The following is a 70,974-nucleotide window of genomic DNA, read 5'->3' as shown; positions in this document are numbered from 1 at the left end:
GACATGTCGTGAAATTTTTATTTCATTCAAAGCCTGTAAGCTTTCTCGGAATGCAATCCATTGCTTCTGTAGATGTTCCGGTAATTCTTCGTTGTAGTCAAATTTCTCTTTGGTCAGACCTTGCATAAATATTTTGGCCTTTATGACAACTGGAGAGAATAGTCCAAGAGGATCAAATATTTTAAATATTTCTGAGACTACATCGCGTCTCGTTATTTTGGAGTTTGTGGCAACTTGTGTTTTGCCGCAAAGTTTGTCGATCTTGGGATTCCAAATGATTCCAAGAGTTTTGACACTGCAATCTTCATACGCAGTATCTTCCAACTGAACTTCAGGGATTATGTCATCTTTGTTTAATCCCTGTAGTAGTTGATTACTGTTTGCGCACCATTTCCGTAATTTAAACCCAGAACTTAGCAAAATTTTGTTTAGCTCAGTTCTTATCTGCAGGGCTTCGGGCATTGTGTCTGCTCCAGTGATGCAATCATCCACGTAGAAATCATTTTTAAGTGCATGAGATCCAACCGGATAATGCTGCATTTGTTTAGTTGCCAAATGTTCTAAGCACTTCGTTGCTAAATATGGTGCTGATTTTGTGCCATATGTCACCGTTTTCCGACGGTAATATTTTAGCGTTTCCGATGGACTATTTCTCCATACTATCATTTGATAGTGTTGATCTTTTGGATTAATCCAAATTTGCCTGTACATTTTCTCAATGTCGGCAGTGAATACATATTTGTGTATTCTAAAGCGTAGCAATATCGACATTAATGAATTTTGCACTGTTGGGCCTTTGTGCAACAAATCATTTAACGACTTTCCAGAGGATGTCACTGCTGATGCGTCGAAAACCACACGTAATTTTGTTGTGTGACTATCTGGTTTCAACACACAATGATGTGGGATGAAATAGTGTGCCCTTGGTAAATTTACCAAAGGAACTTCTTTCATGTGTCCAAGCTCTTCATATTCCTTCATGAAGTTTATATAGCCTTCTTTGATCACATGATCTCTCTGCAGCCTTTTTTCTATGGATAGAAATCGTCGCGTGGCAATGTCACGACTCTCCCCCAGGGCTGATGTATGCTCCAGAAATGGTAACTGGACGATGAATCTTGAGTCTTGTGCTCGCTGAATATTTTCTAGGAAGTGGGCTTCACATTGCCTTTCAACTGGTGAATAACACTTCTTTTCGGGTTGAAAGTTGTCAAGCTCCCAGAACTTCTCTAGTTGCTCATCTACTTTCTCTGCCTCCGTGAGAACTGCACACACGGACGATGTTCTTTTTTCATTTAATATTTTTCCAGCTACAATCCAGCCAAGCTTGGTATTTTGCAGTCGCGGTAGTCCCTTGTGAAGGTGGAGGTTTTCTGATAGCATTATTTCAAAATAATGCTCTGCTCCAATCAGCAAGTCTATTTTTCCTGGACTTCCGAAATTAGGGTCAGCCAATGTGATGTTCGGAATTTTCCAATTTTCCGTCGAGATTGGATATGTCGGCTGATCAGCAACAATGTGAGGCATTACCATCGCTTCCAGTCTTGAGACAAAGTTTCCATATTTTGACTTTATCTCTACATTGACTCTGGAGCTTGACGTGTGTGCCTTTCCACCTATGCCGTTTATTTTAAGCATAGAGTTCGTGGTTTTCAATGACAATTTCTGAATTGCTCTCTCAGAAATTGCATTTATCTGGGATCCAGAGTCTAATAGTGCTCTGAATTCAGCCATTTGTCCATTGTTGCCTACGACGATGACTCTTGCCGTGGCTAGGAGGACGTAGCTTTCTTGTCTGCCATTTACTGATGCTGCAGTAATGGTCTCTTGGTTGTCAGCAACCTTTTTTAGGTGCAGTAGTGTATTATGTCCTTTGTTGCATGTAAAGCAATTCCTCCTTGTGCATGTTTTGGAGGTATGATTTGCACTCAGACATTTAACACATAATTTGTTCTTTTGCGTCCAGCTAAGTCGCTCTGCTGGAGTCTTTTTTAAAAAATCATTACATTTAAAAATGCTATGATTTGGCTTTTTGCAAAAAAAGCAATTAAATTGTGCTTCTGCTCCTGCAGCACACGTGCTCGGCTTTTTGATTTTCTCACCGGATATTGCCTCCAGCGTGAGAAATCTTTGCTCCAAGAATTCCAAAAATTCCTGTATTGATTGTAAATTCCATGTATCTGGAATTGACTGCTCATACAGCAAGTGTGTTTGGCGATCCAATTTCTTTGTTAATAAGTGTAAAAGGATTGGATCCCAATTATCCGTTTTAATTGCAATATTATTTAATGCAGATAATGTTTCTTTTATATTATCATGCAGTGCCTTTATTCCTTTTGCATCATTATGCATCATAACATTTTTTGGATAAGAGTGTTGCATAGCACTCTTTTGTTGCTATATCGTTCTTGCAACATTTTCCAGGCTGTCGCATAATTGCTTTCTGTAAGCGACAAGTGACGAATTAAACGTTCCGCCTCTCCAATTAAATTAGTTTTTAAATACCACATTTTTTGAATTGTGGGTATTGTTGATTCATGAATCATTTTCTTGAATAAGTCATGAAATTGTTGCCATTGTAGGTAATTTCCATCAAATTTGGGAATTGTTACCTTTGGCAACGGTAATGCAGCCGCCGTAGGGGAACTGGCTACCGTAGCAGCTTTCCTTGCTCCTCCAAATGTCACTTGGAAGGACACAATGGCATCTTCGGCCATTAAATATCGGGAATCGTCATATCCCAATTCCTTAGGATTTTGACATTTTTTGTGTATTTGGACATGAATGTTTTTAATTTCATTCCAATACTCCAAAATAATTGCCTCAAAATGTTGGCATGTGTCGAGCGTTACTTTGCTCATGATGCGCTCCAAGCTGTCGATCAGCGCCCTTTGCTCGCGAAACATGGACTCAATTTCTAGATCCTCTTCCGTAGATGCAATTGACTCTGTCTCAGTTTTTATTGCTGCGAGCTTAGTGTTGAATATATTTTGGTATTCAACTACTAAATTTTTTATTTCGATAAAATAATTATTTATAAAATAATGATGGCTGCTTGATTCTCCTTTTAAAATGGCTCGTATTTTGGCATCTCTGCTGGCAAAATTTGTCCAGAGTCCCTCCAGATTTGCCAACCGCTCCGTATAATATGCAGGTTTGGTTTTCCAACTGTCGGAATCCTTCTTGAAGTTCCTTATCAGAGATTGAATGCGCTCGCCCAGCGCCTGCTGTTCATCCAATAAAGTGGTGATATTTGACGATGCCATTTTACTTTATTAAATAAACCTTAAGAGGTATTTTGTTATTGATGTGCCTCGACTCACACCGTGGTTTTTTAATATCAGTAAAAGTATCGTAATCACGTAGAAATTGCAGATTGGTTCGCCGAGTTGACCAAATCTGTGCTTTGAGTTCTCAGGTCGCCTTGTTGACCTTTATTGCCCTTTTTTTTTTTTTTTGACTGTCTATCGCCAAGTTGATAGCAGTTAGCACCAGAGTTCGCCAAATGAACTTCTGTTTAAATGCTGATTGGTCGCCTTGTTGACCAATTAATCACTAACGTGATTGCTTCAGTTGACTTGAAAAAAATTTTTTTTTTTTTTTTTGAATCAACTGTCGAACAAAATGCGGTTCGAAGTCGGGGGTCACCAAATGTGCGGATTCAGAATAAATCCTAATGCTGAAATGGTTTTAGTTGCGTGCCTCAGGTTCAGTACCAGTGGCAATGGTCGCCGCAATAAGTACAATACAAATTGGGCTGCGGAGAAGTGAATACGCAAAGAGTTCTTTTCGTACTGATTTTATTGGATACTGCATGGGGTTTATATACATGTTTTCGGGTCAAAGGGTATTTACTTAGGTCTACTTTTGGGTTACATGGGTTTATCCTATAAAAACATAAACAGCTGGATACAGCCATGGGAGCTACTTAGATAACTAATTCCTGTGACGTCTGCATGCAAATGGTGTGAAGAACGTGACCGATCGCGGGATTCTTGTTTATGACCCGTAATCACACATGTGTGCGCGGACCTGCGTGACCCGGGTATCGCGAGTTTCCCGAGTTTGTTTAGGTAGATGGGCAGCGTCCAGATGCAATCTTATCAATAGATGGCTGGTGGCAGCTGCGAGCAATTATCTTCTTGACGAAATTGTACAGCTTGCATAGAGGCTGTTTGTATGTGTTGAAATATTGGGTGTACAAGTGCCACCTTCACAAAACGGTGAGAAATTTTGATCGGGAACGCCAAATGGCGAGCTAAAATATCGGTCAACAACTCTACATTGTCTCGTTCGTGTATTCTTATTGTCTATCATTTTGTTGGTGCACGAAAATGTCGAAATTCGAACCGAATAAGCGTCATTTGCGGGAGATTTTGCTTTTCGCGTTCAATTCGAAAAAATCGGCAGCTGAAGCGCGTCGAATGCTCGTAGAGAAGTTTAAAAATGACGAGTATGACGTGGAAGACAAGGATCGACCGGGTCCTGTGGAAAAGTTTGAAGGCGCGGATTTGGAGCCTCTGCTGGGTGAAGATTCTTGTCAGATACAACAAGAACTCGCGGTTTCCTTGGGTGTGACTCTGCAATCAATTTCCCTTCGCCTAAAAAGCTTGGGAATAAAATTATGAAAAAAATAACGGCGGTTTTCTACTTGTACACCTAATATGTTAGAAGATCCTTAATATCGATATATTATTTAAAGAACACCCTTGATATCGATATTAGTGTGTCGTGTTCCGTTTTTAATCTTCTGAGAGAGAAGACGTGTTATCTGATTTTCATTAAATAAAATCAAGTGCAGTGCGACGAAAAGATTTGAAATAAAAAGAAATAATATTAAACTTGATTTAAACAAGATTAAACCTTTGTACTGGATGGGATTGAGGAGAGATTGCTGGATTCATCGCGCAACCTTGTTTTCTGAAAGAGAAGCTTCTGATCCTTTTTAATAGGTTATGGGCCCAGTCCCGCCAAGGAAACTAAAGCTTAGTATCAAATCATATTAATAAACTTAAAAGAAAAAATGGAAAAGAACAAAAGAAATATTAAACCTTTCGATGGAGAGAAATATTCTATTTAGAAATTCCGAGTAAGATCACTTCTCAGTGAAACCGACGCCATTAAGGTTATAGATGGAACATGTGGTGAAAATATTGAGGAGTGGAATAAACTAGAAAAAACTGCGAAAAGTATAATAATAGAATATTTATCCGATTCGTTCCTCAGTTTTGCAACAACAGAGTGTAGTGCAAAAGAAATTCTGCAGAATTTGGATGCAATATATGAAAGAAAAAGCTTAGCGTCGCAGTTGTCTGTCCGTAAACAGTTATTATCATTAAAGCTAAAAGCCGATATGCCATTACTAAATTACTTTACAGTTTTTGACGATTTAGTAACTGAGTTGCTTGCTGCTGGAGCAAAATTGGAAGAATTAGATAAGGTTTGTCACTTACTCTTAACACTTCCTTCGTCATACGACGGTGTAACTACTGCGATTAAAACTTTATCTGAAAATACTCTTACATTAGCGTTTGTAAAAAATAGACTTTTGGACCATGAAATAAAATTAAAAAATGCAAGTTTTACAAGCAGTCAAAAGAAACATAAGACCCAATAATTTTCAAAACAAGAACATAAATTTTAAGCAGAAATCAAAACTACAATTAAAAAATAAATTGAATATCAAAAAATGCTACCATTGTGGCAAAAGTGGGCACTTTAAGAAGGATTGCTACATATATTTGAGGGAGAAAGAGAAAGAAAATAATAACGACAATAACAAACATGCACAAATGGCAGAAGCTTCAACTGATTCGAATCGTTCTGGATTTGCGTTCATGTTTAAACGTGAAGTAGAACAAGAAAAACTAATTTCATTCCTTTTAGACTCAGGAGCATCTGACCACTTAATTAATGACGAGGGTTTATATAAAAGTTATACGATTTTGGAAACACCTATAAAAATTGCAGTGGCGAAGTGTGGCCAATTTATAAATGCAACAAAAATTGGCACAGTGGAATTGTTCACTAATTCTGAAGCGAGAGTTATTTTGAAAAATGTTCTGTTTTGTTCAGATGTTCCACACAATCTCTTGTCAGTAAAGAAAATGCAGGATGCTGGATTAACAATCTTGTTTCATCCAGGAGGTGTCTCTATTAGTAAAGCTGATGAAATTTTAATAAATGGTAAATATTTAGATAATGTTCCGATAATTAACCTCTCAAGTCCAAAAAGGGCATGTCTTTCAAATTCTGTTAAAACTAACAATTATATTTAAGTCGTTACTGTGAAAATAATAGTATAGAGTTGTGGCAATGCTTTAAGAGAATTTTATGATATCTAAAGGGTACAATAGATTTGAAATTAATTTTTCAAAGAAATAAACATTTTAATAACATTTTGGTAGGGTACGTAGATTCAGATTGGGGAGGCAGTGAGTTAGAAAGAAAAAGCACAACTGGGTATATCTTTAAAATGTTTGATTCGAATATGATTTGTTGGAATACGAGAAAACAGAGTTCAGTAGCTGCTTCTTCAACAGAAGCCGAGTATATGGCATTGTTTGAAGCAGTAAGGGAGGCAATTTGCCTAAATTCTTTATTGACTAGCTTAAAACTTAAAATAGAAAATCCAATTAAAATATATGAGGACAATCAAGGTTGCATATGTATTGCCAAAAACCCTTCATGCCATAAACGAACAATACATATAGATATAAAATATTATTTTACAAGGGAACAAATAGAAAAGGTTTTGAGAATTGCGAAATCAAATGAATTTGATGAATTAATCAAAAGAAGGAGAAAAGGATCTCATGGACAATATTTTTGTAGGGATAATACAAATTAAGTTTATTTTATTTTAGGGTAAAGTTCACAAGATTATAAATGTTTAAATTATTTACGGAAAATTCTTCTTTCGCACTATGGACGCACTCGACTTGCCTCGTTCAGTTTTCTACAGCGACTGACTCCGACTGTACGAATTTAGGGTTATGGACACTATGAAAGAAAGAGTGATGGCAGATCAGAGTTTGGAGTGGGACAACAATACTGTACTCCTTTGCTGATGAAATAGTGGCGGTTATGGTGAAATAGGAATTAGTGTGTACACTCCATGTTTATTAAGGCTGTCCCTAATACTCCTACTTACTCCAATCCCACAATCGGCCATCCTGAAAATTCATTCGCCCCTGAATGAACTCCATTTTTTAACATATTCTGCTGCAGTTGTGGTAACTTTAGGTCCTTCCTGGTTCCCTTCTTTCTCAACTTCATAACGACCGTGGTTTAGTTTTTTTGTTATTTTATACGGGCCGAAAAATTTTGGTCGAAGTTTCATACCTGTTCCATACTGAGTTCTCTTTATAGCAACCAAGTCTCCTACTTCATACTCAGTTTCGACCTTTCTTTTCTCATTAAAGTTTCTCCTGTTCTCCTGTTGCACCTTTTCTATGTTTTCCTGTGCTTTCTTTCGAATTTCATCCCTCTCATCTTTTTGTTCTTCTATTTCTAATTCTTCTAGCAGCTCCTTTATATCATCTATTTTAATTCTCATCTTCAATCCTGTCAAAATTGTAAACGGACTATACTTAGTTGTTCGAGAAGGAGTACTGTTTATTATCTGTTGGACTCTTTCTACGTGGCGATACCAATTTACAGGGTTTTCCTGACACATTTTCCCTAACATCGGAATTACGATCTTATGAATTCGTTCGACTTGTCCATTGCCTCTGGGTAAACCTGTTGTGATGTGAAGTAGCTGAATGCCTTCGCGATTGCAGTACTCTGTGAAAGATCCTGAAGTGAATGCTGTTCCCCTGTCTGTGACTATCCTGCGAGGATTCCCAAAAACTGCTGCTTGCTTTTGAAGTTTTTCTATAACCTCTTCTGTTCCTGTTGATTTTGTCGGATAAAGCCAGACAAATTTTGAAAATCCATCCACAACCGCCAGTATGTGGTTAAACTTCTTCTTCGTGTCGGTAAGTGGACCGACGTGGTCGATGTGGTAGGTTCCGAGTGGTTCCTGAGCTTTGTCGATCGGCGATAGTAATCCCTCCTTTTTTCCGCGTTTAGAGTCTATAATCAAGCACTCTACACATCCTCTAACAACTCTTTCTACTTTATTTTGAATTCCTGGAATGTAGTAGGACTTCTCTAGTACGTCTCTGGTTTTTTTAACTCCGAAGTGACCATCCTTGTGTGCTATGGAAATAATTTCATCTTCCACCGATTCGGGAACGACAAGCAGTTCATTTACAGGGTCCTTATAAAGGATATCATTTTGTAAATAGAAATCTTCGTGCTCCTTGTTGCTGACCAATATTACTTTAACAGCTTTTATCCAATTGTCCCTGTTCTGTGCTTCAATTAAACGTGATTTTGTGGAATCCGTAATAAGAAAGCAAGACAAACGGCTGAGCGCATCAACATGCCTCATCTTCGTTCCGGCTCGGTGTTCTACTTTGAACTCAAATTCCTGCAAAGACATGGCCCACCTTGCAACTCTAGGGGGCAGATCGTCTTTTTTGATGGTCATTGCAAAAGCGTTGCAATCTGTTACTACTGTAAAGGGTTTCCCTAACAACAAAAATGAAAAAGTGGAGACTTTTTCATTGCGTTCACAATGGCTAAAACCTCAAGCTCATAAGAACTGTACTTCTCTTCACAAGCATTTGTTTTGCGGCTCATAAATTCGATCGGGTGAAATTGCTGATCATCTGGGTCCTTTTGCATCAAAACGCCGCCAAAGCCGTATTTACTTGCATCTGTATGTACTTCCGTTACAGCCAAAGGATCGAACAGTTTGAGTACTGGTGCTGATACCAATAGTTGTTTTAAGTGGTTGAAGGAAACGACACCCTGCTCAGTCATCACGATGGTCCTATCGTTTTTCTGATTTGATTCCTTCCGAAGCATGTCGCTCAAAGGCTTTGCTACCAAGGCATAGTCTTTGATAAAGCACCGCATATATGACGTTAAGCCCAAGTATCTCTGCAGAGCTTGCCTACTTTGAGGAACTGGAAAGTTAACCCTAGACGGTCATGCTTATTTTTCCTACGTTAAGGTTATGCTTCGTCAAATCGACGACGCCAATTTTAAAATAAGTATAAATGATAAAAAACAAACAAATATTGTAACAAAAATTTTTACAGCGTTTAATTCATCATTTTAACTGTTCAAAATAAGAAATAATAATTCATTCTCATATTAAGAATATACTTAAAAACTAAAAATAAAAAACAGCCTTTTTTTCATTTTTCGATCTTTTGTGATTTTGCGTCGTCGAATCGACGAAGCATGACCGTCTAGGGTTAACGACCGCTTTGATTTTCTCGTCCGTTGGGGATATGGTTCCATTTTCAATCGTATAACCTAAAAAGTTTATCCTGCCTTTCAAAATCTGTGCTTTTTCCCACTTAATTCGTAAACCTGCCTTCGATGCTGCGTTTAATACGATCTCCAAAGCCTTTATTCCATCTGTTTCGTCCTTGATGGGCACGATTATATCGTCCATATATACTACGATTGTCTGATTTTGAATAAGTTCTCTCAAGACTGCTGAAACATAACGACAAAACACAGCCGGAGAGTTTGAGATACCAAATGGAACATGCGTAAATTCATACTGTCCGTTATGAGTCACGAAAGCTGTATATTTTCTCGAATCTTTGTCAATTGGGACATGGAAAAAACCGTTCATCATGTCGAGGGTGGTAAAGATTTTCGACCCTTGCAGTCTATCCAGGACATCGTCAATCAGGCTCATTGGAAAGTTGTCTTTCTTGATTTTTTGGTTGAGTTTTCGATAGTCGCAACAAAATCTCTTCGATCCATCCTTTTTTGAGACCAATGCTACAGGTGATGCGTACTCTGAGCAACTTGGTAAAATTATTCCCTCCGAAAGCCATTCCTGCACCTGCTTTTCTATGAAACATTTGTTCTCATACGAAGTGCGTCGCGGGCGTTGATAAACCGGAACATCATCTTCCAATATGATCTTCATATTAACGGGAGACACTAAAGACTTTGCTGGCTTGTAATTTTTAACGAGACTTTCTACTTTTAGCTTCTGACTGTTTCCCAGGTGAGATAAATCAATTTTATCGAGGACTGAGGTTTCATCGATTATCTCTGTGACACGCATTCCTTTGAATGCCGAAGCGAACTCTTTTTCTTTTGCCTTAAATACAACTCCTTTCGAGCTAAACATTACATCAATAGATTGTAGCACGTCATTTCCTACAATGGCTGCGTACTCCAACTCATTCTGTTTGACTACATGAAAAGTTGTCGTGAAGCATACGCCATCCGCCTGAAGGTTAAGGTCGAAGCATCCAATTGTTTTAAGCTCGCCTTTTCCGATACCTCTAAGATGTTTAACTACAGGCTTGAGTTTCAAATCTTCAAAACTTCTGAAAATATCCTCCCTCATCAAGCATAAGTCGCACCCCGAATCTATCATAGCTACAAATGTCAAACCTTCCGCTACTACTGTTTTATAAATTGACCCTTTTTCGGTATTAACTCCAACAATATTCGCCTGTTCTCTCTTTACGACAACATCGTTTTTCTCCTGCGTGCAGTTCTTTGAGATGTGCCCTTTCTGGTTGCAATAATAACAAACTATCTCTCCTTTACACTCTCTGGCAATGTGACCTTCATTGTTGCACTTGAAACATTTTCTCTGAGTGTTACCATGTGCTTTGTTAACTGTTACCTCTTTCTTAAAAATTTCCTTACTATTTCCTTTTCCTTTAATCTTTTCGTAAAATGAAATTTCGTCCTTCAGCTCTCTGACAGTTTTAGCGCGATATAATCCAGCTTTATTTATCTTGCCATCTGGTATGCCCTCAACAACATACGAAACCAAACTTTCCTCATCAAGATTAATCGATTTGCTGATCTCCATCATGCTGTACAAATATTTAATACATGTCTCTTTTGGTTGTTTTTGCTTCTGCCGAAGAATCTTACGAATCTCAGCTGAGCATAGTTTTTTACCGAACTCTTCCTTCAAAGCTTTCTTCAACTCTTCCCAACCCCTAATTCCGTTTGTACTTTTGATATAAAGCTTGGCGGCTCCAATCAAAAGTTGTTTGGCGTAAATGAATCTTTGCAAATGGTCCCACCCTACAGTTACTGCAACATCTTCGAACTCGGACAACCAATGATTGACATCTTCCTGCTCGGAGCCAGAGAAAGATGAAATGCTGTCTTGAACATCGCGTAGAGTAAATCTCGAGCTTACGTTCAAACTAGCCTCCTGATAATTTGATGAACCTGAAACACTCACTGCATCCTCATCCGCCTCTCCGCCCACATCTAAGCCAAAGTGATCAAACAATCTATCCTGCAAAGCACTCTTTCTTCCACTTGTATCCAAACCCAATTCCGATAATTTTGCTCTTAATAGAGGCACTGTCAAATCGAGGATTGTTCTAGCATCCATGTTAGTACGTAAGCCGATTACAAATACTTTTAAATGTTAAATTATAGAATTCAATAATTGTAAACAAGCAATGCAATTACGTTAAACAATTTCAAGAAAACAAATTTGTTGAACACTCCGTTTCCAGCTCACCCAGAGCCAGTGCTTACGACTCTCTTCTGCCGCTCTTCTCGTCTCTTCAATGTTGTCGTAGTAAAGCTCTCTTTCGTTGCGAAATTCGTCTTTTCCGCAACCTCAATTAGCTTTACGTTATGGATCACGTCTCTCTCTCTCGCCTTTACGTTGTCTGCTTTCTGTAGTTGTCGCTACTGCTTTACGTCGTCTGCTCCTTGTAGTTGTCGCTACTGCTTTACGTCGCCTGCTTCCTGTAGTTGTCGCTACTGCTTGTCTAACGTCGTCGATCTGCTGCTCACGTAGCCGTTGTCTCTTCTGCTTTTATATAGTATACTTTTCTGCTTTTATATAGTATACTTTTCTGCACCTCGTCGCTGCTTCTCTCTAGCTCGTACTCGTCGCTGCTCTCTAGCTCGTACTCGTCGCTGCTCTTCTTTATTCGTCGTTGTTCTCCTCGATTTGTTGTTGCTGTAAAATTCGTCGTCTATTTCACCAGCTCTTCATCTGCTCATCCATTCGTTTTCCAACACGGAAAATTCCTGTTCAGACACGTCTTCAAAGTGTCCAAAAATTTTCACAAGTACGCCGTCGTTGCAATAGGTTTCTATTCACAGGGTCTATTTGTCATCTGCCATCACTTCGTCCAAAAATATTTGCAGCAGTACTCCAGTTCTTCTGTTTCGTCGCTCTCGAGAATTCACACACACACTACAATGAGGTGCAGCATTTCGTCCAGTTTTGTTTCGTCGAATTTGGTTTCTGCTGTACTCCAGTTCTTCTGTTTCGTCGCTCTCGAGAATTCACACGCACACTACAATGAGGTTTTCGTCTGTGTTGTGAGCGTTTGTGCGTACGTGACTTCGCTGTCTACCAATACATGCAGGAATACACCTTTTTAGTTAAAAAAAATGCTTCTTCGAGTACACTTTTTAATGGTTTTGTTTCTTCAACGTTTCTTCAATGCTTCGAAATTTTGGTGACTCCGTCTTGATCAATTTTCCGTCGTTTTAGCTAGTTTTTATTTGCTGTTTGTGTTAACGCACTTTTCTTTAATTATTCTTGGACTTATCCCGGACGAGCCCCCAATAATTTGTACTCCAATCCCACATTTTTTTTTTTTAATTTTGATTTGCTAAGAAATATTGTATAACTTAATTTCTAATTTCAAACTGGTTTGATTGAGGTTTTTCTGGGTGTTCCCTCAATCCAAGCAACGAATGTTGAACCATATTGTAATTTCCCAGAGCCTGCCTTATTGCTCAAGTTTGATTTAATCTTAATGTATAAATAACAAACTATTAATTATGTTTTTGAGGAGGTGTGTTAGAAGACCCTTAATATCGATATATCATTTGAAGAACACCCTTGATATCGATATTAGTATGTCGTGGCAAAAACACAACTAATGGAAGACGTCCACAATATATTCTGCGTGGTCACTTCCTCTTCCGTTTTTAATCTTCTGAAAGAGAAGACGTGTTATCTGATTTTCATTAAATAAAATAAAGTGCAGTGTGACGAAAAGAACTAAATAAAAAGGAAATATTAAACTTGATTTAAACAAGAAGAAACCTTAATACTGGATGGGTGTTGACTGGATGCGATTGAGGAGATATTGCTGGATTTATCGCGCAGCCTTTTTTTCTAAAAGAGAAGCTTCTGAACCTTTTAATAAAATATAAGACGAAAATTGTCGAAAGTGAGGCGTCGCTGGAATTCGTGGAAAACGGAACTTACCGAGAATTGGTGAAAAGACCGCGTCTTGCTGGCGTCACACAAACAATCCGAACGACTTGAAAAGGGGCAACCGCGCATTACATACAGATAACGATCGGCAAATCGGTGTGCGTGTGTGTGTGGAGCACCAAGCAGGAGTGTGCAAGCAAAACAAAAGAGGAACGTCGTCGAGGGAGTTGCAGTTGAAGAGCGCCAATTCTGTGCGACACAGAGGTCGTAGATTGGCAGGGTGCAACAAAAACAACAACTGTCGCAAAGCAGTCGACTGCAACAGAAACTACCAAGCAGTGCATCGACAAGGGATCGGTAAAGTAGACTGAGGTGAGATCATAAGTCTTAAGTACGAATTTTCTAATTGTATAAGGCCAAATCAATACAATTATGTGAGTATACGATGTATATTTTGTCGCAATGATAGACTCTGGATGTGATCTGAGCTTGATGAGGGAAGATCTAATGAAGAAGTTAAAAGGAGTATGTCTGAGGAAGGAGACAAAGAGTTTGTGAGGCATAGGGAATGGAGAGATTAAAACGATTGGACAATTTGAGACACAGGTGACAGCAGGAGGCGTGAGCTTCAATGTAACTTTTAATGTAATCAAACAAAAAGACATTGAGTATGCAACTATCATTGGAAACGACGTTTTGAAGGAAGTAGATAATATCTTTAGTTCAGGTGGTGTACAGTTTAAGAAAAAAGAAGTATCGGAGATATTTAAGGGATTGTGCGTAAGTGAGGTAATTTCTGAACCTAAAACATCCGATGGAGTGCAATTAATCATCTTAGTAAGAGTTTGAGAGGTGAGGTTGAAGAGCTGATAAACAACTATGAAGCAAAGAAGGAAATTGAGTCGCCAGTAAAAATGAAACTTGTGCTTGAAGACACTTTTCCTATTTATCAGTCCCCACGTAGAATTTCATATGAAAATAAGATGATCATTGAACAACAGGTCCAAGATTGGTTAGAGGAAGGAATCATATCACCCAGTTGTTCTCCATACGCAGCACCAGTAGTTCTGGTTGGTAAGAAAGATGGCTCAAAAAGACTTTGTTGCGATTTCAGGAAAATTAATTTAAAAATTAGAAGAGACAATTTTCCAATGGTGTTAATAGATGACGTACTTGACCGATTGAAGAGGGCAAAGGTTTTTTCAACGTTGCATCTCAGTAATGGTTACTTTTATGTCCCTCTAGAGCTAGATTCTAAGAAGTACACTGCGTTCGTAACTTATAATGGGCAGTATGAGTTTAATTTTGTACGATTTAATATATCAAACTCGCCAGCAGTATTCTGCAGATATATAAATGCTGTTTTGAGAGATTTAGTGCAACAAAAGAAGGTAATAGTCTACATGGACGATATAGTTATCCCGACAGTTGACGAAAAGGAAGGACTATCAGTTTTGAAGCAGTTTTTAACAGTCGCGAGTAAAGCAGGGTTGCGTATCAAGTGGGAAAAATCACAGCTTTTGCAAAAAAGAATTCCGTTTTTGGGGTTTGTTATCGAAAACGAGTCTATTTCTCCCTCAAAGGACAAAATTGAGGCTGTATTACACTTTCCATGTCCTAAAACAAAGAATGCGTTACAAAGATTCTTGCGTTTAACTTCGTACTTGCGCAGATTCATCAAAAACTACGCAACAGAGGCAAAACCGTTAACTGACATGCTAAGAAAAGAATGCGAAAGAACAGATAAGAAGTATATCGAGTAAAAGGATACGTAGTCAGTAGCGTTCGATCATCTGAAATGTTTAATAGTTGAAGCTCCTGTTCTTAAGCTGTATGATCCAAAAGCTGTCACGGAGGTACACACAGATGCCAGTAAGCACGGATTTGGTGCCATGCTAATGCAGATGGATTCAGAAGATAGGCAGTTCCATCCAGTAGAGTTCATGAGCCGTAAAACTAGTCCAACGGAAGAGAAATACAGCGCGTATGAGTTGGAGGTACTAGCTATAATAAATGCCATCAAAAAGTGGAGAGTATACTTACTTGGAATCGAGTTCAAGATAATAACGGACTGTGACGCTTTTGCAATGACAGTAGGGAAAAAGGATGTGCCTGTAAGAGTAGCAAAATGGACAATGTTTCTGGACGAATATAGGTACAAAGTCGAACACCGATCGGGTAGTCTAATGAAGCATGTAGATGCTTTAAGTCGAGTGTCATGCTGTCTGTTAGTCAAAGCATTAGGGTATCGTTTAAGGGAAGCGCAGGACAAGGATGACAGAATCAAAGCCTTGAAGATGCTGTTGGAGTCTGAGAAAACCTATGATGACTATTTTGTGCGAAATAATATTTTTCACAAAGACCCAAATAAAGAACTATTAGTAGTACCAGAATCAATGCAGGATGAAATAATCACTAAGGCTCATCAAGAAGGACATATTGGAAGCAAGAAAACGAGAGAGTTGGTAGAAAGAAATTATACTATAAACAGTATACAATCGAAGGTAAAGAAAATAATTCGAAATTGTGTAGAATGTCTGATTGCTGAAGCTAAGCGAGGAAAGAAAGAGGGATTTTTATGTCCGATTGATAAAGCACAAGAACCGTAAGGAACATATCAAGTGGATCACGTAGGACCTCTAACAGAAATCAAAAAGATGTACAACCACATATTTGTCGTAGTTGATGGGTTTTCGAAGTTTGTATGGTTATACCCCACTAAATCTACAGGGACAGAAGAAGTTTTAGACAAACTCAAAAAGCAGGCGGCAATATTTGGTAACCCGCGAAGAATTGTAACAGATAGATGAACAGCGTTTACTTCGAGTTTATTTCGAGACTACTGTGAGGAAGAAGGAATACAGTTGTTGCACTTTACCACAGGTATGCCAAGAGGTAACGGACAGGTGGAGAGAGTCCACAAACTTGTTTTTCCAATGCTGAACAAACTCTGCCAGGGCAATTCGACCAAGTGGTATGCACATGTAGATCGGATACAGCAGATTATATACAACACACCCCCTCGAAGTACGAAGTTCACACCATTCTCAGTGCTAACAGGCTTACAAATGAAAACAAAAACTGACGAAATTAGAGAACTTTTACAAGAAATAGCTTTAAAGGCATTAACAGAAGAACGCGAAGAGATCAGGCGAAAGGCACAAGAAAACAGAAAATACAGCAAGAAAATAGAAAGAGCTTCAATGAAAAGAGGAAAATAGAAATAGAATATGAAGTAGGGTATTTTGTAGCAATTAAAATAACTCAGTATGGAGCAAAAATGAAATTACGACCAAAATTTTTTGGACCTTATAAGGTAGTTGCAAAGAAAAGTCATGGACGCTACGAGGTAGAAAAAGTTGGTTGCCAAGAAGGTCCCAATCGCACGTTTACAGCAGCAGAGTTTATGAAAAAATGGGTTTAGTTCGGGACGAACTAAGATTCAGGATGGCCGAATGTAGGATTGGTATATTTGTAGAAGAGTATCCCTAATGTATTTAAGTATATCCTTAAAGTATGTTAGTATTTAAGTATATCCATTGATGAAAGACTAGAACTAAGATTCGGGATGGCATGCTTTATGAGATGCGGGCACACTACACTTAAGAGAAGAGCTGAGCAGTTGTGAAGTTAAGAAGTTTTAAGAAAAACCGCGACATATATGTAAATTGTTTTTCATTTCATCACTTCTATAAGTACAATGTTTATTATACATTTTTATAAACTTGCTTGGAGATGTTTCCGACCCTATAAAGTATATATATTCTTGATCAGCATCAACAGCCGAGTCGATCTAGCTATGTCCGGCTGTCCGTCTGTCCATCTGTCTATCTGTCCATCTGTCCGTCTGTCCATCTATCCGTCTGTCTGGTTTTTTCAACGCAAACTAGAAGAAGATTTTTGTATGAATAAAGAGAAAGACGTGAAATTTCGACCTCCGCACAAAACTTTAAATATCACTACAAAGACACCAATTCTATTGCTGAGTTCCAGCACATAGCTCCATAAAGTCGTGAAATATAATCCGAAACACTATAAAATCACTCAATTCAACAAAAGCACTCAATCTACAAAACAACAACAACATGTCTTCTGCTAAGAGACTGCGAGAGCGTTCCAACACGGAGTTTAAAGCGCTCGATGCCACATCGACTCAAATGCTCCAACTCATCAATGCGAGGTTTGATGAGCAGAAGGATATCCTTTCCAAGGAGCTGCGGGAAAGTGAGGCACGCGTTCTCTGCAACCTTCAGGAGAAGTTCCAGGCGATGGCAGCAGAGATATCCAACCTCACTCAAAGAGTCACTCAACTTGAGAATGAGGTAAAGAAGGTAGACGAGCTGCAGCAAAGGGTCCAGGAATTGGGGAGCCAATTGTCAGCAAAGGACTCTGCCAGTGGCCTAGTAGGATAGTTGAAGCAGCAAGTCGTAGACTTGGACGCAAGGCTGGCAGCCAAAAGCATCGCAGAAGAGGAAGCTGCGGTCGCAACCAATTTGCGTTGGCATGCTATACCACAAGCTGTGCTTCTCGCTGAACTTAACTCCGCCTCCTCCTGTAAGGTCCGTTTTCCGCACACGGCCACGTTGATCGGGTCAAACATTTGTAGACCCGGTCATAATTATAAAATTCGAGCACGTGCTCGGCAAGGCGGAGCTACTGCGAGCAATAGGGGCATACCGGCGAAACAATAAAAAACAACTAAGCCTGCAGCTGATCGGGTTTGAGTCGCCAGCTCTAATATATGTAAATGAGCAGCTGACAAAACACAACTAAGATATATTTAAAAAGGCCATGCGATGCAAAAGGCACAACCAGCTCACAGGTGTTTTTACACGACGTGGTGTGGTGTACGTGAAGCTGAGCGACGGAGGGGAACCTCGATATGTGCAAAGCTCACACCAGCTTTCTGATCTAATCAACGATGCTGGCGGCGCCGATTAGAGCACATTTCGAGATTAAGACGCTTCACTCAATTTTGTATCTCCTATGTTTACACATAACTATATTTATTAGATTTAAAATTAATGTAGGTCGCTATGTTTTCTTTGTGTCCTTTTCAGTATGTTTCCAATGCCTTAATTTATGTATAATATCTGTGCAACAGGTAATTTTTCTTATATATTTGAAATGGAAGGCAGTGTAGTTGTATCCCATAGCCATACCTTGCTGCGCATACTGGGAAAGCAGAGATCTGGCCTTAAAATTTGCCACATAAACGCTCAAAGTCTGCCGAAAAAAATTGAGGAGTTCAGATATATGTACATATGTTTGTCAATTCTGGGTTAGATGTCATATGCGTATCTGAAACGTGGTTTGTACAAGACTTCCGTGACTCGTTAATTTCATGTGATGGTTAAATGTTTACCGTGGGTATCGTGCCAGTCATGGGGGGGGTTTAGCAATTTTTGTGTCTAAAAAATTAAAGACAATGTTCGTATGCAAGCATCCGGATAATAGTCAGATAGAATATATTTTCCTAGAGATTAGAAATAAATTTGCATCAAGTAAAATTATTATTGGATGCATTTACCGCCCACGATGTGATATTACTTATAATGAAATAATTAGTTTGCTAGGAGATATATCGCTAAATTATGCAGACATTATAATAGCTGGAGATCTGAATAGCAACATGCTGAGGGAACACATCTTAAAAACAAGAAAGGAAGCTAACTTCGGCACGCCGAAGTTTGTATACCCTTGCAGATTGGTTTTTATGTTTATATTATAGATACAAATGCTGAAAGCACTCACAAAACAGAGTTTCATTACATTTTACCTATACTTATTATGTTTACAGTTTGACAGTTACAGTTTTACATTCCCAGCTTTACATATTTTATACATTTACCGATCGCTTCTATGGCAGCTATGTATAAGATATAGTTGTCCGATTTTTATGAAATTTATACCAAAATTCTAGAATAATAAAAAAAGCTTATATCTCAGAGTAGATAAACATACGTTGAAAAACAACGAAGCTATAATTTTTTTCCTATTTATTTCTCGATCGTTCCTATGGCAGCTATATCATATAGTCGTCCGATTTTCATAAAATTTTTACAAAAATTCTGAAATAATATAAAATGGCCATATCTAAAAAATGTTGAAAAACAGCAAAGTTATAATTTTTTTTCTAAAAATATATCGAACATTTGTATGGCAGCTATATGATATAGTCGTCCGATCTGGCCCGTTCCGACATATATAGCAGTGAGAGCATATAGAAGACTATATGCAAAGTTTCAATTAGATAGCTTTAAAACTGAGGGACTAGTTTGCGTAGAAACAGACAGACGGACAGACGGACAGATGGACAGACGGACATGGCTAGATCGACTTGGCTGTTGATGCTGATCAAGAATATATATACTTTATAGGGTCGGAAACGTCTCCTTCACTGCGTTGCAAACTTCTGACTGAAATTATAATACCCTGCAAGGGTATAATGAATTTGAATCCATAGGCATGCACTTGGTAAACTCTGTGTTTCCAACACATTTCAGCAGAACTTGCAGCTCTTTGTAGATGTCTTCTTTGTCTCTGACGTTAAAAAAGTATATTTGTTTGACCAACTCATCGTGCCTTCGTTCTCAAAACATGACCATAATTTGATAAGTGCAACTGGAATAATATTTTTGTATCTCGTATAGACCAGCAGCAACTTGCACAGTTTCAAAACAACATCAGCTATTTATACGAAAACTTTGTTCCGGTTAAAACCAAAGTGATTAAACATTCCGTCAAATGTTGGTTAAATAATGACATTAAGCTAGCAATAAAATCCCGAAATGACGCTTACCAAAAGTGGAAAAGGTATAGGACGCCAGAACATTATGGACGATTTAAGTTACTGAGAAACACGGTGACCAAACTAATTGACTCTGCAAAGACAAACTTGTATAGAAGTAGATTACAAACATCAGCATCCACCTCACAAACTTGGAAAGAAGTAAAGTCATTAGGAATAGGTAGGAAACCAGCAGCGCCGAAACAGGATGTTGACATAGAGGAATTAAACACAAGTCTGTCGAAATGCAATGTACCTGAAATCTGCGAAAACAATATGTACCTGAGATCAGTACCTCGAAACCTCTATGATAGTAGATTTAGATTTGTTTGTGTCAATCAGTGTGAAGTGCTCGTCAATATTCTTAAAATGAAATCAGACGCAGTTGGACTTGACGACATTAATCCTAAATTTATAAAAGTATTGTTACCAAAAATCCTGAAATACATAACATATATATTCAACACGGCCTTTACAACTTTCACGTTTCCAGACCGTTGGAAAATCGCAAAAATTATCCCTGTTCCGAAGGCAAACAGATAATATAGTCCCATTTCTATTCTTCCGTATCTATCAAAGGCCTTTGAGAATATAATAGCATTTCAAATTAACTCGTTCATCCATGATAACGCTTTACTGAATAATAACCAATCAGGAGTTAGGAAACACACCAGCTGCACTTCGGCAATTTTAAAAATATCAAATGATATACGAGAATATGCTGACAACTCCAATGTGACGCTTCTTGTACTACTTGACTATAGTAAAGCCTTTGACACCGTTAATCATAATGTCCTATGTGCAAAATTAGTAACTCAGTTCAAATTCTCAAAAACTGCTGTCAAACTAATGACATCATATTTACAAAACCGTCGTCAATCTGTCGTAGTGTCAAATGTGTCGCCTTCTTTTGCGTTTACAAAACGCGGTGTGCCGCAAGGTTCTATACTTGGTCCGCTTTTGTTTACCCTTTATGTAAATGATCTTCCCTCCATGTTGTCAAGTTGTAATGTCCATATGTACGCAGATGACGTCGAAATGTATATGAGCCGTCCCCTAAATAGAATAATTGAGTGTGTAGACATATGTAATAATGAACTGGTCAAAATAAGCAACTGGGCAAAAGAAAACGGACTAGGACTGAATCCGTCAAAATCCAAGTGCATAATTATTTTTAAAAAGAAAATCAGTCTTAACATTGGTCCCTTAATTTTAAATGACATTCCTATTGAATGCGTAAAAAGAGCGACCAATTTGGGTTTTATTTTTAATACTACGCTGAACTGGAGTGATCACATTAACACCGCGGTTGGGAAAACGTGTGGATTGTTAAGGTCGCTTTATTTGGTTAGAAACTTTCAACCCCTAAATGTAAGAATGTTGCTTGCGAAATCTTGCCTGATCCCAACTTTATTCTATGGGATCGAATTATTTGCTAATTGTGACTCAATCAGCCAGCACAAACTTAAAATGGCCTTCAACAGCATTACAAGATTCGTATTTAATTTGCGACGATTTGATCACGTAACTAGACTATCAACAAAATATTTGAACTTCACTTGGCAGATTGGATAAAAATGAGAGTGTTAGTTTACTTACAAAAAATAATTTTTTCCAAATTACCAATTTATTTGTATTAAACACTTAGATTCTCCACTACGCGAAGGTCAAATATTATTATACAAGGAATGTACCGAAAAGAAACTGCACACTTTTTCTACTATAACTTTCATGTTTTTGATTCGATTTCAATTTTTCTTTTTGTTCTTTTTATAGCAAAACTTAAACTTTCAATTTTTATAAACAGAATTAAAAAAAAATTAACTTCTTATTTTTAAGCGAATTTTTCGCTTAACTCCTCTCATCAGGTTCTGCACACCCTCCTTGGTGACCTTGCCGGCTGCACGCATCCAGTTTTTTTTTCATTTCTTTGTTATTTTGGGAGAGACTACCATTTTTTATTAAATTTCGCTTAACGATGGCCCAATATCTCTCAATGGGACGCAGCTCTGGGCAATTTGGTGGGTTCTCCTCTTTTGAAATAAACTTGATGTTCTCCGCCTCAAGGAGCGCCAATGTTGACCGGGCATAGTGCGCTGACGCTAAGTCTGGCCAAAATATTGTCGACACGTTGCTTTCTATAAAACGGTATTAAACGTTTTTTAATGCACTCTTTTTGGTAAACCTCTGCGTTTATTGTGCCATTTGTGAAAAATGGGCTGGTTTTTAGGCCACATGTGCAAATTGCCTGCCATATCAGGACTTTCTCCCCAAATTTGTCCACTTCTATTTTGGTGACCGAGTCGCTAATTGTTTCACCTTTGGCTTTTGTGTAAAATTGGAGGCCTGGTAATGTTTTTGAGTCCAATTTTACATTTGTTTCGTCGTCCATTACGACGCATTCCACTGCATCAGTGAGCAAGCGATCATAAAGCTTGCGTACTCTCGTTTTGCCGACTTTTTGTTGGCGCAAACTTTTTTTTGGCACTTTTTGTTTTTTTATAAGTCTTTAGGCCATGCCGTTGTTTTATGCGCTGCACCATACTTACACTCGTTCGCGCTTTTTTGGCCAAATCTCGAACTGACGTCGTGGGATTTTTCTCAATTAAGGGGGTCTTCTCATTGGGCAACTTTTTTTTCGATTTTTTTTTTTGCATTTATTCATAGCTTGGGATGGTCTGTATATGTCCCCAAAAGGATTCTTAGAAATTTGAAATACTTTAGAAGATACAGCCTCATTTGTGAAGCAAAGTCTTCGCAAAATGAGCTTTTTTCAAACTTCAAACGCGTTTATCTCGAACCATGTTTTTCGAACTGGCGGCCATGATATCTCCAGTTCAACTCAACCGATTTTCATGAAACAAAGTGAAATCGACGCAGAATTGTCACCATTCTCGGGTGACGGAACAGATTTTTTTTTAATTTTTTTTTTCTATTTTTTTTGTACACTAAACTACAAAAAAAAAGCCCGAAATCGAAATTTTTTTTTGAATGGCCGCCATTTTGTTTAAAAAAATTTTTTTAAAAATCTGTTCCGTCACCCGAAAATGACATCTATTCTGATTATAACCCCGTTTTCTTTTTTAATTTCGGACGCTCTGGAGACCCTGAATCGTGGCCGCCAGGACGACACCTTTTTTTCGACCACCAAGTTTGAAGTCTCATTACTCTTTGAACAACCCTCGCATCGAGGCAAGAACAACTTTTTTAGTTACTTTGAACATTTTTGAATACAATAAATAAAAAAAGTTTTCAATTATTCTTTGCGTTTTCAAATAAGAATTTTTTTAAAAAGGGTCCAAAAAACGGGTTTTGAATAAGAAGACCCCCTTAAAGCTAGCACCTTCTTATCGACGCTGGCATCCCTTGGACCTTTTTTTCTGACAGTTTTTGGCAAATCTTTTAGAGAACATGTCTTCCCAAATTTGATAATAATATTCTTAACACTATTAACGCTTACTTTATAGCGCTTGGCTAAGTTTCGGTACGAAACACCGTTTTCTGTGCAGTAATTGTGCACAATTTTTTGACGGACGTGTTCTTCAATACGAGGCATTGCGAAATGTGCAAAACAAATAGTAAAAAGAGAACATGCAAACAACGCAGAATTAATAGAGCTTTCTAACGGTGCACCGCATGGCATGATCGAATGCTCCCACTGAGAGCTTTTCACAATTGAAAGTGTGCAGTTTCTTTTCGGTACATTCCTTACCAAGCTATCTAAGAAATATTAGCAGTGCCGCGCAGTTTAAGGTAAAACTTATTGCACACTTTCAAGAATAAAATCTGACATAAAATAAAACAAAGCGACCGTAGTTTTTAATTTTAGTATAAGAATAATTAAAAATTGTATATCATATAGATGTGAACTGATAAGGAACTTGTCCTGTGTGAATAGCGCATTAACTTATAAGTATTTTGTACTCGAAGCGTTAGGAAGAATATCTTCAAATAAATAATAAATAATAGTCCCTCAGTTTTAAAGCTATCTGAATGAAACTTGGCATATAGTCTTCTATATATTCTCACAGCTATATATGTCGGAACGGGCCGGATCAGACGACTATAACATATAGCTGCCATACAAATGTTTGATAAATTTTTAGAAAAAAATTATAACTTGGCTGTTTTTCAACATTTTTGCACCGTTTTTGAGATGTGGCCATGGTATATTATTTCAGATTTCCGGTGTGAATTTTATGAAAATATCTTATAGCTGCCATAGGAACGATCGGGAAATTAATACGAAAAAAAATATAACTTCGTTGTTTTTCAACGTATTTTTATCTACTCTAAGATATAGGCTTATTTTATTATTTCAGAATTTTGGTATAAGTTTTATGAAAATCAGACAACTATATAATATAGCTGCCATATAAACGATCGGTAGATGTTGAGAAAATGTAAAGCTGGGAATGCAAAACTGTAACTGTCAAACTGTAAACATAGTAAGTATAGGTAAAATGTAATGAAATAATATCTGCAAGGGTATACAAACTTCGGCGTGCCGAAGTAAGCTTCCTTTCTTGTTTGTATTCATACCCTTGCAGGGTACTATAATTGTAATCAGAAGTTTGCGACGGAGTGGGGAATTCCGATCCTATAAAGTATCAAGAATAACCGGCCAATCTAGAATATTTGCTAGAAAAGCAAACAAATTTAATAATTTTGTTTTGTTTAATTTTTGAGCTGTTTCATAAATGCATATTTAAATTCAATTGGTCGACATTCGTTTCGTCCACCACTGGAAAATATCTGCAGTGGGAACAGTCTTTCATTGTGTAGCAGGAGCAGTCTGGGAATTCCATTGGCACCGTGCAACAGGTGTAATCTGTAGGAGCCGCACAGGTGGAAACGCAAGGGTTCACACAACGACCCGCGCAGGGTGGCGTGCAGGGGGCTGCACAGAGGGCCGCACAGGTGGCAGTGCAAGGGGCCTTGCAAGGGGCCGTGCAAGGGGCCGTGCAAGGGGCCGTGCAAGGGGCCGTTCAGGGGGCCGTGCAAGGGGCCGTGCAGGGGGCCGTGCAGGGGGCCGTGCAGGAGGCCGTGCAGGGGGCCGTGCAGGAGGTCGTGCAGGGGGCCGTGCAGTGGGCCGTACAGGGGGCCGCGCAGGGTTCCGAGCACGGGGCCGCGCAGGGGTCCTCACAAACATTCCTACAACATCGGCAGTAACATCTCAGATAATGACTGCAGCAGATGGCGGGCAGAAGCATCAGGGTGAAGGGTAGAAGCCAGAACCAGATGGCGTTCTGGAGAATAAGGGAAATGTTATATATTTTATAATTAAAGATACATATACTTATCGCAATTCCCACTCACCATTGGATTGGCAATACTCCCACAAAGATCTTTGTAAATCAAATAGCGATTCAGAGCTAAACTATTATAGAAATAGGGATCAAAGCTCCCATAGGGATACGAAGCATGATAATCGTGGTGATGATGATTGTGGTGATGATCATTGATGTGATGATCATCGGTGTAATTATCACCATGGTGATGATGATGATGAAAGTGGTGATGATGATGGTGGTGATTATAGTTGTGGTGATGATCCTCGGTGTGATTATCATCGTGGTGATGATGGTTTGTGTGATTATGGTGGTGGTGGCCGTGATGGTGGTGCCCGTGATGGTGGTGTCCGTGATGGTGGTGGCCGTGATGGTGGTGGCCGTGATGGCCATGGTAATGGCGAGCCTGAGCTAAGCTCTTCATCGATTCCTTGGTTTCATTTTGCAGACCAAATCCAACGAAATCGCGGCGTTGAAACTGTTTAATCTTTTCCAGAAGTCGGCTCATGTACGTGTCAAAGCTTTTATTTCCGCCGGACAGTAGGTGATCCAGCTGCTTCAGTTTACCCAGCAGTCGCTGAATGATCGCGGCTAGCGGTTGCCCCAGTTTCTTGTGAGCGACTTGCAGCCTGATGGTTTGGTTTAACAGAAAAGGAGGCGATCCCACACTTCTGGTCAGGTTGGCCAGTCTACTGATCAGCTCCGGCAGAGGTCCTGGTTTGGGCTCCGGCACGAGCTCTCGGCACATATATTGGGTGAATTCTGAGCTGTTGTAGCTGAAGAGCTTACTCCGCAAGAGCTCCTGGTCCTCGGCCGCCTCCCGGATATCCCTTTTCGTATTGACATAGAACTCTTTGCGACCCAAGTCACCGCACAAGGCCTCATTACCGGCGCACCTCTGCAACGTATCTCCAGATCTTAGAACAGGTGGCTTATTATCCGGTAGATACAACGTATCTGCAGACTTTAGCACAGGAAAATTATCATCCGGTGGATTGTCATCCGGTAGATACAACCTATCTCTAGATCTTAGCTCAGGTTGATTATCATCGGGTAGATTATCATCCAGTGGATTGTCAACCGGTGGATTGTCATCCGGTGGATTATCATCCAGTGGATTGTCATCCAGTAGATACAACGTATCTCTAGATCTTAGCACAAGTTGATTATCATCCGGTGGATTGTCATCTGATGGATTGTTATCTGATGGATTGTCATCCAGTGGATTGTCATCCAGTGGATTGTCAGCCGGTGGTAGATACAACGTATCTCTAGATCTTAGCACAGGTTGATTATCATCCGGAGGATTGTTATCTAGTGGATGGTCATGCAGTTGACTGTGATCCGGTGGATCTACCGTATCTCTAGATCTTAACATAGGTTGATTATCATTCGCTGAATTAGCATTCGGTGTATTAGCATTCATTGTATTATGATTCGGTAGTTTATCATTCGCTGGATTATTATTCGGTCGATACAAAATCGGTCGATTATACATCGGAATCCTCCTTTCGGGCACCTGATGTCTACAAGAGTACATGAGGGATTATTTAAGCTTGGAGCTCCTCATAAAACTTACCCAGCACAGAAAATGTCATACGTCAAGAATCCGTGGACCAGAAAGAAGAGCACCAGGACAAGGGGTATCGAGAAAAGCATGAAGGCGGCAGTGAGGAATGCACAGAGTAGCCCATTCGACACATTTGGACTAAACAGTTTTACCACAAGAGCAATTAGCAGGAGGATGGGCAAAATCATAAGCACCAAGAGCATTCCTAACATGCTTCCATACCACGAAGGTCCCAGCTTTCGGCGCAGAGCAGCTACGGGAATACGACGAATCGCTATTGCAGGCCCTATCTTATTTACCCGGAGTTCTACTAACGATGCTTTGTACTTATCCTGCAGATATTTGTCTGAGGGTGGGCTTTTTGAGGCTAGAGGTAAATATGTCTATAGTTTTTTTTTGGCTAACCGTCTTTATGGGGATCCTTTTTAATTGTGTCCAGCAGGTTATTAGTGTGATTCCTGTACGCCGTTGCGATCTGTTGAGCAGCCATTAGGGGATAGATGACAAAGTTACCGGCCAGAATTTCGTTAATGGACTTGATCAAGTCTTCCGTTGAGGGAATCTTTAACAGTTGTTTGGTGTTAATCCTGTTACGTTCCTTTTACTTAGCCTTTAATGTACTTACTCTATCAAAGTGCAGACATCCCTCGTCTAGCATCCTGACCTCATTGTCTCTGTAGAAATCTCTGCACTCCTCTTGGTTGCAGTGCGAGATGAGGAATTCCTTAAGATTTTGTTTGACGGCACGCAACGCTGTTGAGGATCATTGTCATTGTTAATCCTTTAAAAAACCAAAGGATTCTCACCATCCCGAAACCTAATAGCCAACCCCTGAGCTACGGGCAGCTCATCCTGGAACTCCTCTAAAATTAACTTAGCTGTGTGCATATTTTTAAGAACCTCGCTTAGATCCTTAATGGCTTCAGCATGGTCCCCCGCTTGTGTGGCATCAGACTGAGCTTCGATCCGCTCCAAAAAATGCTTATAATTAGGGTCATGCAGAAGTCGCATGCGCCTGTAGGGGTGATGGTAGAGGGATCGCTGCGAACAAGGCCCATATTTCTCCAGGCCCTTCGTTAACTGCCTGGCTGACATTATGGCCAAAAAGAGAAATAAACTAAACCTCGTTTAGCCAGATCAGCGGTAGTTACGAATCCCTAACAGACTTACAACATAAGGAGTGCCGCAACGGCCAGGAGGATGCCACAGCTATAGCACGTTCTCTTGCTGCCTGTCCTGCAATTTCTGCATCGCCCCCAAAACCAGCCATAAAGGGACCTATGAGGTAAAGCTGCTCGTTGAAATCCTTAACACGAATAAGAATTAAAAGCAAAACTCACCCCACGATTGGCATTGCTAAAATAAGAAACAACAGCAGGAAGATCAGTACCTTCAGTCCATCCTGCATAGCGAGGAAGTCCCTCCAGTCATCAATCTCCGCATTGACTCCGATATCCAGGCCATTGTAGGAAATGTAGCTCTGGGGCAGTCGGCCATGTTTGCAAACCAAAAAGCTCGTTGCAGATTGCGGCACATAGAAAACTGGACTTCGACCGAGAATAGGGTCGAACAGATTGATTGGATAATGGTAGTCGTCATAATAGTGATGGTCATTATGATGGTGGCCGTGATGGTGGTGACCGACATGATAGTGATGATGGTGGTAGTCGTCATGATGGTGATAGCCGTGATGGTGAAGGTCGTCACGATAGTAGTGGCCGCGATGGTGATGGTCGTCATGATGGTAGTGGCCATGATGGTGGTGGTAATCGCCGTCGTGCCCATGGTGGTCGTCATGATAGTCATGATCGTGGCCATGATAGTGGCCATGATAGTGGTCGTGATCGTGGCCATGATCGTGGTCATGATAGTGGTCATGATAGTGGTCATGATAGTGGTTATGATTCTGGTCGTCATGATGTTGGTTGTGCACTTCCTTATGCTCGGTCTTAATAGGATCGACATAATGGATAGGCATCATTTTTATTAATACTTATTTTCAATTTAAAATTTTATATTATCGAATTTGACTTAAAAGCCAGTGATTATTTTGTTGTGAATTAAAAAAGAAACTAAGATTATAAAGTCTAGAGATTTTTGAAAGATCTTACATAAATTAATTTATTATACCCTTGCAGGGTATTATAATTTTAGTCAGAAGTTTGCAACGCAGTGAAGTAGACGTTTCCGATATATAAATAAAGTATATATATTCTTGATCAGCATCAACAGCCGAGTCGATCTAGCCATGTCCGTCTGTCCGTCCGTCGGTCCGTTTCTACGCAAACTAGTCCCTCAGTTTTAAAGCTATCTGAATAAAACTTTGCATATATTCTTCTATATACTCTTACTGCTATATATGTCGGAACGGGCAGGATCGGACTATATCATATAGCTGCCATACAAATGTTCGATAAATTTTAAGAAAAAAAATTATAACTTGGCTGTTTTTTAACATTTTTGCACCATTTTTTAGATATGGCCATTTTTTATTATTTCAGAATTTCAATGAAAATTTCCTGAAAATCGGACGACTATATCTTATAGCTGCCATAGAAACGATCGGGAAATTAATAGAAAAAATTATAACTTCGTTGTTTTTTAACGTATTTTCATCTACTTTGAGAGCTTTTTGTATTATTTCAAAATTTTGGTATAAATTTTATGCAAATCGGACAACTATATCATATAGCTGCCATAGAAGCGATCGGTAAATATAGAGAAAATATAAAGCTAGGAATGTGAAACTGTAATTGTCAAACTGTAAACATAATAAGTATAGGTAAAATGTTATGAAACTTTTTTTTGTGTGTGTTTTCAGCATTTTATTTATGCTATGTATAAATATACAACTTTTATATATTTTCGTTTATTTTTTTTTTTTTAATTTTTAACCAGAATGGCTCGATTCTTAATGATCCAATTGCAATCTGCAAGGGTATACAAACATCGGCATGCCGAAGTTAGCTTCCTTTCTTGTTATTTTTTTTGTTTTTTGTCAACTTGTATCAACGATTATTACGAAATTACATTTTTTTAATAATATTAAAAACAAGAAAGGAAGCTAACTTCGGCACGCCGAAGTTTGTGTACCCTTGCAGATATTATTTCATAACATTTTACCTATACTTATTATGTTTAGAGTTTGACAGTTACAGTTTTACATTCCCAGTTTTACATTTTCTCTACATCTACCGATCGGTTTATATGGCAGCTATATGATATAGTTGTCCGATTTTCATAAAATTTATACCAAAATTCGAAACTAATAAAATAAGCTTATATCTCAGAGTAGATAAAAATCGGTTGAAACAAGAAAGGAAGCTAAATTCGGCACGCCGAAGTTTGTATACCCTTGCAGATATTATTTCATTAAATTTTACCTATACTTATTATGTTGAGAGTTTGACAGTTACAGCTTTACATTCCCAGTTTTACATTTTCTCTACTTCTGCCGATCGGTTTATATGGCAGCTATATGATATAGTTGTCCGATTTTCATGAAATTTATACCAAAATTTTGAACTAATAAAATTAGCTTACATCTCATAGAAGATAAAAATAGGTTGAAAAACAACGAAGTTATAATTATTTTCTATTAATTTCTCGACTGTTCCTATGGCAGCTATATCATATATTCGTCCGATTTTCATAAAATTTTTACCAAAATTCTGGAATAATATAGAATGGCAATATCTAAAAAATGGTGCAAAAATGTTGAAAAACAGCAAAGTTATAATTTTTTTTCTAAAAATTTATCGAACATTTGTATGGCAGCTATATGATATAGTCGTCCGATCCGGCCCGTTCCGACATATATAGCAGTGAGAGTATATAGTAGACTATATGCAAAGTTTCATTCAGATAGCTTTAAAACTGAGGGACTAGTTTGCGTAGAAACGGACAGACGGACGGACGGACAGACGGACGGACAGACGGACAGACGGACAGACGGACATGGTTAGATCGACTCGGCTGTTGATGCTGATCAATAATATATATACTTTATAGGGTCGGAAAGGTCTCCTTCACTGCGTTGCAAACTTCTGACTGAAATTATAATACCCTGCAAGGGTATAAAAAAACGAAGTTATAATTTTTTTTTCTATTAATTTCCCTATCGTTCCTATGGCAGCTATAAGATATAGTCGTCCGATTTTCATGAACTTTTTACCGAAATTCTGAAATAATATAAAATGGCCATATCTGAAAAATAGTGCCAAAATGTTGATAAACAGCAAAGTTAAAATTTTTTTTCTAAAAATTTATCGATCATTTGTATGGGAGCTATATGATATAGTCGTCCTATCCGGCCCGTTCAGACATATATAGCAGTGAGAGTATATAGAAGACTATATGCTAAGTTTCATTCAGATAGCTTTAAAACTGAGGGACTAGTTTGCGTAGAAACGGACAGACGGACGGACAGACGGACAGACGGACAGACGGACGGACAGACGGACGGACAGACGGACAGACGGACATGGCTAGATCGACTCGGCTGTTGATGCTGATCAAGAATATATATACTTTATAGGGTCGGAAACGTCTCCTTCACTGCGTTGCAAACTTCTGACTGAAATTATAATACCCTGCAAGGGTATAAATATTTAAATAAAGCAATAAGAATAGCCAGCAAGTGAAACAAAGCGTGTCGCCTCTCGAATAAGAGATTTTGAAAATTTCTTTTGTAAACATAGGCAAAATTCCTCCTTAATAATTTCTGTAAATGAGAAAATTCGAAGACTTATGTAAAACCACTTAAAGTTTATTGACATAAATGTTTGCAAACGAAAGAGACAACGATCAACGGATCTCACTGATTTACTGGCAACTGGTATGGGTGTTCGGTTTATGGTTTTCTTGAGGATCTTAGGCGATACATTGCAAGGGGCAATGTATTGACTTTTTTACTTTTCTTTTCATACCCTTGCAGAGTACAATAATTGTAATCAGAAATTTGCGACGGAGTGGGGACTTCCGATCTTATAAAGTATCAACAACAAGCGGTCAATCTAGAAGATTTGCTAGAAAAACAAATAAATTTAACAATATTGTTTTGTTTAATTTTTCAACTGTTTCATAAATGCATATTGAAATTCAATTGATCGACATTCGTGGGAGCAGTCCATCGTGCGGCAGGAGCAGTCTGGAAATTCCATTGGCAGCGTGCAGCTGATGTAGTCGGTAGGGGCCAAACAGGAGGTCATGCAGGGGGCTGCATAGGAGGTCATGCAATGGCCGTAAGGCCGCACAATGGCGGGGGGCCGCACAGGGGAAAACACAAGGGTTCACATCGGAGGCCGCTCAGAAAGCCGCGCAGGGGGCCGGGCATAATGCAGATTAAAATTCAAGTGATCGACATTCGTTTCGTCCACCACTGGCAAATATCTGCAATGGGTGCAGTCTGACATTGTGCAGCAGGAGCAGTCTGGGAACTCCATTGGCAACGTGTAGCAGGTGTAGTCTGTAGCGGCCGCACTGGAGGTCATACATGGGTTCGCACGGGGGGAAACACAAGGGTTCACACAACGGACCGCGCAGGGGGCCGCGAAGGGAGCTGCGCAGAACGCCCCGCATGGAGCAGCACAAGGGGAAACACAAGGGTTCACACAACGGACTGCGCAGGGGGTCGCGCAGGGAGCCGCGCAAGGGATCGCGCAGGAATCTACACAAGGGGTCGGGCAGGGATCCGCGCACGGGGCCGCGCAGGGATCCGCGCACTGGGCCGCGCACGGGGCCGCGCACGGGGCCGCGCAGGGATCCGCGCAAACATTCATACAACACCGGCAGTAACATCTCAGATAATGACTGCAGCAGAGGGCGGGCAGAAGCATCAGGGTGAAGGGTAGAAGCCAGAACCACAAGGCGTTCTGGAGATTAAAGGAAATGCAATTTATAATTAAAGCTACATATATCGCAATCCCCACTCACCATTGGATTGGCAATACTCCCACAAAGATCTTTGTATCTCAAATAGCGATTCGGAGCTAAATTGTTATAGAAATAGGGATCAAAGCTGCCATTGGGATTCGGATCAAAGCTTACATAGGGATACGAATGTAAGGGGAACGGAGCTAACTTCTCACTTTGATCGGTGCGATTATCATCATGATGATGATGGTGGTAATGTTGATGGTGGTGCTCATAATCGTGGTGAAGTTCTTCGGTTTGATTATCGCCGTGGTTATAATGGTAGTAGTGGTGATCATCATGGTGCCCGTGATGGTGGTGCCCGTGATGGTGGTCCCCGTGATGGTGGTGCCCGTGATGGTGGTGCCCGTGATGGCCATGGAAATGGCGAGCCTGTGCTAAGCTCTTCATCGACTTCTTGGTTCTATTATCCAGAACAAAATCAACAAAATCCCGGCGTTGGAACTGGTTAATCTTTTCCAGAAGTCGGCTCATGTACGTGTCAAAGCTTTCATTTCCGCCGGACAGTAGGTGATCCAGCTGCTTCAGTTTACCCAGCAGTCGGTGAATGATCGCCGCTAGCGGTTGCCCCAGTTTCTTGTGAGTGACTTGCAGCCTGATGGTCTGGTTTAACAGAAAAGGAGGCGATCCCACACTTCTGGTCAGGTTGGCCAGTCTACTGATCAGCTCCGGCAGAGGACCTGGTTTGGGCTCCGGCACGAGCTCTCGGCACATATATTGGGTGAATTCTGAACTGTTGTAGCTGAAGAGCTTACTCCGCAAGAGCTCCTGGTCCTCGGCCGCCGCCCGGATATCCCTTTTCGTATTGACATAGAACTCTTTGAGACCCAAGTCACCGCACAAGGCCTCATTACCGGCACACCTCTGCAACGTATCTCCAGATCTCAGAACAGTTGGATTATCATCCGGTGGATTATTATCTAGTGGATTGTTATACGGTGGACTATTATTCAGTGAATTGTCATCCAGTGGATTACCATCCGGTTGATTAAACGTATCTCCAGATTTTAACACAAGTGGATTATGATACGGTAGATACAACGTATCTCCAAATCTTAGCACAGGTTGATTATCATCCGGTGGAATATCATCCAGTGGATTGTCATCTAGTGGATTATCATCTGGTGGATTGTCATCCAGTGGATTGTTATCCGGTGGACTATCATTCAGTGAATTGTCATCCAGTGGATTGTCATCCGGTGGACTATCATCGAGTGGATTGCCATCCGGTGGATTATTATCCGGTGTATTGTTATACGGTGGACTATCATCCAGTTGATTGTCATTTGATGGACTATCATCCAGTGGATTGTCAATTGGTGGACTATCATTCAGTGAATTGTCATCCAGTGGATTATCATCCAGTGGACTTAACGTAGCTCCAGATCTTAAGACAGGTGGATTATCATCCGATGGATTCTCGCCCGGGGGATACAAAGAATCTTCAGATCTTAATACAGGTAACCCACCATCCAGTGGATTGTCATCTGGTGGACTATCATTCGGTGGTTCATAATTCCGTGGATTATCATCCGTTCGATTATCATCCGGTCGATCATCAAATTGAATCCTTTTTTCGGGCACCTGGTGATATCTACAAAAGTACACGAGGGTATATTTTAGCTTGGAGCTGGTACATAAACTTACTCAGAACAGAAAATGTTATACGTCAAGAATCCGTGGACCAAATAAAAGAGCACCAGGACAAGGGGTATCGAGAAAAGCATGAAGGCGGCAGTGAGGAATGCACAGAGTAACCCACTGCCCACATTCGGACTAAACAGTTTCACCACAAGAGCAATTAGCAGGAGGATGGGCAAAATCATAAGCACCAAGAGCATTCCCAACGTGCTTCCATACCACGAAAGTCCCAGCTTCCGGCGCAGAGCAGCTGCGGGAATACGACTAATCGCCTTTGCCGGCCTTGTCTTTTTTACTCTGTGTTCGACCAACGATGCTTTGTAGGCTTTGTAATGTTAAAGGGGGATATATTTATAGTTTTTTTTCTGCTAACCGTCTTTATGGAGGTTCTTAAAAACTGCGACTAGCTGGTTTTCAGTGCGATTCCTGTATGCCGTTGCGATCTGTTGAGCAGCCATTAGGGGATAGTTGACGAAGTTACTGGCCTGAATTTCGTTAATGGACTTGATCAAGTCTTCTGTTGAGGGAATCTTTAACAGTTGTTTCGTGTTAATCCTTTTACTTTTCTTTAAAGTAGCCTTTAATGTACTTACTCTATCAAAGTGCAGACATCCCTCGTCTAGCATCCTGATCTCATTGTCTCTGTAGAAATCTCCGCACTGCTGTTGGTTGCAGTGCGAGATGAGGAATTCCTTAAGATTTTGTTTGACGACACGCAACGCTTTGAGGAACATAGTCATAATTAATCCTTTAAAAAACAAAAAGCTCCTCACCATCCCGAAACCTAATAGCCAACCCCTTAGCTATGGGCAGCTCATCCCGGAACTCCTCTAAAATCAACCTTCCTGCGTGCAAATTCTTAAGCACCTCGATTAGATCCTTGATGGCCTCAGCATGGTCCCCCGCATCGGACGGAACTTCGATCCGCTCCAAAAAAGGTTTATAGTTGGGGTCATACAGATGTCGGGGGGAACGGTGAAGGGATCGCTGTGTACAGCGCCCATTTTTCTCCAGGCCCTTGGTTAATTGACTGGCTGCCACCATGGCCAAAAAGAGAAATAAACTAAACCTCGTTTAGCCAGATTTGAGGTAGTTACGATCCGTCACAGACTTACAACATAAGGAGTGCCGCAACGGCCAGTAGGATGCCACAGCAGTAACATTTTCTCTTGCTGCCTGTCCTGCAATTTCTGCATCGCCCACAAAACCAGCAATAAAGGGATCTAAAAAAAGAAGCTGCTTCTCAAAATCCTTAACACGAAAGAAAACTCAAAGCAAAACTCACCCCATGATTGGCATTGCTAAAAAAAGAAACAGCAGCAGGGGGATCAGTAGCTTTAACCCATCCTGCATGGCCAGATAGTCCCTCCAGTCATCAATCTCCGCATTGATTCCAATGTCCTGGCCATTGTAGGAAATATAGCTCTGGGGCAGTCGGTAATATTTGGAAACCAAGAAATTCGTTGCAGATTGCGGCATATAGAATACTGGACTATAGCCGAGGATAGGGCCGACAGGACGGGCAGGGTGGACAGGACGGATGGGGTCAACAGGAGGGATAGGTTCGACAGGAGGGATTGGGTCGACAGTACGGTTAGTGTCGACAGGACGGATAGGGTCGAAATAAAGTATAGGGTCGAAAGGATAGATAGGATCAAAAGGAAAGATAGGGTCGAAAGGATTGATAGGATAATGGTGGTGATAATAGGGGTTGCGATGAAAGTGGTGGTCGTAATGACGGTAGGGGTTGTAATGATGATGGTGGTGATCGACATGATGGTGGTGGCCGTGATGGTGATGGTTGTCATGATGGTAGTGGCCGTGATGGTGATGGTCGTAATGATGGTAGGGGCCATGATTGTAATGGGCGTCATGATGGTGGTAGCGGTGATGCTGGTGGCCGTGATAGTCATCATGATGGTAGTGGCCGTGATGGTGGTGGTCATCATGGTGATGGTGATGGTCGTCATGATGATGGTCATGATCGTGGTCATGATAGTGCTCATGATCGTGCTCATGATCGTGGTCATGATCGTGGTCATGATAGTGGTCATGATGAAGATCGTCATGATGGTGGTTGTGCTCATGCTTATGCTCGGTCTTGATAGTGTCGACATGATGGTAATGATGGAGGGGCCCCTGGCCCATGCCTGGTATCATGCCAGCCACCGTGTCGAGAACGCCCATGCCTGGTATCTATAAATGCTTTTATTTAATTGAAAATTTTATATTATTGAATTTGATTTAAAAGCCAGGGACTATTTTGGTGTAAAAAAAGAAACCAAGATTTTATCTCTAGAGATTTTGAAAGAAAGATCTTAAAGTTTTATTCCACTGCTACATATTTCAACAACGTAATTCTACTGCTACATTTAAATTCGGCTACATTCCTTTTTTATTTGACGTCTGACGTTTTAAATATATAATATAAATTATAAATTAAATTATAATCGGGTTTCCTGTCGATCTACTTAAATGGATTTTGAGCTATTTGAGTGACAGAACTCTAAAGGTTCTGTTTAAAAATGCTCTATCCAAATTCCTCAGAGTCACTTCTGGCGTCCCACAGGGTAGCCACCTCGGCCCGCTGCTATTTACATTGTTTATCAATGACCTCCCGCTGGTTCTAACGAATTCTAGAGTACTTATGTACGCTGATGACGTTAAGCTATGCTTGCAGTATAAGGACAGCTCTTGCCAGTCAGACCTGCAATCGGATCTTAATAACTTTCAAGCATGGTGTCGTGCTAATTTATTACATCTCAACAGCTCTAAATGCAAGCTGATGACATTTTCATGTGTCACTCCCCAGTTTGCCACTTATATGCTAAATGATTGTGCTCTTGAAAGAATATCTCTTGTTGATGATTTAGGCGTTCGCTTAGACCCTAAACTTTCGTTCTCTGAACATATTTCGTGCACAGTTAATAAGGCCAGAGGCATGCTAGGTTTTATTAAGAGGTGGTCGAAGGAATTCGATTCCCCTTATATAACGAAGACCCTTTTTACTTCATTAGTTCGCCCTATATTGGAGTATGGTTCATGCGTCTGGAGTCCTCAATTCGGAATCCATATTAACCGTATTGAATCTGTACAAAAGAACTTTTTACTTTTCGCCCTCCGTGGCCTACCTTGGGATGCTGATGAGAGGCTACCGTCCTATACAAGTAGACTCCTATTAATTAACTTACCCTCCCTAGCTAACCGTAGAACAATGCTTGGTGTCGTACTCCTTCATAACCTTATAAATGGTGTGGTTGAGAGCCCCTTTCTTTTAGGGCAGCTTAACTTCCACGTTCCCCGACTAACATCTAGAACCCTTATCCCTTTAGTAGTAAATCACTGTAGGCGGGAGTTTGAAGTACATGAACCCTTTAGGGTTTTATGTACGGATTACAACCGCCTCTCTGATATTATAATTCGTAGCGATAACCCTTCTATATTAAAAACCTTAATACTTGTAGAGTTAGCTCGTAGTGTAGCACCGTAGTCTAATTTTGCATGCGTTTCTTTTTATTTTACCTATTTATTTATTCTTGCATGACTTGTAGTAGTTATCTCGTAGAGTAGCACTAATTTTTTTTAATTTTTTTTTTTTTATTTTTTATATTTTGTTTATTTATTAAATTATGGTTATGGTTATATATTTTTATTATTAGATCATTATTTTGCATGCGTATTTATTTATTTATATATTTATAGTTTATTATATTATCTCCTAATGTTTCCTCGTACATTTCGTCTGTCCTTCTAACGCGTCTATCTAGTTCGCGATTCGTGCCGTACGTCACACGGCTGCGCCCCTCGGTCGGTTGGGCGGGAGGTGGAAGCGGGACCCCGCGCGAAAAAAAAAAAAAAAAAAAAAAAGAAATCAAAGCCGACTAAGACCTCAAGTCTGCAATTGCCCCTCGAGGGGCCACACATAGGCCAATATGGCCCATAGCTATCCGGGGAAACTCATGGATGGACCTAGAGACTATTTGTGCGGGTTTCGAGATCCTTGAATAGCAAGGTGTTTTTCGCAAAGGCAAGGAGTTCGTCTGGCCTCCTCCTGGAGGCATCTTCTAGCGATGCCAGAACTGGAGAGCCTAGGTATCTCATTCTTGCCCTCGTTAGGGCCGGACATTTGCAAATGAGATGCTCCAAGGTTTCGATTGCCTCGGATTCATCACATTTCCGGCATTTGGCGTTGTCGGTATTACCCAGCTTGACTGCATTTGCAGCAGACAGGCAGTAACCTGTAAGAATACACACTAATAATGCAGCACGAAGTGAGTGAGTTTCTCGTTGTGCTCTTTGCACATGATTTTTGATATTCTGCAGGTTGCGGAATTACTCCTCCACCTGCTTTTTGCGCTTGCGTCAGCTCGTCTCTCTAGCTCGCTTTGGAGCGTTCTTAGGGAGATAGGGACGTTTTCTGTTCTTTCACTCGCCAGTCCAAAGCCTTCCTTTGCATGTTCGTCCGCGGTTTCGTTGCCGTCTATGCCTTGGTGGCTGGGAACCCAGTAGATCCTCACTGACTTAGTCGTGCTCAGGCTATCTAATGACTCCCTGCTTGCCAGTACAGCCTCATGTGGACGGTTTATGCTCTGCGCAAGCTCTGTTGCTTTCCTGATGGCGAATACTTCCGCCTGGAATATACTGCAGTAGCTTGGTAGCTTATACGACAGCCTCAGTATATGCCCGCTCCAACTCCTCCTTCCATCTTGGAGCCATCGGTGTATATATTGAGGTATTGACCATGGTCCTGGCCTGACTTCCAGCCATTTGGTACCATGAATACTGTTGTGTTTACATCCGGGCACGTTCTGGGTATCATGTAGTCAGATGTACTGCTCATGTCATGTAGCGACCAGTTTCCTGATGCAACCAGACGTTGTGCCGCCTTTCCTGCTGTCAGTTGCGCTTGGATATCTAGGGGATATATACCGATTATGGTTTCGAGTGCTTTGGTGGGGGTTGACCTCAGCGCCCCTGATATGCAGAGCAGTGCCGCTGGGTTTTCTCCATAAGCTTATTATACGTTTTCTTCTTAATGGCTTGCCACCACACTAAGACTCCATACAGCAGAGTCGGACGCACCACCGATATGTAGACCCAATGCATTAGAGCGGGTGAGATGCCCCATGTGCTGCTAAGCATCTTCTTGGATGCATATTGTGCTATGGTGGCCTTTTTTATACTCTCTAATACATTTGCTCTCCACGTCAGCTTGCTGTCAAGTACAATGCCGAGGTATTTGACTTGTGTTTTCGGGGTCAGCCTGGTATTGTTAATTTTTGGGGGGATCCATTGCGGCACCTTGTATCTCTTGGTGAAGAGAATAATGTCCGTGTTATCCGCATTGATATTGAGTCCTACCTTCTCCGCCCACTCACATATCTCCCTGAGCGTTGTTTCGATGATCGAGCTGAGGGTCGATGGACAGACTCCCGCTATAATTATGCTTATGGCATCCGCATAAGCTTTTATCTTTGGTGCTTTTTAGGTCATCTACCACCAGATTCCATAGGAGGGGCGACAGAACCCCACCTTGCGGCGTGCCTCTGTGCGCTCCTCTCACCATGGAAGCGGTGCCCCAATCTGATTGTACCGGCCGGCAACTTAAAAGATTTTTTATCCACAAGTTGATAGCGGGGGACGAGTTGGTCGTTTCTAGGCGATCCATTATTGCGTCCGTGTTAACGTTGTTGAATGCCCCGGATATGTCCACGAACACTCCAAGTGCATATTCCTTATTGTTTAGGGCTCTCTCAATGGTGGCTACCAACGAATGTAGTGCCGTCTCCACTGATTTCCCCTTCGTGTAGGCGTGCTGGTTGGTCGACCGTTGTCTCCCTACATCGTTCCTGATGTATAGGTCCAGCAGCTTTTCCAGCGTTTTAAGAAGGAATGAGGTGAGGCTTATCGGTCTGTAATCCTTGGGGCTCATGTGGCTGCACTTTTCTGCTTTGGGTAGGAAGACAATCCGAGAGGTCCTCCATTGGATAGAGATATAGCCCGTGCTTAAACAAGCTGTATATATTGCGTAGAGCCATGGGGTGACCACTTCCTTGGTCGCCTGCAGCATGGCTGGGAATATTCCATCTAGTCCTGGTGCCTTTATCCTCGCAAAAGAGTCTATAGCCCAGTGGATTCTACTAGAGGGTATTAGATCTTTTGGGAGACGCTCTACTCCAGTTGCTAGGTCCAGGTGCTTATTTGCTTCGGGTACCTCAGTGTATCCTGGGAAATGCGCGTGCATTAGTGCTGTTAGGGCCTCTTCGCTGCCCTCAGTCCTCTGTCCGTCGTCGCGTTTGAGCTGACTCTGTATGGTTGGCTGCTTCGATAGCAGCTTCCGGAGTCTAGCCGTTTCCGGGGCAGTCTCTATATTGGAGCAGAAGTTTCTCTATGAGTTTCTCTGCGCCTTGCGTATTTCCTTCTTGTAGTCCCTAAGTAGAACTTTGTATTCCTCATTGATGATGTCATCTTTCGCCTGCTTGGCGATTTTGTAAAATTCTTTGAGTTTGTTGCGTCGGAGTGAAAGGCCCTTATTCCACCAGGGTGGCCTGGTCCTCTTTCTCGTGTCCGATATAGGGCATGATACGTGGTACGAATCCAGCAGTTCTTTGGAGAGGGTCTCTAGAGAATTTTCTATGCCTTCTGCGGATTCTACTATGCCCGGAGAGATCGCGAGCCGTGTCGCGATAGTCTCCTTGAACTTTCCCCAGTTAGTATTCCGGGGGTTGCTAAAGACTGATTGTTTTGGAGAGTGTTCGAATGCGTATTGGAACCGTATGTACTTATGATCTGAGAAGGATTGTCTCTTAAGGACTCTCCATTCTGATACCAAAGTACCTTGTCCCCTTACAAGAGTAAGATCTAGCACGTTTGAGGATGTGGGACCTACATAGGTGTGTTCCTCCCCCACGTTTGCTATACTCAGGTTGGTTGAGAGTATAAAGTCTAAGAGGGACTCACCTCAGTCGTTTATGTCGGGGCTCCCCCATACGCAGTGGTGCGCGTTGGCGTCAGCACCCACAAGCAGTTGGCTGGCTTCTACCAAGCTCATGAGTTCTTCAGGTGGGGCTGTCCTGTCGTGTGCCATGTAGCAGGAAGCTACCAAAAGGCGCTTTTTCCCGCTCTCTAGCATCACCACGGTCAGGTCATCAAAGCTATAGTGAGACATAAGGTTAGCGTGTAGACCCTTCCGTACAAGTACGGCGGTTCTATTCCTGTTTACCGTTGGTGGATGGAGCAAATTGTAATTTGCGGACTTCAGTCCGGCGATGGCATTGCCTGAGGCGACCCATGGCTCCTGGACCAAAGCTATGTCGGCGGATCCTTGCTCCATGGCTATGAGAAGTTCCGCCGACGCGACCTTGCTGTTATGGAGGTTGAGCTGCAGCACCCTGAGTGTCATGGATACTGGCCTCACCTCCATACGACGGTTTGACTACTACGGTCAGGTCACCGTCCTCTCCTTCGTCGGACTCATCCAGCCTCATTTCCCGGTCGGCATCCACGATGGTTTCCAGACCTAGGTCCTTCTCCACCACATCTGCCTTCAGGGTGTGAGCAACCTTATCCCCAGGGTGGCGCTTTTTGAGGCGCAGGTATACGCTACCCATGCCCCACGCCATCTTCCCGTATCTGGGATAAAGGATGTCCTCTGCCTCCTTGTTTATCTGGAGGACTGCACTTTGACCCTCCCCCCCCCCCCTTGGGTGATGGGGCCGCAACGTGCAGAACCTTCCAGTCCGCGGTTGGGATATCCGGGTTCTGACGCTGCAGCAGTTTCAGCGCCCGGTCCGCTTGGATTGCGATGGGGAAGAGTACCTTCGCTTTTGGAGTGGATGGGATTAGCTCCCGGTCCACCACCTCTAGCTTGCTCCCTCCCACAGCGCCTCCAACTGGCAGACCGCTTGCGTCAGCCACTTTCTCGTCGGGTCATCCATGCACTTTAGGATTTTGACTCCATTTAGCCACCCAGCGCCATCGAAGGTGGTTATGGGAGCTTCGGGATCATCCTCCATCCGTGCGTACAATGACTCCACTGCGCCTCGGTCATTTTGCCGGCTTCATCGCTTCTGTCAATGAGGGCCACGATCAAAAGTCGTTTAGGTGACCAAACGACTGACTTTTGCGGTTTTTTTGGGCTTTTTCGTTATTTGAGGAGGGCCTGCCTCCTTAGGCCCGCGTTGCCGCTTGCTCCCCGGTGCGTCCATAGAAGCGCTTTCGGTTGAGCGTTGCCTTTTGTTGGCAAGCGTCTCCTCCAACTTGTTGGCGAATCCGCGAGTCGAACTCATATGGAGAGTTTGGCGAAGTGAAGCCTTCCCTCAGCGATTTTCTCCTCAGCCCAGGTAAGCTTTGCCTTCTCCTCTGGGGATAGGGCGGCTTTTTCCTGGAGCCGATCCTGGATGCGGAGGGCAGCCTTGTACAGCGCCTTGGCCTTCATTCCCTCGCTTGACCGCTTTGGCCCGTCCCTGCGCTGGTGCCTGGTGAGTGGAGAAGCTGCACGCTCTCAAGGTACGAGTCTGTATCGACTATGGCACGTGAGCGGCTCAACTTCCCCTGCGTAGTTTTTTCGGCAGTAGCGTTGCAACAGACATGACCTGCTCCCGTCACATCAGAGGTGTAACCGCTGTCGACACGCAGAGAGGATTGCTCCCCCCCGTGCCCGCCGGTGGTAGCGGTCACGCCTTCCACCGACGTTTGGGCTGACATCCCAGCCCTGGTTTCATCATTTAAATCCTCCAGAATGGTTTCTTTTTCAGGGGTACCACCCACTTGCGTTTAATGCCTTCCGCCAGGCACCTCCACCCATGGCTAACGGCTCACTTCCTTAAGCTTTTTATGGCAGAAGGAGTTGAACCGTGGCCTTTGCTAGACACTGTATTATCGCGGACGGAGCAAGCAGCAATGCATTACCCCTGTCCAGGCTAATACAGTGCCCATTGCCCAGCCGGCACCCTCGGGGAGGGTTCAGATGGAGGATTTTTGCCAGGCCTGCCGAGGATTAAAAGACCTCATAATAGTTAATCCTTAAAAAAAAACCAAAAGCTTCTCACCATCCCGAAACCTAATAGCCAACCCCTTAGCTATGGGCAACTCATTCTGGAACTCCTCTAAAATCAACTTTGTTAAGTTTATATTCTTAAGCACTTCGCTCAGATGCTTGATGGCCTCGGCGTGGACCATTGCTAGTGTGGCATTAGACTGAGCTGCGATCCGCACCAACAAATACTTGTAGTCGGTCTCAAACAGACGGCGCATGTGCTCGAAGTTTGAATGGAAAATGCCATTCTCCTTCGTCCGACTAAAGTTGTTCGAAAACTGACAGTGTCTAGATTTATCCAGGCTCTTGTACAACTGAGTGGCTGCCAATATGGTAAAAATGAGAAATATGTATACAAATGCTCAATCAGGCAGATTAGCTACAGTTACGATGTTTTATAGACTAACAGCATAAGAAATGCCGAAATGGCCAGAAGAATGCCACAGCAGTAACGCTTTTCCTTGCTGGCTCTTCCGTAATTCTTGCATTGCCCAGAGCAAAGCTCACCCCACGATTGGCACAGCTAGAAAGAGCAGCAATAGCAGTGTTATCAATACCTTCAACACGTCCTGATTGACCAGGTAATCTTTCCAATCATCATTCTCCGCCTTGACCCCAATATCGTTACCATCTTGGGAAATGTAGCTCTTGGGCACTTGCTTAGAATCGGAAACCAAGGAGCCAGTGACAACATGCGGCAGAGATAAGATCAAATCATAGCTGGAATCTTCTTCCTTGGCCTTGATTTGTATTCTGGAGAGATTCGAAACTCGTTCGACTGGCCCCTAATCATGGTTAACTCCAAGCCAAGTAGCGGGGATTCCATAAACTCTAATTCCAGTTACTGATTTCATTTAATTGAATATTTTTTTATAAACAAATCTGATTCAGAAATCAGGGAGTATTTTGGTGTAATTAAAAAAAAAACAATAAAGGAAGCTAGCTTCGGCACCCTTGCAGTTTCCAATCATTAAAAATCAAGCCATTCTGCTTAAATTAATAGAAGAAAATAAAAGGAGATATATAAAAGTTTTATATTTATACATATCATATAATAATTTGGTTTTTAATACAAATTTAAATGTTAATCCTCCCTATGCTGCCTCCTGTTCTCCTGATGCGTGATATCGAGCAAATTATGAATTTGTACCGGAAATGTCATAACTAGGGACTTGGTTTCGGATTACAACAACAACATTTTTACAACAACAGTTTAGCCAAATGGATTTTAGGTTTCGGGCTCGGGTTCGGGATGTACCTAGTCTCTTAGGAGAAGTTAAAGCTAAACGGCGCCCTATGCGTGGTGGTGGCTTCTGGGGAACTAACGGCGGCTGTGGGGTTGGACGCTTCATGGAAACGGTGCCGCAATGAAAATGCCAGCTAAGACAAAAGCTCTCGGTTAATAATCTAGAAAAAAAACTTTAATCACAATACTCACCACACCAGAATGAGAACTGCATTGTAGATCGGCAGTATCACTAAACCCAGAATTAGTAACCTATGCAGCGGACACCAGGATTGCTGGAGCTGCGTCAGTCAGTCCGAAGAACAGCATCCAGAAGAAGTATCTTTACTCCTATTGTACACACTCATGCCCGTTGACTCCCACAGTCTGTGGCAGTGGCCGAAGGGCAGGATCATTGAGAAACCAATCTCAAGCTTTTTTTGTGCTTGTTTGTTTTTTTAATATCTATCATCTACTGGCGTTCGTTTCTGGAGTGTTGGAAGTGTGTTTAGAATTTAGTTTACTTATGAAACTTTATTTTTTACAGTTAAGTTTAATGAGTAAATAATTAATAATTATAATATTCCATAATATGGTATGCTGAAAGATTTTTAAAAGTAACTATGTTCAAATATAATACCTTTAATTCCCTAAAAAATTTGTTTATTTGTACATTTAATTAAAATCCAAAATTCATATTTATACACTGTTCGGAGCAGATCGCCAGCGCCTAGTCACGCGCGCATAGGTGTACCGCTGCACCTGCAGCGCTCTTATGTTTTCTCTTTTCTGCTCTTTTCTTATCTCGCTAAAGCTGTCGCGTTATCTATCAGCCAAACTAAATTTGTTATCCCATAAACATATATATATTCTGAAGCCAAGCTTTTATACACACAGTCTGCAGCTCCGATGAAACAAACACATTAAAAACGGCTTATATTAAAATACCTATCGTGCGTCTTTTTAATATAAACTAAAGGGTGGCAAATTCGTTGTCTTCCCCACAAACATACACAACTTTTCTTTACTCCTATAAGTATAATGTTTATTATTAGATATTTTTCGTATCTATAATTTTGCTGGGTACAGTAATTGTAATCAGAAGTTTGGAAATAGTGGGGGATTTCCGATTCTACAAAAGCAACAACAGCCTAGTCAATCTAAAATGTTTTCAGGACAAAACAAACAAAAATTAACTGATTTTTTTTGTTTTAGTTTTTTAGCCGGTTTCATAAATGCATATTGAAATTCAATTGATCCACATTCGTTTCATCTATCACTGGCAAATATCTGCAGTGGGTGCAGTCTGGGAATTCCATTGGCAGTGTGCAGCAGGGGGAAGCACAGGGGGCTGCACAAGGTGACACGCAGGAGGCCGCGCAGGGGGCAGCACATGGGGCCGCACAGGAAACCGCGCTAGAGGCCGCGCAGGAAGTCGCGGAAGGATCCGCGCAGGGGGCCGCGCTGGGATCCACGCAGGGGGCAGCGCATGGAGCAGAGCAGGGGACCTCGCAAACATTCCTACAACACCGGCAGTAACATCTCAGATAATGACTGCAGGAGATGGCGGGCAGAAGCATCAGGGTGAAGGGTAGAAGCCAGAACCAGATGGCGTTCTGGAGAATAAAGGAAATTCAATTTATAATTGAAGCTACATATATCGCAATCCCCACTCACCATTGGATAGGCAATACTTCGACAAAGATCTTTATATCTCAACAAGCGATTTAGAGCTAAACCATCGCGATACGAATCAAAGCTCCCACCGTTAGACGGATCATGGTATAGATCATCGTAGTGATGAGCATCATGGTAATGGTCATCGTGGTAATAATCATCGTGGTAATAGTAATCATTATAATAGTCATCGTAGTAATGGTCATCGTGGTGGTGGCCGTGGCGAGTCTGACCTAAGCTCTTAATCGATTCGTTCCTTCCATTATCCAGACCAATATCAATGAAATCGCGGCATTGAAACTGTTTAATCCTTTCCAGAAGAAGGCTCATGTATGTGGCTAAGCTTTCATTTCTGCCGGACAGCAGGTGATCCAATTCCTTCACTTTCCCCAGCAGTCGCTGAATGATCGCCGCTAGCGGTTGCCCCAGTTTCTTGTGAGCAACTTGTAGCCTGATGGTCTGGTTTAACAGAAAAGGAGGCGATCCCACGCTCCTGGTCAGGTTGCCCAGTTTACTGATAAGCTCCAGCAGAGGACCCGGCTTGGGCTCTGGCACCAGCTCTCGGCACATATGTTGGGTGAATTCTGAGGTGTTGTAGCTAAAGAGCTTATTCCTCAAGAGCTCCCGGTCCACGGCCGCCGCCTGGGAACAAATGGAACTCAGATTGCCAGGAATCTTCGCTAAAGATTCCAGGATATCTCTTTTCATATTGGCAAAAAATTCCTTGAGACCCAAGTCACCGCACAAGCTCTCATTGCCGGCGCACCGCTGCAACGTATCTTCAGATCTTAGCACAGGTTGATAATCATCTGTTAAAATTTCATTTGGTTGATTATCATTTGGTAGATTTTCATTCGGAGGATTATAATTCGGTGGATTATCATCCGGGCGATTATAAATCGGTCGATTAAAAATCGGTCGATTATACGTCCGTGGATAATAATTAGATCGATAATAAATCGGATTGATCCGCTTTTCAGGCACCTGGTGATATCTACAAAAGTTCATGAAGATTTATTTTAGCTTGGAGATGCTCCAACAACTTACCCAGCACAGAAAATATTATACGTCAAGAATCCGTGGACCAGAAAGAAAAGCACCAGAATAAGAGGTATCGAGAAAAGAATGAAGACAGCAGTGAGGAATGCACAGATTAGCCCATTGCCCACATTTGGCTTATACAATTTCACCACAAGAGCAATTAGCAGGAGGATGGGCAAAATCATAAGCACCAAGAGCATTCCTAACATGCTTCCATACCATGAAGGTCCCAGCTTCCGGCGCAGAGCAACTGCGGGAAAACGACGAATCGCCTTTGCCGGCTTTTTTTTTTTTACTTTAGGTTCGACCAACGATGCTTTGAACTTCTCGTGCAGATTTTTGTCTGAGGGTGGACTTTGTAATATTAAAGGGGGGTATTTTTTTTATTTTTTTTTTCTGCTAACCGTCTTTATGGAGATCCTTATAAACTGCGACCGGCAGATTTTTAGTGCGATTCCTGTACGTCTTTGCAGCCATTAGGGGATAGTTGACGAAGTTACTTGCCAAAATTTCGTTAATGGACTTGATCAAGTCTGCCGCTGAGGGAATCTTTAACAGTTGTTTCGTTTTAATCCTTTTACGTTCCCTTTAAGTAACCATTAATGCACTTACTCTATCAAAGTGCAGACATCCCTCGTCTAGCATCCTGATCTCATTGTCTCTGTAGAAATCTCCGCACTCCTCTTGGTTGCACTGCGAGGTAAGGAAGTCCTTAAGATTTTCTTTGACGACACGCAACGCTGTTGAGGATCACTGTCATTGTTAATCCTTTAAAAAACCAAAGGATCCTTACCATCCCGAAACCTAATAGCCAACCCCTTACCTACGGGCAGCTCATCCTGGAACTCCTCTAAAATTAACTTAGCTGCGTGCAAATTCTTAAGCACCTCGTTTAAATCATTGATGGCCTCGGCATGGTCCCCCGCATCGGACTGATCCTTATAGTTGGGGTCATACAGATCTCGGGGGGAACGGTGAAGGGATCGCTGTGTACAGCGCCCATTTTTCTCCAGGCCCTTGGTTAATTGACTGGCTGCCAGCATTGCAAAAAAAAGAAAAAAACTAAAGATCGTTTAGCCAGATTAGCGGTAGTTACGAATCTGTCACAGACTTACAACATAAGGAGTGCCGCAACGGCCAGAAGGATGCCACAGAAGTAACACGTTCTCTTGCTGCCTGTCCTGCAATTTCTGCATCGCCTATAAAACCAGCCATAAAGGGATCTAAAAAAGGAAGCTGCTTCTTAAAACCCTTAACACGAAGGAAAACTCAAAGCAAAACTCACCCCATGATTGGCATTGCTAAAATGAGAAACAACAGCAGGAGGATCAGTACCTTCAGCCCATCCTGCATGGCCAGATAATCCCTCCATTCATCAATCTCCGCATTGACTCCAATATCCAGGCCATTGTAGGAAATGTAGCTCTGGGGCAGTCGGCCATGTTTGACAACCAAGAAGTTCGTTGCAGATTGCGGCAGATAGAAGACTGGACTATGGCCGAGGATAGGGTCGAAAGGACGGACAGGATGGTCGTAATGGTTGTGGTGACGGTCGTTATGATAGTGATGGGCGTGATGGTGAAGGTCGTCACGATAGTAGTGGCCGTGATGGTGATGGTCGTCATGATGGTAGTGGCCGTGATGGTGGTGGTCATCATGATGGTAGTGGCCGGGATGGTGGTGGTAATCGTCATAATGGTAGTGGCCATGATGGTAATGGCCATAGTGGCCATGATTGTGGACGTCATGATCGCGGTCATAATCGTGGTCATGATACTGGTAATTATGGATAGGCATCAAGGCTTCTGCCAAACCGTTAGGTATCATTATTACTACTTTTATTTAATTGAAAATTTTTATATTATCGAATTTAATTTAGAAGTCATGGACTATTTTGGTGTAAATTAAAAAAGAAACTAAGATTTTATCTCTAGAGATTTTTTTATTCCACTGCTACACATTTCAACATACTGAATGTTGCGTAATTCCACTGCTACATGACGTTTTAAATATAAATAAATAAATAAATAAAATATAGGTCGATGCTAATAATAAAAACAAACTAAACCAAAGGGGAGATTCGCCCCAAAAAAGCCCACGCCTCCATACGTAAAAGCTTTAAAGCTTGGCTTATGGAAAGTCTGAGAGACTTGCATGCCAAACGACTGGTTAAAAACAACAAAAAGAACTATTGCCGATTTTCAGGGTTTGCTTTTGCCTTTACATCGAAACTTACGATTCCCAACGAGTCTAAGCTAAGATTGAAGGTAAAGTACCAAGAAAATCAGCAATAGTCAGCAAGTGGTCTGATGAGTTGGGTAGCTCCAACGAAACGATCGTCACCACAGCTGCTGCTTGTCTATTGACAAGTTCTTTTTGTTGTTTTTAGCTAAAGCCGAGTCTTTGATTTTTATAAAATCGAAGCCGGCTATGACCTCAAGTCTGCAATTACGAATGCTATAAATTAAATAGTGAAAAAAAAAGTGAGATTGAAGAAAATGGCAATTATCAGAGGGAACTGCGGATTGGTGTCGTGACACTCACCTGTTTGGAAGACGTGGCAGAGAAGCTCATGAAGATGGACAATGCGATTACTAAGGAGGGTCCATTGTCACCTCGTAAAGCCGAAGAAATTGAAAAAAAGGACACCAATTATAGGAATGCAATCCTATTGGATAAGTGTCTTGTAAACGGTGGGACAACGTTCAAAGGCTTTTTGGAGTGTCATCGTCAGTTCAGACACCAAGGCAACATTTCTCTTTAAAATTTCTGTGAGACAGATTTCGAAGAGAGTTAAAGAGAATTTTGAGATTTATATAAAACCACTTGAAGTTTATGGACATAAATGTTGTCGGGGTTGCTTTTTTAGATTTTTTGTCTCATGCTTTTGGTTTTCACTTACTAAACTATGACAACGTTAAGGATACTTGCTGGTATCCGTATTATTTTCCAGTTTATTTGTTTGCATTTGAATTAGTATCAATCAGAGTTGCGTGTTGGTTTTTTTTATGTTTTCAATTTTCTTTCTAAAATTAATACATTAAATGCATTGAATAACTCTCAACCAGGGACCGTAAATAATGATTATTGTCGCTATTTTTTAATAAATAAATCAATCAGTTCCAATCAACATAGAACAAGCATGACTAGCGCGTTTTTATCCTTTAAGGATACACTATGAATATCCTTGATGATTTTTATTTTTAATTGTTATATTTATTCTTCTATAGTTAAAGATTATTTTTGAGCAAAAAAATTAAAAATCACACATAATCATTATGCTTGAGCAAAAAATATGAAACTCAAAAATAATGATTATTCGTGATTTTTATTTTTTTTTGTTCAAAATAAAACTCACCAAGCAAGAACTTTTGATCCATTAAGGATATTGCCAATATTGGCATATGTCCTTATAAAGGGACCCTAGAGCAACAATTGACAGTTGAATTTACTAACCTTTTTATTCAACTGCCACAGTTGGCGTTGGAGTTTCGGTATGGGTCGCAAGCGAAATTTTGTTCTCCGCAATTTTTTTATTTTCCACGCGGGAAATAATGTTTCCGAGTGCAAAATTTGCAAATTAACGTTAGTTGGCGAGTACGTGTGCAACATGAAGCGGCATATGCAAACTAAGCATAAATCGGAGTATGAAGCTGAGATAGCTAACATTCAGGAAGACGAAGCTGCCGAAAGAAAAATTAAATTTGAAATACCAATGGGCAAAAATGAAGTGAAGGATGCGTGCATCGATTTGGTGACGCTGGAAGAGCTTCCGTTGGCTATTTTTGATTCGGAGTGCTTCAAAACGCTAACGTCTCAAATATTTTCTGCACTGGATATGCCGGCTGTTTCGTCCAGAAACATAATGGGCATGGTGGAGGAAAAATATAAAGACATTAAAAACAGCATAATGGCCAGTCTCAAGGACAAAATGCTGAGCTTAAAAATGGACACAGCCACCCGGTATAATCGTGGGATCTTATGCGTAAATGTTCAATATATTCACGACACTGGTATTGCGATAAGGACCTTGGGCCTTATTAAGTTAAAGATGTCGCACACGTCTAGAAACATCACTGCTGACCCAATTCGCGATTCAGAAGCAGCAAATATACACCATAACCACGGACAATGGCAGAAATATGGTGAAAGCAGTTGAGCTGCTTAATGATTTGGAGACTGCTGACATTGACGAGGACGACGAGGATGAGGAAGAGCTAATGTTTAATACTAGCATTGCAATGCATTGGTTCCATCACCTCCGTACGTTGTGCAGCACACACCCTTCAGCTAGCTGTGAAGGACTTCCTGGAAGACTTGGAAGCAGCTGATTTTATTTGTAAAGCGCGAAAGCTTGTGAAGCTGTTAAGGACGCCAACCTACAAGTCTGTTTCATAACATTTTATTTATTACCTTTTATAAATTAACTATTTTTGATATATATTTAGGCATTTGATAACTGAGGCAGCATTAACCGCAGCCTGTAATTGATGTTGCGACTCGATGGAGCTCAACATATAATATGTTGAGTAAACTGCTGGGTTTTGAGACCTTTTGCGAGCGCCACTTCAAAAATTCAAAGAAGCTGACTCCGACTGAGTGGTTGGATTTAAAACAATAGGTGGAAGCTTTGGAGCCAGCTTACTTGGCAACATTGCAATTTCAAAGCAGCCAATTATTTATGAGCGACTTCTACAAGCTTTGGATGGAACTCAAGCTCACAGTCGGGGCTAAGCAGACAACCTATAGTAAAGCGTTGAGGCTTGCTATTGAGGCGCGAGAAGAAAGCCTGTTAGCAAATAAAGTCATCATTTGCAGCCTCTTCCTGGACCCACGCTTACGTCGCATATTGCTGCAACACCCTGAAAACGTGATGCGCGCAAAAAAAGGAGCTTAAACAGCTCTTACGCCAACTGTGGCAGTTGAAGGAAAAGGTTAGTAAATTTATTTTATATAAATAATAAGCAATAATTAATTCAACATATTTTCAGATTGATACAGATGAAGCCTGCTCAACCTCTAGCTTGACAGAGACCAATTTGCCTTCGCAAAATTCTCAGTCTTGCTCGCTCTTGACCGAGCATTTAAGTAGCATTGAGGTCGATGCCGAAGAGGAAGCTGACGATGATGGGCAGCAGGAATTATTAAAAGGATATGCTGAAATTGATAGTTACAGCCCGAAGTCCATCAGCCTAGGCGCTGATATAATGCAGTACAGGAGTGAGAAGCAATTTCAGTACCCGAATTTATATCAGCTTGCTAAGGTGGTGCTTGCGGTTCCAGTTACACAAGTTAGCGTAGAGCGTGCCTTTTCTGCGCTTAAAATAATGCTGTCAAAATTGTTGTTCCTAAAATTAAATACAAATTATTAAAATACATAAATGCATAATACATTGAAAATTAATGTACCTAATTGTTCTACTGGTTGATCATTATGATGATTATCATTATCATTATCATTATTATCATTGTTTTGGTAATTGTGTATATCTGCTGCTGCTGCTCTGTATGTAACAGTTGACCTTATATTAAATAATTGCAACAAACACAGGTAAAGTACATTTTGTTGTTGTTGTTGTTAATTTTTGCTCTAAGGTCCCTTTATAAGGACATATGACAATATTAGCAATTAAAAATCTATAAGTAATCATTACAAAGTAATTTTTAAAATATTACTTATAATGATTACGGTCCCTGCTCTTAAGTCCTCGGTACTGCACTCTTTTTCTAAATTAAAATGGCAGTTTTGGAATTGATCAAATTTTCTTTTTCTTTCTTGTTTTGCGTTCCTATTTTTCGTCGGTTTTGTTTTGCTGGAAGTTTTACAGATTCCATTGAGTGTTCTTTTTTGATCGGTTATTTATGTAGTTTTGCTTGCTTGCTAGATATTTGCTTTCTTTTTTCTTTGTCGTGCATAATAAAATTATGATATTCCTTAAAGCTTCAGCTTTAATCAGATCCGACGCCTGTGCCGCTCTACCCTCTCTACATATATGGTCGTCTTTGCATCTCTTTACCATTTAATGCGTTCATCTATTGATTCTATCCACGTCTAAGTGCTTGTCATCATCGTCGTCGTCTTTTGGCAACATTTTTAAAGTACATACATTATTGTGAAATTCGAGAGAACTTAAGAGTTTCGCACTTATCATTACCTTCTGTAGGTCAATGACAGATATATACAACACATTTGTGATGCTACAGTACTACTTAATTAAATTAAATAATTTCAGTTATGCTTTTGTTTACGCTTTTTAACTAAAAGTACAGTATCCGTGTAAGGGGGATAGGTGAGGGTTTGGGTTCAAATTATAATCGTCATCCATTTTGCCACCTCTCAACTCATTCTTTTACTCTCTAGTCCTGCTCGGATGCCCCGTTGTAATAATAGGGTGGCGGACGCTCGTACTTCGAGGATGGCGGCGGTCCTGGCAGATTGTGGTACCGCGGCGGCTCGTGATCCCAGTGTCAGGTCAACGCCACGCTGGTAAATATAACCCAATTGCGCACAGTGTCCCACATTCTCCCCAGCCTCCCGCATGACCATTCTTACAAAGCTATCGATTCCCTCCTCGATACTCCACGTCTGACTAGAGCCCAGCGTATTGATGTAGTCCTTGCCGCGCGTCTGAATTAATTACTCAGAGGTGACAACCGTCGAAGTGAGCATCTTGATGGAGGTGCCAAAGTCATGGTTGTTGTACGCAATCAACTTGACGATCTTCTTTAAATTAGCCTTAATCTTTTCCACAAGATTGGTTAGCTTCGGCACAAAGTTGCGGTGGAAGGCCATAGCGAGCAAAACGAGACCTTCGCCCAACCATAGGCTGGATACTCGAGATCATTGGAGAGGGTCGATAGCTGCGCGGAGAGAGCAATGAGGTTCATAGGAGTGAACTTGGTGCACAGGCTGGGCGTGTACAGGGAGCTATGGTACTCGCCCAGCTTATCGGCTTATCACGATCCTGCGTTTTAAGCAGTTTCACTTGAGACAGATCTTCGTCGAAGATGCGATCCGAACTTTTATCCTGGGAGATCACCTTGTGGCGCGTCATTTCGCTGTCATCGTAGATGTAATACTTTCGCATCATCGCGAACACGGTCTCGTTGGCCTTGCACGAACTTAAAGCACGCGACATTTTCATTGGCGGCGTGCCACGATCAGAAGTTGTTGTTGCCATAGCTGGCAAATAGCGATTCACATCAATGGCAGCATCTGTTGCTCTGTAGATCCCGTAACGGGACACAGACGCACTGATAGGTCACCATTTCAATAACAAAGTAAAACAGACTAACGAGGCAAGTTAATGAAAAAACGCAGCCATCATGATGGCTATGGGGAGGAAAAAAAAGGTGTTATGTAGTTATAGTTGTTCTCATGCACTCATCCACTTACATTAGGAGGCAAGTGGCGCCGGTGCACTTGCTGCAGCACTCGTCGCCATAACCACGGCGTCGTCGTCTAAAGCAAAGCAGAGCCCAAACCAATATGAACAAAATCTAATGAATATAGGAAGAGATGGTGATAAAACAACTTGCTTTTTTGGAAGAGACCCTTTCCTTACCAGGAAAATGATCAACACAACAAGCAGGCTAATTAGGATGCGATACGGGCCGAAACTCGTGTCAACATCATCAAAGGACTTGGCCGAACTCGCAGTCTTGTGGTGTATATATAATCCGTGTCAATGACCTTCTGCATGCCGGAAATATATTCTCCGGTATTGGGTAGCTAAAAGGAACACATAACATTATATAAAGTTAAGTAATGTGGTTGGGGCTATATGTATACCTCATCAAAGTGCAGACAGGGCGAAGCATCAATACGCTCGATATCGCTGCCGACGAGGAACTTCTAGCATATCTCACAGAGATTGGCCACGGCAAAGTTGATATCACGTTTCATGCCGCGGACACCTGAAAATCGAGGAATATTAGACTTGAAAACGATGCATTCTAACAGCTTATCTTCTACCATCTCTCAACTGTGAGCCAAAGAAGAGCAGATCCTTTTGCATCTTCTCAACCTGCTTCATCAGAATTAAGGCCTCCGGCATGTTATCCAGCACCCGTTCCAGCTCGGCCAATGAAGAACTCTGTGATGTTTCGGTTAAATCCAAAAATATGTGATCAGGGGCATCTGAATGGCAAAAGAAGTATGTTAGCTGGGCACCAAGAACGTCGAATCCATAAAATTCTTACGTGCTAGCTAATCGTAAACGTGGGTCTCGAGTTCCTCGTAGTTGTATACCATCAAATGGTTGACATGAGGGGACACATTTCTCAGATAGGTGCAGGTATCCTCGCCGCTGCGTTTTATTGTATTGTCGGTCTCATTGAAATCGTTATCTAGCATTTTTTTTTTGGTAACAAAGGCAATGATGAAGCCAACTCTAAAAAAGGCAGAACAAGCTTTAGCTTTCAGTTGGTTTAAAAAAATAGATTAGTAAGCGCCACTCACATCAGTCGAATCATAAGGAGCAGGAGGCATATGCCGCAGCAGAAGCGCCTTTGGGCATCCTGTTTGCTGGTGCAAGGCGGACAGCCCTGGCGACAGTGCTTGAAACAACAAAAACAGCAATAGCAAAATCTAAGCATAGTGTTTACGCCAGGAGGCCCCTGCTCCCCCTCTGGCCACCGAGCGTCCAAAAGCTTAAGCGTTCCCAGCTTAGCAAAGCTCGCCCGCTCTCCGCTCCTCGGTATTACCGATCGCACGCTCCGTGTTCCCGATCGTCGCTCGCTTCTAGGGACGGCAACGCCGCTCTAGTTCACGGTTCTCCCGCTCTCCCGCTCTCGCGCCGTTAAGCTGGGCTTCTCGGCCGGCAGCGGGCCCTTAGGCTAAGCTAAGTTCAGTTCCAAATTGAATGCGAAAATATATGTATGCTACGGGCACTCCGCCGACGCACAGTAGCGCCTTTTCTCATTTAGCGTTGCAAAAATCATATCTTTTGAACCAAATAAGGTAATCGAATAATTTAAACGGCATTGGACAGGTAATTGTTGTAAAATATATATATGTACTCCATAAAGTACCACGCCCACAAATACGCCTTTTTAAAGGGTATCAAAGTGAAAAAATAATTTTTTTTCAATGAAAACAATTTTTAAACAAAAATTTTTATTTAATTTTTTATGTTTATTTTTATGTATTTGCTCAAATAAAAATAATTTGAAAACTGAAAAAAAAATTTTTTTTTTAATTCGAAGTGTAACCGCCACGCGCTACAGTTAGTATATTTCTTGAAATGCATGAAATTGTGTCGGTATTTTGGTATATTTTACCCTGAGTTGTTTTGGTTTTTTGCGTTGCATTTCCGCAGACGCAGCTCGACGCAGCCGATGAAAGTTAATTCTGATCCAGGAAAGATCCACGGAACTTGTAGTCATAGTGTAGTCAGTGGCCGGCATTGGCGTCAAAAGATATAGACTACTTTAGGCAGAAAATGGTGAAAAAATGGACACCTGGCAGGTAGCGATTTACCTGTAGAAGCCCAAATCAAAGTGTCGTTTTTTTTAGGTTCTTTAATAGTTTATGAATGTATCTATCATTTAAAGTTAAAACCATGACCATTGGTTTTATGGTTTTTTTGTAATATTACCTGAAAGTCGACAAATTTACACATTTTTTTTGTATAATGCAAAAAACGAAACAAAGTTCAACTTTAAATGCTCATAACTTCTACAAAAAAAATCTTAAAATTGATTTTATTCTGAATCCTTGTTAAATTTCCTGTCGAATAAGTATGGTTAAAATCGTTTTTGCGGACATGACTTTTTTGATTTTTGCAACGCTAATTGTTCGAGAGGCGCTACTGTGCGACGTCAGTTTTCGACTCCCGAATTTCTGGACCTTTTTTCTGCGTTTTTTCTACTTCGTGGGATAAACTTTTATTGATCCTTTTGCGGAGGATTTACCAGCCACCCCACTCCTAAACATGGTCCTTCGAGCCGGATAAGGATATCGTCCTGGAATCCTTTTTTCCCAGCCGCTTTGGTGGTGCCGCCGCAGAAAAGATAAGTAAAAAGTTTCCTCCCGTCTCTAATTGCCGGTCGTCAACAGTTGTCCGAAATTTAAATTTCGCTCAACCTGCGGACGATTTTTTGTCAACTCCTCGTCCGAGTTTTCCGACACCACGGCAATTAGGCAACTTAAAAATCATTTCCAAAGCCAATTTTCTCCACTTCCATTTGCCTGCACTTCGTTCTGCAACGGCATAATTATCGCCGCTTTTTACTCCACTTCTTCGGCCCGTTGTACATTTCTCCGTACATACACACATACGTCCCTATATTCGGCCGTACATCAACGAATAAAACGGTCTTGACATACGGACATACATACGTATGTAAATCGGCGCGCATTACTCCGCGAGTTGGTTGGTCACTTACTTAGAGTGGTAATTGACATCCTCAACCTTCAGCCGAACAATATATAAAAAAAAAATTATAATAATAAAATAAGTGAACGTGTGTTTCAAGTCGAGCGCCGCGGCAGTGAAAATTCTACAGTGAATATTTCGTGTTGCCGAATTCGGCCCCCTACCCGAGATTTTATTCTCATATGTATATTCGGTCACTGTGTGTTTCCCGCCGCCTCGATATTTTCTTGAACACAATTCCTTCAACTTCAAATAATACAGTCCACTTCTCGACGCTCTACTGTACTTATGCCAATATATAAATATATTTTCGGCCTCCAATATTTTCGTACGCCCTCACAACTCCAGTCCAGTTATCGGGTTTCCACTGTCCAAAATATATTTTCTGCCTCCAATACTTTTCGTACGCCCTTACAACCACAGTCCGGTTATCGGGTTTCCACTGTCCAAAATAAAGATAACTCATCCATACATATTCTGCATGCTTATCAAACTACATACATACATATGTATTTATATTCGCTGCCCGTCCATACAGGAATTAAATTACAATAACAAACAAAATAACCAAGATTAAATATTCAAGTGCAAGTGTTTATTTCTCCAAATCTGCACAACCGCCCAGCAGACGTGTTGTTTTTGTCGCGGTTCTTTGGGTTACGTTTTTGTTCTCTCTCCTGAGCCTCACTTATGCACTGCTTTGCCGACGGTATAGCCCAGTGAGTTTTTCCCAAGTCAAAGCCAAGGTTTATTTTTAATTCCGCCTTTCCGGCTCCGTATTAATTACGTGCAAATACTTAAATAATTCACATTAATTATTTCCGACATTAATAATTAATTAATAATTTTTGTTATCACGGATTATAATTAATAAATTAATTTTCCAATATAGACATCTCTGCTTCCTACTCCACCACGATTACGGACAGAACGGTCTACGTTCTGGTTCCCGACTCTGCTTTCCACTTCGAATCAGGCATCCTTCGCTCAGGTCAGTCGACAACCGCTGATCCGCCGAGTCCCAAATTGAGTTTGTCTACGGGAAACAACAAAAAGCCACTGCCAACCCAAGGGCAAAAAGCGACAAGTCCGTCGATTCTGGTCCCGTTCCTTCGCCAAGACTCACTCAGTCGGCTTCCAAAATGGCTCAAAATGCCCTAGACATCGCCCTGCGAAAGTTCATTTCGACGACAGCCCGTGTTAGCCAATTCGAAGCTAACATTCACATTCCGAGCGCTCCTGACACGGAGAGATTTTCCCCTGCCATGTACAGAGTCCATCGGGACCAAATCCGTGCCCTGTGGGACAAGGTGGAGAAAAGCTATGAAAGCTGCTCCGATCTTCTTTCCGTGTCCTCCGACAGTACAGCCACTGCCACTGAGCTTGAATCCAAGTACAGTGAGTGCTACTCCGTATATTCGAGATGTCTTGTACAGCTGCAGGAAATTATCGACAAGGCCGCCTCCCAGTCCATTCAGGCTTCCGCCCCTGCGCCCACACCCCCGTCCATGGGTTGTCGATTGCCACCAGTGGACACCGAGGTCTTCACCGGCGATTATCTTCGGTGGCCCACCTTCCGGGACCTCTTCACGGCGATTTACATTAATAATTCCCGACTTACGCCTGTGGAGAGGTTATTCCACCTACTTTCGAAGTTTAGCGGCGATGCTCATGCCATCGTTTCAAAGGCCCCTCTGACCAACGAGGGTTTCGTCTCAGCATGGAGCAGCCTTTCCGACCGCTTCGAAAATAAGCGCTTGTTAGTCAACAGTCAGTTAAAGATTCTTTTTAACATCCAGGCTGTTCCTCAAGAATACGGAGTCGCTCTAAAAGAGCTCCAAGGCACAATTCAAAGCTGTTTGACCGCGTTACAAATGTCCTCCATTGAAGTCGAGGCGTGGGACTGCCTTCTTGTGTATATGGTCTCCTCGAAGCTTCCCAAGATTACGCTTTCCTTGTGGGAGCAATCAATTCACAATAAGGCCGAAATTCCAACCTGGCGTGAGTTGGACGCGTTTCTGACCGAGCGCCATCGCACTTTGGAGGCCATCGACGACGTCAGGCCTAGCGGCTCTGGGCATTTTCCGCCAAGGTCAGCAAATTCCAATCCCCCGGTGCGCAGGCTCAATTCATACGAAGCTAGGGTGGCTCCAACACCGAGAAGGTGTAATCTATGTTCCAGAGAAGACCACCCTATCCGTATATGTCCGCTTTTCCTAGACATGAATGTCAATGAGCGGACAGACTTCATCCGAAGAAAGCAACTCTGCTTGAATTGTTTTTCGCGAGGGCACCAGCAACGGGACTGTACTAGTGCCCATTCCTGCTTTACGTGTCACAGCCGGCATCATACTCTGCTGGACCGCGACAACCCTGCGGCTACCGTTCCAAGACCCTCCGCTCCATCTAGTCCTCGACCTGCACCCATCCAAAGGGTTTCCTCGTTCTCCACCCGAGTGACCACTTCTGCCGATTCCTCCAATTACTGGGTTCCGTACGACGACAGCAAGAGCAGGCGTTCCCGAGGTATTTTATCCTACCAATGCCGAGTCTGCCAAGGGAACCATCCGCTCCGGAAGTGCCAACAGTTCCTCAAACTCTGCGCTGAGAAGAGGCTCCGAGCGGTTCTCGACCACTGCTATTGTTCCAACTGTTTGGCCCACGAACATTCCGAGGGAACCTGCCGCAGCGGTGACCGATGCAAGACGTGCAATCAGCACCACCACACTCTCCTGCATCCGCATGACCGTCCAGAGCATCCACTCCGCTCGCAGCATCGGTCACCCCCATACTTCTAGTTCGCATTTACTTGACCATCACTCATCTCCATGTCATCTTCTTTCATCCAGATCACATACGAGGGCTTCATTTCCACACACCGCGATCGCTCTGGAAGGCAGACGTACTCGAGGTTCTTAGTCCTACCATTGCCGAGTCTGCCAACGTTCGTCCGCTACGGAAAGTTCGACGTCTTCTAGCGCACAGTGATGCGTCCTGGTCACGGCATTCGACGCCTCCGCCTTGTTCAGCAAGCTCCTTGCGACAAGCTCCCGCCTCTCCATGGCAATCATCCGCCTCTCCTTGGCACTCATCCGTCCTTCATCGCTCCTCGTCGCTCCAGCATCAACGATCTACGCGGCGCTCTGACGCCCCTCCATACCATCGTCCTGTACGGGTTTATTGCAACCCGAGTGATTGCAAGGGGGGGGAGAATGTTTACGCCAGGAGGCCCCTGCTCCCCCTCTGGCCACCGAGCGTCCAAAAGCTTAAGCGTTCCCAGCTTAGCAAAGCTCGCCCGCTCTCCGCTCCTCGGTATTACCGATCGCACGCTCCGTGTTCCCGATCGTCGCTCGCTTCTAGGGACGGCAACGCCGCTCTAGTTCACGGTTCTCCCGCTCTCCCGCTCTCGCGCCGTTAAGCTGGGCTTCTCGGCCGGCAGCGGGCCCTTAGGCTAAGCTAAGTTCAGTTCTAAATTGAATGCGAAAATATATGTATGCTACGGGCACTCCGCCGACGTCAGTTTTCGACCCCCGAATTTCTGGACCTTTTTTCTGCGTTTTTTCTACTTCGTGGGATAAACTTTTATTGATCCTTTTGCGGAGGATTTACCAGCCACCCCACTCCTAAACACATAGGAATAATCCAAAATTATATAGTCATAGAAAGCAGCGGGATAATGGTTGAACTTATTGACAGAAAATTATTCTATTGCACAGTCAAGTTGAGGCGTTTTTGGCGAGATAAACGGATTTAAATGAAACGTCACCATGCGTTGAGTGTTTTCATACTCAATAGTGCCAAATGTACAGTATTATCGTATAGGATAATCATGTAACGGTTGGGAACACTGCCAGATAGTAAAATTTTCAGGTTCCAAGGGGGGGTAAAATTTCCAATTTTCATGGCGTTTCATGGCTTTTTCTTAATTTTTTTTTATTTCAAAGTGTAACCGCCACAAAACCGTGAACGCTGCAGTTAGTACTTTTGTTTTGGTTTGTATGAAATTGTGTCGGTATTTTCGTATATTTAACCCTGAGTAGATTTGGTTTATGTCGTTGCATTCCCGCAGACGCAGCACGACGCAGCCGATGATAGTGTAGTCGGTGGCTTTCATCGTCTTCAGAAGTTATAGACTACTTTAAGCAGAAAAAGGTGAAAAAATGGACACTTGGCAGGTAACGATTTACCTGTTTAAGTCCAAACCAAAGTGCCGCCTTTTTAGGTTAATTTACAGTTTATGAATATATCTATCATTTAAAGTAAAAACCATGAACATTGGTTTTATAGTTTTTGTGTAATATTACCTGAAAGTCGATCAATTTACCCATTATTTTGGGTATGATGCAAAAATCGAAAGAAAGTTCAACTTTGAATGGTCATATCTTCGAAAAAAAAAATCTTCAAATTGATTTTATTGCAAATTCTGAATCCTTGGGAAATGTTCTGTCGAATGGTTAAAATCGTTTTTGCGAACATGACTTTTTCGATTTTTGCTACGCTATTTGTTCGAGAAGTGCTACTGTGCGGCGGCGGATTTGTAATAATGGTGAAGGTTAGAATCGAACCGATTTTAAGGTGCACCCACAAAATAATTATTTTTAAATCAAGTATGTTAGTATTAATTAATTCAATTATGCAATAATGTTCCCAAAACTTCAAGGAATAAAATACAATTAAAATTTGTAATTTTCATAATCGCATTGTATTTTAAAATAATTAATTTCTGATTTTGCGGATTTGAATCCGCGGGCCCAATGGCACACGGAAAGATTCCGAGCGTTTGGCCTGCAAATTAACAGAGACTTAACAGAGGGAATCCGTAAGAATTTTTCGGAAGTGAATACTAGAACAGGCCTGATAATAGATTACGAAATTTAATGTTTTCGGTGGAAGGGTTCATGTGCTGTAAAATTAATTTAAACAACTTTTCTTTGGTAACAATTAATAAAAATTGAAGGCTAAAATCATACATTTAAAGTTTTCCGCTTTCATTATTATTATTATGTGTGAATCCTTCGACGAAAAATTCAGAAATTCATAGTAATACGTCGCGGCCTATTTTATTGTTTACCTTTTTCGATCGGTGTGACCAGAGTCGTGTTACCCAAATAATCTAAGAACACATATAGCTGCCTCTTTCAAGGTCCTAATGATGTAGCGGATTAATGAAAACTGCATTAGGCCATAAGCACGGAAGATTGTCATAGCTGATGACGGAGACGTCGTTAACGCCCGCGGCAAAGGCCTCAATCTTGCCCGACAAATTGGGCACGTATTGGTCAATGAACTGAGTTACCACCGGCCACTTGGCACTGAAGCATTTCTTGCCATTCTGATAGACATTGCAGACGGCAGTCCTCGCTAGCTTCCACCGATCGCCGCACAGTAGCGCCTCCCGAACAAAAGCCGTTGCAAAAATCGAAAAAGTCGTTGTCGCAAAAACGATTTTAACCATACTTATTCGACAGGAAATTTCCCATGGATTCAGAATCTGCTGTAAAATCAATTGTCGGATTTTTTTGTAGAAGATATGAGCATTCAAAGTTGAACTTTGTTTCCATTTTTGCATCATAAGAAAAAAAAAGGAAAAATTTGTTGACTTTCAGGTAATATTACACAAAAACTATATTACCTATCGCCATGATTTTTGCTTTAAGTAATAGACACATTCATAAACTGTAACCCAATCTACAAAAAAGGGGAATTGGGTTAGGGCTTGCACAGGTAAATCGCTACCTGCCAGGTGTCCATTTTTTTCACTTTTTTCTGGCTAAAGTAGTCTATATCTTTTTTGGATGGGCTGAGCCACTATACACACTATAACTACGACCTTTGTGGATCTATTCTGGACCAAAATCAACTTACATCTGCTGCGTCGAGCTGCGTCCCCGGAAATGCAACAGCATAAACCAAAACTACTCAGGGTTAAATATACCAAAATACCGACTCAGCTTCATACTAACCAAAAAATATACTAACTGTAGCGTGTGGCGGTTACACGTTGAAATAAAAAAAAATTTTTTTTTTTTCAATTTTCAAACTACTTTTATCTGAGCAAATACATAAAAATAAAGATAAAAAATTAAATAAAAAATATTTTTAAAAAATTGTCTTCATTGAGAAAAAAATATTTCTTTACTTTGATACCCTTTAAAAAGGCGAATGAGTGGGCGTGGCAGATTTTCCAATACATATGTAAATTTTACAACAATTACCTATAAAATGGCGTCTAAATTATTTAGTTATCTTATTTTGTTCAAAAGTTATGATTTTTGCAACGTAAAATTTGAAAAGGCGCTACTGTGCGCCGGTGGTCTTGAACGCGGGCTCGGCATACGGCGGCACATTCACATCCGCCCACTTGTAACCACGCCCATGACCGTGTGCCAGGTCTTCTGGACATGCGGCAGGACAGCGGCATTCTTCAGCACCTTGCCGCTGCCATAGGCCAAAAATAAAAAAAATGTATATTGAGCTATTCAAGCGAAACCCGGTTTTACTATCATCTGATTTTCCAAAATTAACCAAGCAATATGGTCTGCTTGCCATTTCTAACGGGACTTTTTAAAAACAAATTGACAAAAGCGTACTAATTTTTATGCACTTTCACAAATTTAAAAATCCTAAATATGTTATAAAACGCTGTTAAACCAAAAACGATTGGAATGGATATGGTATATAATGGTGTAAATTTATTTGTACAGATAAATACATATATATATAATTTGTGCTGTGTTTCGTGTAAATCTTAGTTAAAAAAGTGCGTCTTTTTAGTATATATGTCTTGTGTGTGCGTTACAATGTTTATGTATAGTTTTAAGTATTTCCCCCCGATTGCCCCCAAATGAAATGTATATGCCGTTATTTACTAATATTTAAATAATATAATAATGTATACTTCAGCTGAAAAAGCCTGCCGCAGCACATTTGCCATTACAAAATTCAACCTAACCTCAATTTTCAGCTAGGAGGGAAGCACGTTTTTGCTGTGTCTGTTATGTTGTTGCCATTTTAATGTCTTGTTCTTTCGTTTGTCGCTTTGTGTTTTTTGTTATAAGATTATTTTTTCGAAAGAGTATGGCAAATTCGATTCAAAGAGGCTAAAGATTAGATTTCATTGAGAAAACAAGAAAGGAAGCTAACTTCGGCAAGCCGAAGTTTGTATACCCTTGCAGATTGGTTTCGATGTTTATATTATAGATTTAAATGCTGAAAACACTCACAAAGCAGAGTTTCATTACATTTTACCTATACTTATTATGTTTACAGTTTGACAGTTACAGTTTTACCTTCCCAGCCTTACATTTTCTCTACATCTACCGATCGCTCCTATGGCAGCTATATGATATAGTTGTCCGATTTTTATGAAATTTATACCATAATTCTAGAATAATAAAAAAAGCTTATATCTCAGAGTAGATAAACATACGATAAAAAACAACGAAGCTATAATTTTTTTTTCCTATTTATTTCTCGATCGTTCCTATGGCAGCTATATCATATAGTTGTCCGATTTTCAATAAATTTTTACCAAATTTCTGAAATAATATAAAATGGCCATATCTGAAAAATGGTGCAAAAATGTTGAAAAACAGCAAAGTTATAATTTTTTTCTACAAATATATCGAACATTTGTATGGCAGCTATATGATATAGTCGTCCGATCCGGCCCGTTCCGACATATATAGCAGTGAGTGCATATAGAAGACTATATGCAAAGTTTCATTCAGATAGCTTTAAAACTGAGGGACTAGTTTGCGTAGAAACAGACAGACAGATAGACAGACAGACAGACAGACAGACAGACGGACATGGCTAGATCGACTTGGCTGTTGATGCTGATAGGGTCGGAAACGTCTCCTTCACTGCGTTGCAAACTTCTGACTGAAATTATAATACCCTGCAAGGGTATAAAAATGTATTCTTGAAATGTCTGCCGACATAACGGGAATTGATAAGAATTTAATAATTAGAGTCGCAACTTTGTTGCAAGCGCTATCTTCGGGCTACACAATAAATTAATCAAAATTTGGCGACTATGCTCTAGAAACCGCAAAGCAGCTGATATATACAGTGAGTCACAAAAGTATTCGTTGCAAGGTTCCCGACGAATAATTATGTTATTTTTTTAATGATTAAGTATCAAATTGATAACTTTAGTATTTATTTTATGTTGCTCAGATATTAAACAATAGGAAAACAACAAAAAGTTGTTAAAAAACTAGCTTCATTGCTGTTTTTTTCTAAGAAATTCATTTGAACTACAAAATTTCATGTCACAAAAGTATTCGTTTTTTTGTTTCGCCATTAAATATTTATTATTTTTTTATTGTGTTATATATTATGTGCAATCCTTTGTTTTATTTAATAGCTTATAATCGTCCTTGCATTGGCTCTACCCATTTTGGGCACCTCTTTCAGGATATATTCGACCATTTCTTCCGCATTATATCATTAAGTTCCTTTTTCGGCAGAAATCCGCTGTTCCTGGAATTTTAGCTTAAGATGGTGTCATAGATTTTCAGTAGGGCTAACGTCTGGGCTCTGTGAAGGAGTTTTAGTCTGGTTTCAATAGTACAACACCCACATCTTGACTTTAAAAGTCGTTTGTTCGGCGCTATTGTACTGGTGGAAATTGAACTTGTCGGGTTCTGGACATATTAGGGTGTCACTAGAGTGTAGAATACACCTTAATATATTTAAATATATATCAGCAATTATTATCCTGTCTAAAAAAAAACATATTTCCAACTCCTGGGGCAGACAGACACCCTAAACTAGAGCAGAAACTCTGACGTGCTTTACTGTTGCTGTATCATTTTTTAACTTGAGGGTTTTTCCGGGCTTGCGGCAAACTATCCCTTCTCAATCCGATCCCTAAACATTGAAAACCTTTTTTACTTAATATTACTTGCCCTGAATACTCTAAAATTTGGTTCAAAAACGCTATATCAAAGAAAATAGCTTCGGCATATTGATAGGTGAAAACAAGGATTTTATTTTAGGGCTTCTACCATCCTTATCATGGCTTCTAGGAACTGTTCCGATAGTTTAAGTGGATACATTTGTTCCTTAGGATGTGGTCATGGCTGTGTTAATTTTTGCAGCCTATAAATGTATGCCTTTCCTGATTTTTCTTAAGAATTGTTCTATCTTCTCTGATTTTCAATTACTATATTCGGCCAAAACGCGGCTTATTTTCCAGGAAATTTCTTGATTTCAGAAGAAAAACCACGCTTATTATGGTAAGAGGACTATTATCAAACATACCAGAAATATATTTAAAGGATCAACCCTCATTGTGTAGGTGTAAAGTAATTTTCTTCTGGAAAATGTTTTGACTCCGTACTATTCGCCATTTTGTAATTGATTACGACCCACAATGACGCTTAAATATAGTGTTTTTCCATGAATTAAATTTTAAAATGTATTCCCAACCAGAATACTGAAAAAAATTGCACTAACCCATGAAAAAAAAGAAAAAATAATAAAAAAAAAATCTCAGAAACGAATACTTTTGTGAGCATAAAAATCGATTTAGTTTTATATATTTGTCTGTAGCTTGTTATTGAAAAGGTTTTCTCAAAGTTTTTTTTTGTCATATGCTAAACAAAATATACATCTTTGGGATAGTAATCCATTTTTTCACATTTTGAAGCTTTTAGCTAGTGAAAGTTGACATTTTCCTCAAGACCTCCTTTGCAACGAATACTTTTGTGACTCACTGTAAGTATCCCTGGTTTTATCTCCCCCCATCGGTTCATAAAGTTTTACTTCATGCTTCTGATTTTGTAAAACATTCATTCTTATCGATTGGAGAGCTTTCTGAAGAAGCCGCTGAGGGGAGAATTAAAGATATTAACAAATTTCGATTTGCAACATACGCGCAAAATTTCACGAGTCGCCTCAAATACAGATATAATTCAATCAAGCAAAGCTACGATCTGAGGACTATATACACTTACGTGATGCTGTTCTTTCAGATGGTGATGTTCAGAATATTGGACGTCTGACGATTCTTCCATCATCTCATCATCTTATATCGGAAGCCCACGCCACGTACGTGCGAAATTATGGAACTCCAGATTTATTTATTACGTTTATTACGAAGTAGTGATGCTGAAAACATCGATGCATCGAGCATCGATGTTTTTTTAGCGATGTTTTCGATGTTTATTAAAGCTGGAAAACAATCGATGGCACTATCGATACCATCGATGTTTCTTAAATTTTGTAAACATCGATGGTTCTTGGGCCGCTATCGATTGTTGAGTATTGGACGGTAATAATCAATGTAATATGTAATGTTTTCGTATAACCAAAAATGTTTTCTCTGTTTTTGTAGACGCATACAAACAATACAACAGCCTTAGCAATGCTGCATAAAAAGGTCTTATGCGCGCCAGCATCTTCCTGCGCTTCAGAGCGAGCGTTCAGCAAAGCTGGACAGATTATATCTGACAGGAGATGCGCATTAAAATCAAACATTGTTGATCAGTTAATGTTTTTAAATAAGAATTATGATCTCGAATAAAAAAACTACTTAATTGTTATTTTTATGTTTTATTTGAAAACATCGATGATTTCTTCAAAAACATCGATGGTCCCAAACATCGATTGTTTTCCAGCTTAATGTATATAGCCACAACGGAGCGAGACAAGGCGATGGTCTGCAAAGACAACTCCTGGATTTGAGTGGCATTTTGCTGCATGACGCAGTCTACGATGGAGATCTCCTGCTGAAGCTGCTCCAGCACCCTCTCGGCGGTCAACTTCTGATTCTCCTTGCGAACCACGTCCAGATCTCGTTTAAAGTTTTCCTCCAGCACGGCCTTGCTCATGGATTAAATCTGAGCATCGCATTTGTGGGTGTTGGGTTTCGGTGTGACCGTTGTTTAAGCAGGCTGTTGTCCGGCAGGTTCAGGCTGTTGTTCAGATGGTTCCGCCTCCAACTTTATTCTTTTTGGATTTCCGTCAGCCATTTCACAGCAAATTCAAATATTAAGCTCCTTGAAAAAACAATAATAGTCGCAAGCACAGTAAGAAAAATGGCTACAGTCGCGCCTTTGGTTTTTATAAAAGCAATGCCGACTGAGACCTCAAGTCCTGCAATTACGAATGTTATAAAAAACATCTTACATAGAGTGAAATAATTTTAAAAATTCACCGAGGGGCATCGCACATACATTTTTGAACAACAGAACGTGTACAAATTGCGAAAAATCCGAATTCCGGACCAATTGGCGGTAATGCTAATAATCCGGAACACATAGCACAGCCTGATCGACCGCTGCCGAACAGGCGAAAATCTATGGTCTTTTTATAGGGCATGGCGAGACTTCAGTGTGCCGCCACTTTTGTACGAGATTATACCTTCTTGGTGTGACCGTCGCCAGCTAGAGCAAGTGTGATTATAGGCGCCCAAATGATGGATGATGAAAGTTGGATACCCTAATGCGGCTATGATATTGGCGCATTAATTAGAGACTTCATTAAAGATTTGCCGAAACTGCTTTGCCAAATTGTGTTTCTGCTTGCCGATTGCCCCAAAAAGCTATCTGACGAACGACACTGGCAACTCTTCTTGGGAAAGTGCTGCCAGACTTCTCGGCGGCGAGCCACTAGCGTTGCCGGACAGGGGCTTAGTGTGCCCAGCTGCCTTCGTCGATAAATAAATAAACGACTGGACGAAAGTCCTTAAGGGGGGATATACATGTAAACCAAAATTTTTTGGGCAAATTTTTTTTTTTGTTTAAAAAATAGTTTATTATTTAAAGAATATAGTGTGTAAGTTTCATTATCGAATTCCAACTCTAAGTGCCTCAAATCAAGTATGCACGCAAGGTTCACAAGTGTTAACGTGGGCGCATCTCAGCTTCTAATTTTTGCATTTCTACCTATGCTATGGACACGATTCACAAAAAACTACGTAACATATCGGAGTGAATCAAAAATTATTATGATCAGCATGAAATTATCTTCTATTTGAACCTACATGGTTGTTATAAAACTGAGTATTACTATTTTTTAAGAGGGTGGGAAGTGAAAACTGATCACCTGAAAATGGCATTTTTTCCTTCAAATCAAAATGTATATTTTTTGTCTTGATTTCTTTTTGGTTTTTTACGTTCAAATAGAAGATAAATGTATAATGAATTAGTTTACGGATTTCGGACAGGAATTACGAGCTCTATCGTGTCCATAGCACGGCTACTTAAAGCTCGAGGCGCTACGGCATATGTTCCATAAGTCCGCCATTTTGTAAAATATTGTTTATATCTAATTTTTTTAATCATCTCTGATTCTACTTTTAACTATATCCAAAGTTTCACGACGATTGCTTGACTACTTCTTATAAAAACAAAATTCACGAAAAATGGCCAAATTTTGACCGCTTACATGTATATCCCCCCTTAAGCCTAGTACTCTGACGAGAAAAACCCGCTGTCTAAATTAGATAGCGGAATCGCTGTTTATTTCGCTACCGAGCTAATGTGACCAAAAAAATTAAGGAAAATCCTGAAATTCCATGAAAATGTACTTTTTATGGCTGGACAGCTGGACACTGAACAGCTGTTTGTAAACAAATATTCAAAAAAAATATTACAAATATTAATAAATATGGCATTAAAATGTCCTTTGTGGGTTAAATTCCATATTATGGGCTTTCCCTTGACAGCCCCTATCAATGCCACCTTTTTCCTTCAACTTTCCCTCCATTAGGGGTGTCTAAATAAATCAAATGAATTATTTAGACAGCGCAATATCAGCTGTTTACTATCTTGATCTGGCAACGCCATTCAATTTTCGCAGGCTTCATTTTCGTCGTCAGAGTACCGAAAAAAACGACGTGGCTAAAAGTTCTTCTTCTTCTTTTTTCGACACCGTTTTTTTATATGGAGTTTGCCCGCTGTCTAAATTTATACAGCGGATTTTTCTCGTCAGAGTACTAGGCTTTAGTTTTAATAATTTTGAGTTTGAAATAAGACGTTGTTTTTGCTTTTGTACAGCAAACTTTTTGTTTAGGTTCTTAACTTTAAAATATATTCTAGTCTTAAAATATAACTTTTTTACGGCTTCATGAATAGATACATTTTTTGACGCAATTATCATCGAGTTCTTAATATTTTTTTTAAC

The 70,974-nt window shown here is 40.9% G+C and overlaps 3 protein-coding genes and 1 pseudogene across 11 annotated transcripts; all 4 read right to left on the bottom strand.

The window, feature by feature from the left end:
- Window positions 1–24,729: 24,729 nt before the first annotated feature.
- LOC108077826 (uncharacterized) lies at window positions 24,730–28,965 on the bottom strand. Of its 3 annotated transcripts, none has more exons than XM_041775476.2 (8): window positions 28,244–28,965; window positions 28,074–28,181; window positions 27,710–27,987; window positions 27,529–27,656; window positions 27,309–27,465; window positions 26,913–27,249; window positions 25,362–26,859; window positions 24,730–25,291 (listed from the first exon to the last, which is right to left on the bottom strand). In XM_041775476.2, the coding sequence occupies exons 1-8, from the start codon at window positions 28,882–28,884 to the stop codon at window positions 25,031–25,033; spliced, it is 3,408 nt and encodes a 1,135-aa protein (XP_041631410.2). In that variant the 5' UTR covers window positions 28,885–28,965; the 3' UTR covers window positions 24,730–25,030. The 3 variants fall into 3 exon arrangements, with proteins under 3 accessions (XP_041631410.2, XP_070141691.1, XP_070141690.1); XM_070285590.1 differs by having other exon boundaries at window positions 27,710–27,991; window positions 28,244–28,383; XM_070285589.1 differs by having other exon boundaries at window positions 24,731–25,291; window positions 27,710–28,020; window positions 28,244–28,964.
- A 3,001-nt stretch (window positions 28,966–31,966) lies between these two features.
- On the bottom strand, window positions 31,967–36,819 carry LOC121502269 (uncharacterized). Of its 5 annotated transcripts, none has more exons than XM_070285424.1 (9): window positions 35,764–36,819; window positions 35,594–35,701; window positions 35,252–35,541; window positions 35,072–35,199; window positions 34,852–35,008; window positions 34,485–34,794; window positions 33,815–34,431; window positions 32,838–33,757; window positions 31,968–32,776 (listed from the first exon to the last, which is right to left on the bottom strand). In XM_070285424.1, the coding sequence occupies exons 1-9, from the start codon at window positions 36,663–36,665 to the stop codon at window positions 32,195–32,197; spliced, it is 4,014 nt and encodes a 1,337-aa protein (XP_070141525.1). In that variant the 5' UTR covers window positions 36,666–36,819; the 3' UTR covers window positions 31,968–32,194. The 5 variants fall into 5 exon arrangements, with proteins under 5 accessions (XP_070141528.1, XP_070141525.1, XP_070141527.1 ...); XM_070285426.1 differs by having other exon boundaries at window positions 32,838–34,431; window positions 35,764–35,903; window positions 36,668–36,802; XM_070285425.1 differs by having other exon boundaries at window positions 32,637–32,776; window positions 32,838–32,893; window positions 32,952–34,431; window positions 35,764–36,817.
- Window positions 36,820–45,937: 9,118 nt separating this feature from the next.
- LOC108077837 (prominin-like protein) lies at window positions 45,938–50,284 on the bottom strand. 3 transcript variants are annotated; one of them, XM_041775461.2, is made up of 9 exons: window positions 50,003–50,284; window positions 48,744–49,263; window positions 48,574–48,681; window positions 48,252–48,520; window positions 48,071–48,198; window positions 47,863–48,007; window positions 47,465–47,801; window positions 46,418–47,411; window positions 45,938–46,356 (listed from the first exon to the last, which is right to left on the bottom strand). In XM_041775461.2, the coding sequence occupies exons 2-9, from the start codon at window positions 49,253–49,255 to the stop codon at window positions 45,970–45,972; spliced, it is 2,880 nt and encodes a 959-aa protein (XP_041631395.1). In that variant the 5' UTR covers window positions 49,256–49,263; window positions 50,003–50,284; the 3' UTR covers window positions 45,938–45,969. The 3 variants fall into 3 exon arrangements, with proteins under 3 accessions (XP_041631395.1, XP_017026856.2, XP_070141718.1); XM_017171367.3 differs by lacking the exon at window positions 50,003–50,284 and having other exon boundaries at window positions 48,744–49,389; XM_070285617.1 differs by lacking the exon at window positions 50,003–50,284 and having other exon boundaries at window positions 48,252–48,491; window positions 48,744–48,885.
- Window positions 50,285–53,795: 3,511 nt separating this feature from the next.
- LOC108077797 (prominin-like protein) lies at window positions 53,796–56,056 on the bottom strand (annotated as a pseudogene).
- Window positions 56,057–70,974: the final 14,918 nt, after the last annotated feature.

This window comes from Drosophila kikkawai, chromosome 3L (genome assembly GCF_030179895.1).
Source record: "Drosophila kikkawai strain 14028-0561.14 chromosome 3L, DkikHiC1v2, whole genome shotgun sequence".
NCBI lineage: Eukaryota > Metazoa > Arthropoda > Insecta > Diptera > Drosophilidae > Drosophila > Drosophila kikkawai.
Note: the sequence above shows the minus strand (reverse complement) of the source record. Positions and strands in the feature narration are given on the sequence as shown.

What these genes read in the sequence shown, in the direction of transcription:
- LOC108077826 (XM_070285589.1), bottom strand. Translation starts at nt 28,884, where the DNA reads ATGATGCCTATCCATTATGTCGATCCTATTAAGACCGAGCATAAGGAA. An exon ending in GATGTCTGCACTTTGATAGA is followed by an intron (nt 27,466 to 27,528) that starts GTAAGTACATTA and finishes CAACTGTTAAAG; the next exon opens with ATTCCCTCAACGGAAGACTT. An exon ending in TATGACATTTTCTGTGCTGG is followed by an intron (nt 26,860 to 26,912) that starts GTAAGTTTTATG and finishes GTACTCTTGTAG; the next exon opens with ACATCAGGTGCCCGAAAGGA.
- LOC121502269 (XM_070285423.1), bottom strand. Translation starts at nt 36,665, where the DNA reads ATGGGCGTTCTCGACACGGTGGCTGGCATGATACCAGGCATGGGCCAG. An exon ending in GATGTCTGCACTTTGATAGA is followed by an intron (nt 35,009 to 35,071) that starts GTAAGTACATTA and finishes CAACTGTTAAAG; the next exon opens with ATTCCCTCAACAGAAGACTT. An exon ending in GGAGTATTGCCAATCCAATG is followed by an intron (nt 32,777 to 32,837) that starts GTGAGTGGGGAT and finishes TTTAATCTCCAG; the next exon opens with AACGCCTTGTGGTTCTGGCT.
- LOC108077837 (XM_017171367.3), bottom strand. Translation starts at nt 49,285, where the DNA reads ATGATACCTAACGGTTTGGCAGAAGCCTTGATGCCTATCCATAATTAC. An exon ending in TTAGCAATGCCAATCATGGG is followed by an intron (nt 48,682 to 48,743) that starts GTGAGTTTTGCT and finishes TTCCTTTTTTAG; the next exon opens with ATCCCTTTATGGCTGGTTTT. An exon ending in GTTGCGGCACTCCTTATGTT is followed by an intron (nt 48,521 to 48,573) that starts GTAAGTCTGTGA and finishes AACGATCTTTAG; the next exon opens with TTTTTTTCTTTTTTTTGCAA.